General features: G+C 33.5%; 7 protein-coding genes and 1 long non-coding RNA gene across 16 annotated transcripts; 4 read left to right on the plus strand and 4 right to left on the minus strand.

Moving 5' to 3' along the window:
* The first annotated feature begins 23,936 nt into the window (after window positions 1-23,936).
* Window positions 23,937-26,105, plus strand: LOC105130677 (feruloyl CoA ortho-hydroxylase 2-like). 3 transcript variants are annotated; one of them, XM_011033286.1, is made up of 5 exons: window positions 23,937-24,661; window positions 24,741-24,988; window positions 25,195-25,549; window positions 25,655-25,901; window positions 25,980-26,105. In XM_011033286.1, the coding sequence occupies exons 1-4, from the start codon at window positions 24,377-24,379 to the stop codon at window positions 25,898-25,900; spliced, it is 1,134 nt and encodes a 377-aa protein (XP_011031588.1). In that variant the 5' UTR covers window positions 23,937-24,376; the 3' UTR covers window position 25,901; window positions 25,980-26,105. The 3 variants fall into 3 exon arrangements, with proteins under 3 accessions (XP_011031588.1, XP_011031589.1, XP_011031587.1); XM_011033287.1 differs by having other exon boundaries at window positions 23,938-24,255; window positions 24,375-24,661; window positions 25,655-26,105; XM_011033285.1 differs by having other exon boundaries at window positions 23,938-24,661; window positions 25,655-26,105.
* Window positions 26,106-31,554: 5,449 nt separating this feature from the next.
* Window positions 31,555-38,916, plus strand: LOC105130678 (myosin-7B-like). Of its 2 annotated transcripts, XM_011033289.1 has the most exons (9): window positions 31,555-31,821; window positions 32,018-32,203; window positions 32,315-32,437; window positions 32,863-32,900; window positions 32,983-33,151; window positions 33,927-35,388; window positions 35,635-37,901; window positions 38,087-38,223; window positions 38,361-38,916. In XM_011033289.1, exons 1-9 carry the CDS (start codon window positions 31,741-31,743, stop codon window positions 38,596-38,598), a joined length of 4,701 nt encoding a protein of 1,566 aa, XP_011031591.1. In that variant the 5' UTR covers window positions 31,555-31,740; the 3' UTR covers window positions 38,599-38,916. The 2 variants fall into 2 exon arrangements, with proteins under 2 accessions (XP_011031591.1, XP_011031590.1); XM_011033288.1 differs by having other exon boundaries at window positions 33,927-37,901.
* Window positions 38,917-39,520: 604 nt separating this feature from the next.
* LOC105130680 (uncharacterized) lies at window positions 39,521-41,828 on the minus strand. The gene is made up of 2 exons (XR_843284.1): window positions 41,499-41,828; window positions 39,521-39,628 (listed from the first exon to the last, which is right to left on the minus strand). It is a non-coding gene; the product is annotated as an uncharacterized LOC105130680 (long non-coding RNA).
* LOC105130679 (probable histone H2B.3) lies at window positions 40,283-40,921 on the plus strand. Its single transcript, XM_011033290.1, has one exon. The coding sequence runs from the start codon at window positions 40,374-40,376 to the stop codon at window positions 40,791-40,793; it is 420 nt and encodes a 139-aa protein (XP_011031592.1). The 5' UTR covers window positions 40,283-40,373; the 3' UTR covers window positions 40,794-40,921.
* A 4,727-nt stretch (window positions 41,829-46,555) lies between the features above and the next one.
* LOC105130682 (uncharacterized) lies at window positions 46,556-52,610 on the minus strand. Of its 3 annotated transcripts, none has more exons than XM_011033294.1 (8): window positions 52,321-52,610; window positions 50,862-52,109; window positions 50,309-50,427; window positions 48,401-49,015; window positions 47,997-48,309; window positions 47,280-47,445; window positions 47,087-47,189; window positions 46,556-46,939 (listed from the first exon to the last, which is right to left on the minus strand). In XM_011033294.1, the coding sequence occupies exons 2-8, from the start codon at window positions 51,999-52,001 to the stop codon at window positions 46,822-46,824; spliced, it is 2,574 nt and encodes an 857-aa protein (XP_011031596.1). In that variant the 5' UTR covers window positions 52,002-52,109; window positions 52,321-52,610; the 3' UTR covers window positions 46,556-46,821. The 3 variants fall into 3 exon arrangements, with proteins under 3 accessions (XP_011031596.1, XP_011031595.1, XP_011031593.1); XM_011033293.1 differs by having other exon boundaries at window positions 50,862-52,119; XM_011033291.1 differs by having other exon boundaries at window positions 50,862-52,610.
* A 9,868-nt stretch (window positions 52,611-62,478) lies between these two features.
* On the plus strand, window positions 62,479-63,009 carry LOC105130685 (uncharacterized). Its single transcript, XM_011033299.1, has one exon. The coding sequence runs from the start codon at window positions 62,633-62,635 to the stop codon at window positions 62,942-62,944; it is 312 nt and encodes a 103-aa protein (XP_011031601.1). The 5' UTR covers window positions 62,479-62,632; the 3' UTR covers window positions 62,945-63,009.
* Window positions 63,010-64,078: 1,069 nt separating this feature from the next.
* Window positions 64,079-67,368, minus strand: LOC105130684 (uncharacterized). Of its 4 annotated transcripts, none has more exons than XM_011033298.1 (6): window positions 66,920-66,997; window positions 66,618-66,808; window positions 66,441-66,486; window positions 65,178-65,260; window positions 64,945-65,061; window positions 64,079-64,390 (listed from the first exon to the last, which is right to left on the minus strand). In XM_011033298.1, the coding sequence occupies exons 2-6, from the start codon at window positions 66,798-66,800 to the stop codon at window positions 64,319-64,321; spliced, it is 501 nt and encodes a 166-aa protein (XP_011031600.1). In that variant the 5' UTR covers window positions 66,801-66,808; window positions 66,920-66,997; the 3' UTR covers window positions 64,079-64,318. The 4 variants fall into 4 exon arrangements, 3 of the variants coding, with proteins under 3 accessions (XP_011031600.1, XP_011031598.1, XP_011031599.1); XM_011033296.1 differs by having other exon boundaries at window positions 64,090-64,390; window positions 66,925-67,368; XR_843285.1 differs by having other exon boundaries at window positions 64,099-64,390; window positions 64,796-65,061; window positions 66,925-67,368.
* Window positions 67,369-67,455: 87 nt separating this feature from the next.
* On the minus strand, window positions 67,456-68,134 carry LOC105130683 (histone H2B-like). Its single transcript, XM_011033295.1, has one exon. It carries the CDS (start codon window positions 68,036-68,038, stop codon window positions 67,616-67,618), a length of 423 nt encoding a protein of 140 aa, XP_011031597.1. The 5' UTR covers window positions 68,039-68,134; the 3' UTR covers window positions 67,456-67,615.
* Window positions 68,135-71,140: the final 3,006 nt, after the last annotated feature.

Genomic DNA, 71,140 nt, shown 5'->3' on the forward strand with positions numbered 1-71,140 from the left:
ATAAAATTATTTTTATATATTTTTAAGTGGAAAACACTTTACATTATATTACTAAATATACCCTTAGAATTTATTATCATGTTTGGATATAAATTTTCCACTTAGATTATTTGAGGGGTTGCATAATAAGCATGGTAGCTTAGAAATTTAGATGGTAAGGGACCTTGTTCTGAATGTTGCTGATTTTTTTTTATTGGGAAGGTTTAATTTCCAAATTTCTGTGTTATTAGAATTTTTTTTCCCTTAATGGTAAGGGAGTTTTCCATTAATTCACATCTACATATGTTGATGTTTTCTTCATAGACCCCTTTCATTAATTTTTCGATTCATTTGGAGGTTTAAACCTTAGGCTACACAATAGAATAATTAGTAGACATTTTGCATTACGTAATTGTAACGAAAAGCTTTAGTCGCTAATATTTGAACATTAAGATTTTACTTAAAAGAGGCTATAATACATTCTAAATCCTCTTTTTATGCATAACACAACATGTGATTAAGTGCAAGCGTTACATCTTGAGTTACTCACCTCATTGAATTACCAAATATCGTAATCAATATTAAAATGATTTTGATTATACTATTTTGAAATGTAAAGATAGATATATAATATGTTTTATTATACTTTATTTTTAATAAAATAAAAATACTTGTTTCAAAACTTTCCCAAGACAAATTTATTTTATATCATATCTACCTCTTGAATTCCTAGTACAAGTACAACCAGGTCCCGTCCTCCATATGAGAACAAAAGTAGGAAATTATATAATAAACACAAACACACACTGTGTATTCTGAAGGCTCAATAATTCCTTGAGATTCATGGGGCCTTGCTCGTTTATCTAGGCAGAAGAATCCATCACCATGCACCAAATCCCATCATAGGATTGTCAAGCAAGTTTAGGTTTATTTGGGTTAAAACATGAGTTGTTTATATGTTTAGAAGAATCTATATAAACAATTTATAAACATATAAAATAAAATGATTTATTTTCTGAATAATCGATCATAATAATACACCACTAAATCAGCATAATTCATATATTTAGAAGAATAAGTTTTTTAAAACATAAATTTCATTAGTCGAACTTAAAAAATCAAGAGAAAAAAAAAAAGGAAAAACCTCCATTACCACCTACCTAAGTACATGCATAAGCACACAGTTGATAGATCGGGAGACACTAGATTTTATGATGTTTCAATAAAGATCTATCTCATGTCCAATTCTATTTCTTATTAACTATCAACAATTCACTTCTTTAAATTATGAACTTTATATCCCTCGGAAATTAATAAAATTAAAATATCAGCCCCCGAGCTTAAAAAAAACCAGAAAACTGAAAAATTACGGAAAAGTGGATTATACTGTCTGGTAGGTGTACAGAAGCCGTAGAGATTTCATGTCCATTCACTGTCAAGCTATAAAAGAGTATATCCTTCGTGAATCAAACAAATGCTTTTACTTTCGATTTCCTGACAAAACTTTCAAAATTAGTTTGATCTTCCTTAATTACGTAAGTGCATTTCATGTCAACTGATTTCAATCTACTCTCTGGACTGTCCCTTCTAAACTTACTGTGTCTGAGAAAACACATTTTGTCTTGAAGTCAGCATCACTGTTTTTAATCCGGCCTGGTTTGCAAGTCGATACTGGACCCGATTAATTTAATCCTAACCAAGCTGAGTGTAATAAAAAATTAACTTAAAGTTGATTCAGTGAGGGGTTAACATGATCATAATCTTATTGACAGTTTAAACAAAAAAAATCAAAATAATACTGTTTCAATTAACTTATTTTATTTATAACTCAAGTCCTATGTCATGTTAATTCTCGGGCTAGATTTAATACATTACATGTGTTATAAAGTTTACAACATCACCATGCAATTTTCTTTTTAATTAATCATGGTGTTCTTGGATAAGCAATTTTTCCACATTGATATACTATATTTCTCTTTTCTGTCGAGTCTTGGACACACTTTACATTAGGACAAATATATTTATATATAAAAAATATTTTTCAAAATTTTATTTAAATTTAAAATGATAATATGACATGGAAACCTCCTTCATTATTTGAGAAAATACTTGAATTGTTAATCATGATGATACAGAGATAAATTTTAGATAAAAATATTTTTATTTTTTTAGTGTATCGTGAATTTTATTTTCTTTATTCTTCTTTGTTTGTCTATTTAAAAAAAAATAGATCTAAAAAAAACTAGATAGATGTAACTAGTTAAACGCTATAAAATAATTCATTAATTAGCAAATGTTTTCACCCAACTACCGAGTTAATTTATTGTTTTTAATAAATATGTCCCCACAGAAAGGGTAGGAGGAAATTAATGATTGTTATCAAGAATTTTGATTTAGAGTTACATCAGTTTAAAGCCACCGTTGGAACATCGCTGTGTTCACTAAAAGACTCTCTGGAGGTTAGGAGATATCCATCCGTGAATGGTTGGTGTTTTTCGATCATCTTCAAGGTCTTGTTATTAAATATTAGCCTCTGTCAATATAAATCTTTTGTTTTTAGTTAATTAATTCTTACATCTTGTCGCCAACTTGGTCGACGGAGGAGGGGGCGGATCTTTCTTCACTGCAATTTATTTGATCTTCGACATTAATTGTAAAGGGCTTCCATTCTCGCACTCATCTTTTTTTATTAAAAAAAAATGGTTGGAATTCGTTGAACTATTAAAAATATGCGTGTAACATGATGTGCAGTCATTTAAAACTCTCGAGCACGTATTTCTACGATAACATAAAGAAATGACAGTACCTTGATGATTTTAAATCAAATTAATAGCCACGATGAGATGTCGTGGGTAATTTGCTTAAAATATGATTCAAAGGGATTTATTGTAAAATTTTATTATCTTAACTTTACTTCGTGTGACGCGTTAGAATTTGATATATCGTTGAATTTGTATATATTTCGTCTAATAAGAGATTCAAGTTTCTATTTATTACGAATAATTAACTTTTTATTTTACATGTTGGTTTTTTGTTTTTTATGTGAAATTATCCAGATTAGCAATTTTTAACCTTATATATATATATAAAAGAAAACGAAAACAGAATTCAAGTCTTGTGTGTAGCGAATTACTGATTAAACTAGTATAGGGGCCGCATATTTATTTGTCCCGAGACAAATTAAAAAGTGCTAAAATATTTTGGTTAAAGGTACTCTTGCATGATATCCCTCTTCCGTGAATATTCTTTTCCTTTTCTTTTCTTTATTTTGATAGAAAATCCAATCAAAAATTAAAGGTTCTTAATTAGGGCCACGTGAACCAAAGCAAGATTGCAATCGGACAGCTGCAGCATGGCCCGTTTTAAGCGAGCAGGCAATCAACAGCTCCGTGTTCGATCATTACTGCTTTTTTAACCGATTGATCCCTCTATTTTTCCTTCTTCTAATTATATACCATAATCAGTCTCGGCTTAGCAGTGACGGTAATTAATTGGTTTGTTTTAAAAATATATATTATGATCTTGTTTTTTTTTTTAAATATGAATGATGCATTTGAAATCCGATCAAAAAAGAATTTAGTTTCGAGATGCCAGTGTTATTTCATTTAAAAAAAAAACCATATATTAATCTCCGTCTCTGTTTATATATGAATCACTGTCTTAAAAGAGTGGAAATTAAAGAGTAATATGTACTGTGGTAAAAAAACAAATCGCGTATAGTACATTAGTACCCTTTCAGGCGGTCGAGAACAATTATAATTAATTAACCGGTTCCTCCCTCTTTGACTCCTCTCTTTACTGACTCCTCTGTTTCGTCTATAACCAGTTAACAACCCACATTAGGACAAGGCTTGTTGAGAACTCTTCTTCGAAAAAGAAAAAGAAAACGGAAAGAAAGAAAAGCTTAAATTTCTTAAGCAACACTTGACACAAGGAATAAAGTAGCGGTTAATTATTAACTGATCGGTAAGATTTGGATTGTTGTTGTCTTGAGAACTTGCAAAAAAGGAGCCTCCAGCATCGTCGGCCTTGCCTGTAGAGATATGTGCACTCAATTATGGTAAAATGATTGCACGTTTACCGATAACAATCTTGTTAAGCAGCTCAAATACCATTAATTAGCATAAATTCGCAGTAAGACAGCGTTGCAATAGTGGGGGTCAACAAGCGAGGATTCAATAAAAAAACCACAATACTTGGAGATCATTTTCTGGGTATTTTTTATATTTTCTCAAAGTAAGATAATGCAGGGACGGCGCCATGTGAGATCAGTATCTTTCAGGGTAAATAATTGGGGTGATCATGCATGAGAACCCAGTCTGAAGAAATGATCAGAATTCTAGGAAGATATTACATAAATTAACAAATAAAATATATATTAATCAGGTCAAACTCAAGTAACATGTTTCCTTCGAAAAGACTTGTGGACACAACCTTTTGAAGACTTGGGGATTAGCTAGCTAGGCAGCGGTGAAAACCAAGAGCGAGCGAGGGAGACACTTCACGTGGAAAGATTCATTGTATAATGGGGTTTGGTATTTGTTAAACCCAATCCAATCTTCCCCATTTTTTAAACCGGATAAGATCTAGGCGGATGGTTGTATACATTCAAGACTCTAACATGGAATCCTATGCTTCCAATATTGCAATGCAAGAGAGGACCGAGAGGAATAGTCTGTACAGGGAGAGCTCGGCAGGCCATGTTCTTGATTACGCACGCACCTGTACTGTAAGTGAAAAACATATGAACATTCTGCTGTGACTGGTTTGTCATGGAAATTATTAAGAAATAATAAACATGATCAAGCCATTGATGACATCTATCTACGTACCTTACATGTACTAATTAATAGATGCTAATTAATGTTCTTAGAATTAGATATATAGAAAATTGTATACATATCGGAGTGTTAATAGATTAAAGGATCATATCTCAGATTATACAATCCAATATTGTATTTTTTTTCTATTTTTCTCTTCTCGAGAGTTATATATGTATTACCATCATCTTTCATACAAGAAAAATAATTAAATTAATATTGATATTATAATTAAATTAATGGGATCTAAAGTTAATTGACAAAGATAAAAGTTCTCATGTATAAGTCTCATAATCTCAATATAAATAGGTCCATTTTAAAAAGAGATTAAAAAAATAATTTTGATGTATGAAAACTCTATAAGATCAGACCAAATTAAAAAAAAAAAAAAAAAAAAAAAAACATCTATGATTACGTTCATATTTCAGCGACTGTGTTCACGTCCTCTTAAGCGCGCGTGGAGTGGTTCGAGAGCAGCGTAGTTAACAACCTTTTGCTTCGAACGTAAATGTCACGTTCCACATGTCATTCAAGAAAAGTAGAAGAAGGCACTGCATATCGTCAAAAAGGCAAGTTATTCTCTGTTTCTAATCTTAACAAATCAGCCCGCCAGCAGTGACACGTGTCCCGCTAAGAAATCTTAAATCTTTTTTTTTTTGGTTGAAAATATTAGATCTTTATTACAGCAATCCACATCCATGCTTAGCTAAACCAATCAAAATTGCAGCAACATCCCATATAATTTGGTTCCCATTATTTTGTCGTCATTAATTCAATCATTGGCTGTTATTTTAACAAAAAGGTAAAATAAAAATTAACTACCTGTTGGAAGAAACTATCAAATTAAATATCTATAAATAAAACAAAGTAAAAGTAAAAAAGGTCAATTCCTGGCTTAATTATGAGAAAAAAAGAAATATGATGAGAAATTCGTTGGTGTGAATAATGGATATGTCAAAATGGAAATCATTAACTTGATAATGCAAACCAGAGAAACTAACTTTTTAATTATTGCACTGATCAACCATATCTAATTAATTGCTTTTTCATGATTAAAATAAAAAGAAATCACCTTTTATTTTTATGGATTTATCTAATATCTAGCATTCTAGCTCACAAGAAGCTCAACCAATCCCGTGTGGATAATATTCATCGAAATTAAGAAGAGAAAAGGTTCGAATTGATGTATAGCTCACTGGGATGTATAAAATCGGTAAATTTTATTTATTAATATTAATTGATAATGAATCGGTAAATTCTATTTAAAAATGTTTTTTTTTTTATTTTTAGAGAAGCATATATTCTCGAATCTGCAATCCAGATCCACAGCATGTCCTCCATGCCAAAGACTGACATGGAATAGTTATGAAAGGCTGGCCTAATTAGTATATATTTTTTTTTTTACCGAAAATATATATATCATCGATCATCCATGAGAGGGCTACTAAGATAGTTATGGAAAGTTCTTGATTTATACTTTTTTTCTCAAGTATGATAAGCACATATTAATTAAAAATGATATGGTAGACACTAAATTGCAATTAAAGTCTTGATTATTATTGTTGTTGTTCTAAGAGACCAGATGAACTCTATGATCTGTGTGTGTGTGTGTGTGTGTGTGTAGCTGGTTTAGATCAAGAAAAACAACTCATCAACAGCATCGATGCTTGTAGATGGAAAGGTAGTCTGTAGAAAGATTCTGTGAGCAGTCAGATGCATCAGCTTAAGCTTTTGCTAGCTATATATCTCAGTTTCAACGTCCATGTCATTTTCCCTGCAAGATATATATAGAATACAAAAGAATAGAACTATTGAAAAGAATCCAACGACCCTTCCTCTCTCTCTCTCTCTCTCTCACACACACACACACACGCTTTTTTACCTTCCTAGACACGTCTTCGTGTTCTTTATCTGCCTACATAAATAGATTACAAAACCTTGACAAACCACACATTTCTCTCTGATTTTTTCTACCCCTATCCTCCTCCTGTAAACAAGGAAAAAAACATGTCTACCGATCTTGAATCACGCCAGGATTTGCCAAGAATTCAAGTTCGTGCCGTCAAGACTGAAACCCTACAATCCTGCAGTGCTACGGATGACAAAGAAACCATAATTCAGCAAGAAAACAGCGAAACTGGCGACTGTCAAACTCCGAAATCTGAAGAGCACAAGATTCCTGCCGTTTTAAGCTGTCCACCGGCCCCGAGAAAACCAAGAAGGTCCTTTTCATGCAAGAGAAAACGAACGGAACTCGAGTTCTTTGAGATTGTGAACCGCGAAGAAGTAGATTCGTTTTTTCAATCAAGTTTTGAGCTTCTTCCGAAGAGAAGGTGCCCTTGCATATGAAATGGTGATCTGGTATATATGTACTGGAAGGGTATTTATAAAAAAAATCTCGTTTTTATTCTTTTGGTCTTCTTCCATTTTTTCCTTTTCTAAGTTCTTGTATGTATGTATAATTACACGCTTAAATGCCACAGTATGTGGGCTAAAATCCATGCTGTTATAGGTCTGTAATTCCAGAAGACAAGGGATCTGGATCATGGTTTTAATTATTAATTGTTGCATGAATTAATTCTTCAAATTTATTCAAGATTTGTACACTAATCAACAATTTGGATCAATCTTTTTAATTCATTTCGACTTTAAATCTTGATGATTTTATCAGTGTTTGTTAATTAGGTCTGGTGCACTTATGAATTTTAGCTGTTTAAGCGTTCCTGTACCAATTAAATTGTTAGCAAATTTGATGTGTTGAAAAAGGATATGGATCAAGATCTTGTTTCATATTTTTCTTTCGTTTAAACAAGAATAGTGTGAGTTTTCATGGGTTTGATCACCCATTAATTTATTATTAGTTCTTAGGTGGTTAAGATGGTTGATTTGTTTCTGGTTTGGCATGAAAACTTTCGAGTGATTGACACGACTTCGGGATTGGTAAACATGATTTCTTTAAGTGAAAGGGGGAGAGAGAGGAGGGAGAGTTGTGGTTATCAATGAACACGAAGATAGGTAATGTGATCTGCTATTGCTATTAATATTGAATGCGATGTTTTTTGTCCTTTTTATACGAATTTCTTGAATCACACACAAAAAAAAAAAAAGTCTACTATTTTACCATATATTCTCAAGTTAAGCTCTCACAAATTCTTATTATCTAATATAGAATGTTCTTAATTATTTGAGATGTGAATAAAGTACTCTCCCTGAACAGGGAATATGCTAACTCTAAATCTCGTATTTTTATCCATCTTCACACAAAAACACTATTCCATGCATCATCTGTAGGTGAAATAGGATTTCTTAATTTCTACCATTTTCTTACCTAAAAATCAATGCTTGAAGATAGAGACAAATCTAACCCGCTTAGGTGCTCGTGATTAATTCTTATACTACTACTTGGTGACCTACAGGCCTTGCTAAGAGGTAGAAACGTGTCTGTGTACTCAAAGGAAAAAATGCCAGCCCATCGAATTTGAAACATTTAAAAGGATTCCAAGGATCAGATTTTATAAAACTGAAAAATAAAATATATTAATTTATGGGCCATAGTGATAGCCCATGTGCCAATAATGGCTGGAGAATTAATTATACGACACTACTATGGAAAAGCAAACAGTGAAGAGTGCTGCACAAAATGCCTTCAGGCTTCTCAGAGAAGGCTGAATCATTCTCACATCTCAACCAGTGGATCGAGAATGATGTAAAAGACCATGCAAGCGTCAGTTCAAAGCATACATCAATTCCCATTTTAGTATAGTTTGCTTGATCTTTACTTGTCATCATGTCCATATGAAAAGTAAGGTTAGACTGCAAAGAATAATATATAATATTAGAAGAAGAAGAAGAAGAAGAAAAGTACAGCCACGACATTTGTCATCACTATTAATCAATAATAAAATAAAAGGAATGCCTTTACAGAGAGCTTAAGACATGAGTCACCCTTCACGCCTTAATTCTTGACGGAATAAAGAGCATGATCTCTTTGTGAAGGAACTCAGAGATAGAGAGCTGGGAGGCAGGCAGGGGATGCATCAATAGTTAAAAGAGGGCTGCTAGCTTGTTTAATGGAGTAATGAATTAGCCTATATAGGATTATATCTTTCAATAACATTACTACTGGTTAAAATACTGTCCTAATCGCTATCAATCCTGTGACTTGGGACCATATGTATAGAAGGATGGTGATTAAATGGCCACATATATATATATATATATATATATATATATGCGCGCTCCGTCTTATTAAATCTCCGGAGGGCACCCTTGTATTGTTTTGTTTATAAAAAACTTGGAGGAGTCTGGGCAGAAAATCCCATTCCTTTTGATAGCTTGAACTACAAGGAGGAGAGAAATGCAGTACTATTTTCTTCATGGTTTAAGCGTGTATATATATATATATATATATATATATATATATATATATATTCCACATGGAAGGCGTGTATGTGAATGTACGTGTTGATTTTCTACTATTGGACAACAATGGAGTTGCTATGGCTTGGTGATTCGTACTGGTAGTGGGGTGCCACATTTCTCTTTTAAAGTGGGTGAAATGAAGATCTTTTACCGCAAAAAGATGCTGGCCTCATGACACCCAAAAACGTAATGTTAAAGCTGCTATGAGCAAATGCATAATTAACTTTGATTTGCTTCTGTAAGTAGAGAGTATCTTTCTTTATTTCTGCACCGTCTTCATTACGTATGTCTATTATTGTTTCTCTTTATTGCCGAAAGATTGGATAAAACTGGGGAAAGGGACAGCAAAGGGAAATATAACATCAGGGAAGTTAAAAAGAGAAAATCTGGGAAAAGTAGAGTTGAGAAAAGTGATCTGAAATAATTGTAATTATTTTGCACCTTGAAATAATTCTTGAGATCTGGCTAGAGTGTTAAATTATTTATAATTACTTACTTTAAATATGAGAAGATTGATGATGAGAAAAGCAATTAAAAACCCATAACTAATTAATTTAATTTAGAGAGGCTATTATAATTGGTTGGTCAACTGTGGCCTTACAAGGAATGGAGGTGACAATCGTTTAGTTTTTTCCTCATGCGGTGGGGTTATTTCCTGTTTTGTATTATGATCTTATAGGAACAATGATCCCAGCAGGTTAGTGTTGTAGTCAAAGAACTCACAATAATTATTAGTTAATTTGTATTTTAAAATAATTCTTGAGACTTCACTTGAGTGTTAAACGAATTTGTTTCTTATGTCATCATTAAAAATCAGAATATACGAATAAGGCTCTAGTTAGGAATGAAAATCTTAGGAAATAAATACAAAACAATCATTAATCCTGGATAATCAAGCCGTGCAATAATAGGTAGGAGTTGTTTGGTATTATATATTTATGATTATTTTCTGTTTTTTCAAATTAAAAACAAGAAAAAATTTATTAAAAAATAATATAAAATTATTCTTAGAACTCCACTTAACCATTTAAGTTTTTTAATAGAGATAGTTATAAATTTAAATTTTATTTTTTATTTTAACTAGTTAAATTAAATTAAGAAAAAATAAACAAGCTTATTTAAAAATATGTGTTGGTAGTTAAAAGCCTGAGAAAATACTAGTTAGTCCTTGAAACAGGATAAGATACTAGCATTCTATCTTTTTACAATAACTTCGTATTTTTCAGGCGAGAAGGAATGGACAGAGAGAAAGGTGTGCTCATTTTTTTTTTTTTGGTAAGTAGAAAGGTGTGCTCATGGGAGTCGAATATCATCATGCATCCACCGAAACACATCTCCTTCTGTCCTGCGAGGTGAGACAAGTACTAGACAAGTGTGTTGTTGGTGAGGAGATGGGTTCTGGCTGAACTGAAGTACGTTTACAGCAGAGGAAGGGAAGGGGTCCAAAATTCACAGAATTCGAGGTGGTGGTTCAGTACTTTAGCATGTCTATGTGATAACTAGAGAAAGATCAGAAAAAAGAATTTCGTGGGACTTTGGAAGGTACCACACCTAGGACGCGACAAGCGAGCAAAAAGACAAAATAGTGACATGAAGCTTTATCAGTGTCCATGTCTGATTCCGTTTCAAGAGGAAGTGTGTGCGTGACACTAACAGTGTACCAAAATGTAGATCCCATCGTCGATGCAAGCAGATTCCGTATTCCCTATTCCGTTGCAGTACCGCCTTGGTGCTAGCTTCTTGCTATTTACCAAGAAAGTTGATGGAGGAGTGGTTAGTTTCTGGAATATATACATGATTTTTCTAAATTGTGCCGTCGAGGGATGTGTTAATAAATTAAAATTCTTAGCTTGTTTTGAGCGATTGCCTTCTCCATTGTTTATTATTGCTTGTTAAATTAGAGTGTTTTTCCCCCGATGAAACAAGTTAAAGTCCCAAGTGCTTGAAATTTACTGCATTATTATGTAATGAGAAGAATATTATCCAAAATTATGGGCTGTTTGCTTTTAGAAAAATAATTTTTTTAAGTGGTTTATTTAAAAAGTAAATTTAAAAAAAAAAAAATTTATATTTGGTAGTATCATAGAAAATAAATTAAAAAATATATTTCATTGTTTGATTATGAACTGGAAAATATTTTATTAATATTTTATTTTTTAAAATTTATTAAAATAATAAGAAATAAATCTTACAAATTAAAAAATTAAATAAGAATGAAATTAAAAAAATCTAATTTAATAAATTATCTCAAGTAAAATAAATAATAATCAAAATAATAAAGATTAAATATAACAAATACAAAAATTGAAAGATGATGAAATTAAAATAATTATAATTATAATTTCATAAATTACTTAAAATAAAATAAGTAACAATTAAAAGAATGAGGACCAAATTTGATAGATAAAAAAATTTAATTAAAAAAATAATAAGAAAAAAGTAAATAACAATCATAAAAATAAGGAATAAAATTAATATAAAAATCAAATTAAACAAATTTTAATGGATAAAATTGAAACAAAAAAAAAATCAAACAAAATATATAGCAATCAAAAGTTTGAGCACTAAATTTAACATAATCAACAAATAATATAATATTACTAAATTTTTCTCAACTTCTAGAAAGTATTTTCCACACAAAATAAAAGGAAAACACCTTTTTAGAAATCAAGTTAATTTTTTCTTAATAGAAAAATGTTTTTTGTTAATATATTTTTTTAATGATAAATAAATACAATAAAATTTGAAAAGTAATTTTTTAAAAATTACTTTTCAAAAAATAAACACACTCTGTATATTTCTATTTGTTCTTAAAACTCAATCCTGAAAAAAACTATTTGTTCTTAAAACTCAACCCTGAAAAAAACAGGAAAAAAAAAGAAAAAATTAATCACCTTAATTATACATGGCCTTGAAATCTTTGGACGATCCTACTTTACTGCCAGGATAATCTCCACCACCAATGCATGGTAAAGGGGGGTGGGGAATGAAGAAATATTCTACTAATTAATGCATCATAATCTTGTAATGCAAATAGCAATCTTAAGATTTGATGTTATTTATTATAAAATAATATAAATCATATTTTAAAATTTTATCTAACTAACTTAAATTATTGAATAGAAATATTTTTTTGATATAGTATCAACTATTAGGTTGATATAGTATTAGAGTCTTGATGATCAACCGATTACGAGTTTAAATTTAAATATTTTTATTTATTTAATAAAAATTAAAGATAAGATGAGATAGATATATTTTAGTTTAAAGTCTAAAGAGTTTTTACTTTAAGAGTATGTTAAAAAATAATATAAATTATATTTTAAAATCTTATCTCAGTTATTGAAATTGAATGATTTTTTGATTTCAATTACTTTCTCTACATTAATAATTAAATTCGAATCAAGTAATTTACTCTCCAACATTTTGCTCAACATCACAGTAATATTTTGGTGGCATTACAACAAGAAGTTTCACATGTCTCTTTCAAAACGTGCACATGTAACAATTGTGCGATTTGCCCACTTGCTTTTCAAGAACACGGCGATCATAGACAGCAGGTGCTTGCCATGAATGTGATGGAGACAATATATATGCGTCTTGATGGGCATCTTCGTGGGGGCTGAATCTTAAGGGAAAGACGGTGTGATTGAACATCCTACCATGGCAAATGGCATGTTGTGTAGTCATGTCATCCAGCTATGTTTTGTGGCAGTACTCGTCTGGTCGCATATGAAGGCTATTACAACCATTCGTCATTCAAAATCTTGAGCATCTATCCATAGAGATTTACGCTTAATCGTCATTCAAAAGGATTAACGTTTTAATTGTAGCAGATGGCAAGGTATTGCAGATGATTTTTTATCCTTTTCATAAAAAGTCTTTATATTAGATATTGCTAGGAGACGGTTGGAGATACTTATGTAAAGACTCCAACTCTTCTGTCTACAGGTAGATAAATTGGGAAAGGAACTCAATTAAGTGACTGGGTCAATGAGTTGTTGGTGAGTTTTAAAATATCATTATTTTAATATATTTTTTTAAATAAAATAATATTGTTTTAGATTTAAAAAAAAATAAAGCAAGGTCATTTTAAATATCAATTAAAAAAATCATTAGAGTTAACCAGTTAGATCTCATTTAAATTTGGTTGCATCAACCATTTTACGAGTTTTTCTTGTTAAATATCTATATCAACTAGATTATAAACTAATGCATTAGATTATGTAGATATAATTAAATCAGTGTTCAAATTACAATTCAGGGAAAAACTCTGATCAAGGCATGCTCGAGGTCGGCAAATCACTTAGTCAACTTGTCGAGGTAGTCGGGGGTTTAATTAATAACTATGTTTTGAATGTGATACAACATACTTTTATTTTTCAACCATCTGTTTCGTTAGGATAACACAGCAGCTATCCTATTGTGAATTCTCACACTCTTCATATCATTAAAACAAGATTCTCTTTAAGCCTACAAATATTTATTTCTTTATTTTTATTTTTTTTTTAGATTAACGTGGGTGTCCGGGCCAGCTTACGCGCACCATGACTAATCCCACGGGTCCTGAAGTTAACGATCATGTAAGCTTTCAGTGGGCATCATACGAGCAACCAAAGACTTGAACCTGAAACCATTGAGGGAGCAAACCCCTTGATCTCAAGTTCTTACCACTTGATCACCACCTAAATAATTAATATTTATTTCTTTATTGTTTGGAACAGACCTTGAGCTAGCTCGCAGCTAAAATTGATTGATTATTAACATAATTAAACTCCAGCGTGCATGCTAACAACATTAATGGGCCCCGTTGCCCAAGTAAAAGCTAGTCCAGCTCCTCTGAATCTACAATGAGAGAGAAAGATGCTTGCTTGTGGCAGCTGGAGTCGATCCAATAGGCCCACTGGCATAGCCTGATTTCAGGCTTGGAGCCTGGTTTTCGTCGTAACAGTTGCGTTGTTTTTAGCCCAATACATGATACGTGTAACTCTTGTCAAGCAAGCAAAAATATCGCTTCCTTGATTTTGGGGACCATTTTTCTCTTTGGATCCTCGGTTTTGAGCTGTTGATTGAAATGGAAGGTTTTGTTTTTTGTTTTTCTTTTTTTGTCTCTCTCTGTTGATAAATACAAGTGGGGCGTAAAATTCTTCTCGTGGGTTGGAGCGCAATCTCTGTCTGTCCTGTAGTGTTCTTCTTTACTCTTTTCAAATGATGAATTTCTTCGAACATTTCTTTGTGAAAGGATGCCCTTCAATTGCTTTCTGTAAAGAAAACATGCCCTTAACTTACAAATCGATTGATTGGTTCATAGATCCCTTTTTAATTTCTTTTAAACCCAAAGTATTTATGGATGGAAGCACTAATTTAAAATTTAAAAAAAAAAAGAAAACTGATTTAAAACACAGCTAAAATTCAACTCATCAGTCACCATCACGTTACTGTTCTTTAAATAGGGCCAGTAGTACAGTATCTACACTCCCTGCTGTTGACCGTGCCAGCCCACGAACAGCAAGAAAAACAGTACCCAGTTATTTTTTTCAGTTTCTAACGTCGAGAAGTCCTTTTCGAGATCCCTTGCGTCTCCCACTCTCCGCCGACGTCGAAGGGCCCTTTTATTTTAGATCGCCTCTTCACAGATGCAAGGAGACAGACAAAATAGAATTATTATTGGTTTTTGTATTCACACACTGTCCTGATAGCAGATTTAGCAAACAATTGGCATTTTAGTGAGGTCTCGAGCAGACCCACCCATCAAATGGTGAAGGAAATTCAGAGATTCCATTTTGTTGTTAACAGGGAAGCTGAAGGGTGCGGGTAAACTGTTTCGCACGACCATTTCACGTGGAATACTATAGTGTGTTGCTTTTTTTTTTTTTACAGGTTTTTTTTATTTATTTTATTTTTCAATATTAACATTAAAATTAAAATGATTATAAATTAAATTTTATAATTTATTTTTTATTTTAATTTTATATATAATTAAAATAATTTGTAAGTTTATCAAAATAACTCAAGTTGTCTCAATTTACAAGTATAATGAAATTATTATTTTTTCATTCTAATTGTACATAACTTTTTTGTTGTCTATATTTATTTTTTTATATAGTTTAAAAAATAGTTTTTAAAAAAACCAAGTTATAAATTTTATAAAGTTTATGGACATATTCACAAGTGAAGTTAGTTAACATGGTTTGTAGGTGTGACTAGTTTAATTTTATTTTTATTTTTTTTATAAATATTGAATTAATTAAAAATTTTATTTTATAATTTATTTTGTTTTGTTTTTTATAAAGTTAACGCTACTTTAATAAAATATCTTAATATTAAAATGATGTTTTTATTATTATATAGTTAAATAAAAATTAATTTAAAATAAAAATTTAAATTTAAATATTTATTATACGATTTGAAATTATTTAATTCACAAGTTTTACATGTCTACCTACCAACTTTTTGTTTCTTTCTTTCTTTGAAAACGAAAATAAAAAAAGGGAAGGAAGTGGTGGGCTTTCCATTCGTTCATTGATTCGGCGGTCTATTAACTAGGTTATTGAAACATGGGCTTTATTTCAAAGTCTTGACCCACAAAGCAAAAGCGGACCCTGAAAGAAAGCTCGTACATTGGTTTCTTAAGCAGGCCTCGAGTTTGTCAGCCCAAAAAATAAAACAAAAACCGAGTCTAATAAACTAGTAAGAACATCCAAGGCCCAAGGGCAACTAAATTAGTTATTCCTGGAAGAAGTGTTTTATCCCATGTAGAGAAGGTTTACTTTAAGTGCTTTCACCGAACTCTCTTAACTATCTATATACCTGAAGTTAATATTCAGCCTCATCGATCCCATGCATCATGCAACTCGAGGAAGATTTCAAGGATACTTAAAAAAAGCCAAAAAGTCTCTCTTGTGGCCATGGACAGCGGAGAAAAAAGGTCGACTAGTTGATTTCAGGTACTACCACTCGCAATTGTTGCCGAGAAGGTAGATGGGGCGTGTCAAACAGACCAAATTATGAAAAGAAAAGTTAAATTATTAAATAATTATTAAATTACTAAATAATTATAACTCAATTCATTAGAATCTAAATTTACTTTCTACAAATTACTAATTTAAAGTTTATAAATCTTATAATTATTAAAAATTTATATAATTATTAATTTTAAAATTTTAGAAGATTTATTTAAATATATGTAAGCTAATTCCGATACTTACTATTATTAAAAAAAATTAAAAAATTAAAAAATTTTACTTTTAAGACCTCTGACCAGCCCTAGAAAGCTGACAAATTAAAAAATATCCACTTCTAGACTTTGGACCAAAAGGAATGTAGAAACGAGAACGTACTCGGTCGCTTCGATCATGATGGCATTTAAAATGGTGGGATGCTTGGAATACTTGAATTGTTTACAAAAATAATTGCTAATGGCGTGGCTATTGTGATAAAGAAATTAGTCTCTCGAATTCTATGGATCATATAATAAAATAATCGATAATAAACCACCACATTATTTAATGAAAGTTTGAGTAATTCCAGCATACCAGATCTTGCTTTGAACTGTAAAGTTCATGACGTTGGAAGAAATCATGAAAACATAAATAACGTGCCTGTAAAGTCCTTACATTAATTGCATTGAACTCGAGTAGTCGAGTGGACAAAGCGTAAAAGCCTCTAAGTAAATCTAATAATACATGTAAATGGAACCCGCCCCCCTTCGGGTCAAACAATATAAAATGGAATAAATAACAATTATATTATGAATCCTTGCTGGATCCATTAATTAACATAGTATCTAAAAAAAAAAAAAACATAGTATCTAAAAAAAACATTAAAAAAATTATTATTAATGTGAGATAAAAAAATTATTTGAGATTATCGCAGGGTTGTTTTTTAAAATATTTTTTATTTAAAAATATTATTTTTAACATTAGCACATAAATTATATTAAAAAATATAAAAAATATTAATTTAAATTAAAAAATTAATTTTTTTTAAATATAAAAACAATTCTATGTAATATACTTTGGAAGACCCACCACTACCGCGGCCTCTTCTTTGGTGACACACGGGCCTAACACCGCAATCTGCCTTTTCACCCATGAATCTTGTTGGTTCTATAAGGCATCTGCCTTTTCACCCGTAAATCTTGTTGGTTCAACAAGGCTTTTACGTGTGAGTTGCTAAGAAAAATTCAAAATGCAAAGGAAAGAAAGATATTCAAGTGGTTCTTCTACTGAAATTCAAATAAATCAACAGCTCTGTCGCATCTAGTTGCATTTCAAGTTAAAAAAATGACATCCTATATTCGGTAATGAAACACTCAATTTTGTTAATTAAAAATATATTAAAATAATATTATTTTTTTAATTTCTACATCAATACATAATTAAAATCTTTGAAAAAACACTTAAAATATATTAATTTGATATTTTTTTAAAATAAAAAATAATTTAAAAAACAAGATAATTTAACTGGCAAGACGAAGGAGAATCATGAGCATGGGGCATGGATTAATGTTCATACGGTGATCGAAAGTACTGTAACTAATGTCGAATGTTCATACGGTGATTATCAGCTTGATTGGATATATAGCCGATTGCCCCCCACACCCCCCCCCCCCCCCCCCATAACACCTTCTTATATATATTGCTCATACGCATCAGTCCGTTTTTATTTTATTTTTTCAGAATAAGATTACTTAATTAATTTACTACCTTGCAAAGAGCACGTGTGTTAATGTGCAGGAACAAATATTAGACGACGATTCTTAAATTTTCTAATTCATGTGTGTTCATCCGAACGACAATTTATTTAGTATTTGAAAACTTGCAGGTGTGGAGTTTCAACGTCATCCCAGATTCGATGAATGCTTCTCGGTCTCAAAGTCCACCATTTATCTACCACTGCAATTATCATGGTATCTTCGATTTCTTTTATATTATTGTAAAGTCAACTCCAATAGATTGATTTGGTAGATTATGTACAGTTTTTTTTTATGAATTTAAATATTGGAAGAATCATTTAGGATTTTTATTTTTATTTTTTCTTAGACTTATCAAACAGATGCGATTCAATCAAAATCATAAGAAGAGGATATAATCTTTGATTAATAGAAAAAATAATATGAGAATATATCATCGAAATATTATAAGATCTAATACATAGCTCTTGAATTGCATAACAATCTAGGAGGACGATTTTAAGATCATTTAAAAGAAAACGTAACCTCGATTGATATATATATATATTAATCCAATCAAACATGTTTTTGATGGAAATGGATTATGTGTTATTCGCCACGTAAGTCTCCCGTGCAACGTTGGAAAATAGAAGCCTTTGACTTCACTTACTATTAAAAAAATTACAGTTGACTTTATACTTTAAGGAAAAAAAGACCCCCCCGATCTTCAAAAGGACATGTCAACTGAGATATGTGATTAGAAAACTTCGCAGGGACATGTGTGGAACTGATGCATGCACCGAATGAAAAATAAAAGGACAAACGGAGCTTCAAAGGACCAATCAATTGACAATCCTACTGGGCATCTCATCCTCGCACGACCACTAATCCCTTAGCCATCGTTGTTTCGCCTATGTAATATACAGCTATAAAACCCTAAACGGTCTCTTTCTGTAATAGTATCTGACTTAGAGGAAGGGGAGGCGTACTAGGCCTCACCAAACAAAAACTAATAATTAAGCGTCATGATGAGTAGTAAGTTGGTGTGAGATTATTAGTTGCAAACTAATATTCATATAATTTTATTTTTTCTCATAATCAATCCAAGACCGACGGGAAGAACAGTAGGATATATCTTGGTTATATGAATAACACCATCTTCGTTTTCCATCTCAAGTTTCCTAGATCATAGTCCTTATAGTTAGTTGATTTGTAGCCTAATTAACCAGGGATGGCCGGTCCCATGTCCATACATATATAATTAGTGAGATTATATTGAAGGTGTGTTATCTCGTTCCAATTTGGAATGCTTGGTTTCTTTTGTTTATGCACCAAATGATGGTTTGCTAAAGAAGGAGATCTGGAACTGTCTTGTTTCTTTCAAAAACAGCGTTAGTAAGCCATGGTGTCTTGCAGGGGACTTTAACGAAACACTCTCCCCATCATATATATAGAGAAGGTAGCTCTAAAATCACATCCTCCATGATAAGCTTTAAAAATTGTATTGATAGTTGTGATCTTGTTGAACTTTCCTTAAATGGAAAGATGTTTACTTGGTCTCGAGGAAATGTTGCGAGTTGTATTAATAGAATGTTTGTGTCAGGTGATTGGCTTCGATATCTTCCATCGTCTACTCTATCTGGACTTCCAAAGAATTTCTCAGATCACAGACCACTACATATTCTGGTAGACTCTACGAACTGGGGACCAAAGCCTTTCCAGTTCATGAATTACTGATGGTTAAATTTTGATTTCAGGAAAATGATACAAAGTTATTGGAATATAGTCTCAGTTACAAACCATGGTAAAAGAGGTATGGCCCCAACTCTAAAGTTATTGAAAGATAGATGCAAGCAATGGAGCAAAGATGTCGTGGGCAACACTTACAATAAGATCAAAGCTCTAGAACTTGAAACAAACGCCCTAGATTCTCAAAGAGAGAGTAGAGACTTATTAGCTAATGAATTAACCCGAAGTAACACCATCAAAAATCAAGAGTTTAGTGGTGTAAACTTGGAGATAGAAACACCCGTTTCTTGTACTTATCTGCCATAAAACGACAGAAAAAGAACCAGATTTTCTCCCTGGATGTTCATGGAATGACTCTGACAAAAACCTTGGATGTGAAGATAGTTGTATTTAATTTTTTTAGCAAGTTGTACTCTTACTGATAGACCTAGAGCCTCCTGCAACAATGTAGATTTCTTAAAGCTTCAGCCCTCGTCCTCAATTGCTTTAGAAATTCCATTATCTCTAAATGAGATCAGAATTATTGTTTGGGATTGTAAAGGAACTAAAGCCCTAGGCCCTGATGGCATTAATTTCTTCTTTATAAAAAAAACATGGAACATCATAGGCGGGGATATTGTTTAAATGGTGAATGAATTTTATCGGACTAAACTTCTTGCTCCAGGTATCAATAGCTTTTTTGTTACCCTTATTCCAAAATTAAAAAGAGCCAATAAGTTGAAGGATTTTAGGCCTATCAGCTTCATGGGAAGCCTCTACAAGATCATTTTAAAGTTGTTAGCATCAAAAGTGAAATAGGTTATGTCAGAATTCATTAGTGATCACCAAAATACTTTTATTAAAGGAAGATAAATTTTAGACAATGTTTTGATTGGCAATGAGGCGATTAACTTCATAAAGAAGAGAAATGACAAATGATATCTCTTCAAACTAGACTTTCATAAAGCTTTTGATTAAGTCTTATGGGAATATATTAATAAAGTCATGGCTAGTATGGGTTTTGGTAGTAAATAGAAAGGCTGGATCATGCAATGTATCTCAACAGCAAAGATGTCTATGCTGGTAAAGGGATCCCCCACGAAGGAATTTAGTTTGGAAAGGGGGCTACATCAATTAGACCCTCTTTCTCCTTTTCTCTTCAACATTATAGTACAAAGGTTAAGTTGTATATTGTAGTGAAGTTGTAACCTGGTTTGATTAAGGGAATTGGTGTCGGTCATGATGGTTTTGCTTTATCTCATTTTCATTTTACGAATGACACTTATTTTCAGATCAACCTCTTTAGTCATCATGTAGAATGTTAAGTACATACTCTTATGCTTTGAGCTCATGTTGGGTTTGAAAGTTAACTTCTCTAAAAGCAATATCTTTGGTGTGGGTATAGAAGATCATGTGTGTGACTACACTGCTCAGATTCTTCAATGTAAGCAAGGGCACCTCTCTTTCAAATATCTTAGCCTTCCCATTAGTGCAAATTCGTGTAGGTCTTTGATATGGAATCCTATCATTCATAATATTAACTCTAGGTTGGCTTCATAAAAAGGTAAGCTATTATCAATAGGGGGGAGGTTATGCTTAATCAAATTTGTTCTTAGTAAATTGCCTATTTACTTCTTATTCCTGTGGCGGTAACAACAACAATTAAAAAGAAGTTCATATTCTTCTTGTAATCAGGAAAAGAGAAAGGCATGAAATCATGCAATATTGGCTGGTCAACTTTTTCTCTACCAAAAAGTACTAGTGGTTTTGGGATTGGATCTCTAAAAATAAAAACAAAGCTTTATTGTTAAAGTGGCTATGGAAGTATGGCTTAGAGAGGAGTCAAGCATATGGAAGGATGTGATTAAAAGCATTTACAATACTACATAATCAAATCTTATTCCACAGGATCATATCTTAGGGACTGGAAGCCCATGGTCTCGAATTGTTAATCATTGTATTAAAGATACTAGATTGTGGGATATTGTGAATTATCAATCCGTGATGCTAGTTGGCAATGAAAAAAAGATTAAGTTTTGGCTTGATGACTGGATAGACAATGGCAGTTTGGTAGATCAGTTTCTTGCACTATTTTAGTTATCTAACGATAAAAAAGCCAGCCTTGACAAGATGGGAATGTGGGATGGTTATGCGTGGTGTTGGTTTTTCTCCTGGACTAGAGTTTTGCAAGGAAGGAATACTAGACTTCTTGCTAAAATGAATGTTATTCTTTCGAGGGTGTAATTGGACAAAGAAGTAGAGGATAGGCTTTTCTAAAAAGACAATAATATAGGAAGATTATTGGTTAAATCTCTATGTGGGCTTTTAAATCCCAATGCCCTAATGAACATTATTTTCTCCTTTACAGGGATATGAAGAGGAATCGTCCACCTTAAAGTTGAGTTTTTTTACTGGATGACTATTATCAACAAAATTAACACTCGTAGCGTGTTAGTCAAAAGAGGCATTTTGGATACCTCAGTTGCTAACTGCCATATCTGCTTGGTTAAGAAAAAAACGGTTGACAATATTTTTATCCATTGCTACAAGCATTGGCTCATTTGATCCAAAATCATCAACTGGTAGGGCTTAGTGTGGTGTTGCCCAAAGAACTTGGCAAACCTTTTCTCTCAGTGGGACTCTTTGGTAAATAACAAATTTCAAAAAAAAGTATGGATGATGTTGTTCTTCTCGGTGTCATGGTCTATTTGGCTTCTTCATAATGACATGATATTTAAGTAGAAGATCCCATACTATGATACTCTATTCTTCCTTATTATTACTCGGCTTTGCTTATGGATAAGGGTTATAGAAAATGATTTTCCCTGCTCATCTTCAAATTTGCTAAGATCTGCAGAAGGTTTGATTTGATGGACTGATACTCAAAATTTGAGGACTGGTGTTATGTGGTCTCCCCTTATGACTAATAGCTTCAAATGAAATGTTGACGGATCCTTCATCGAAAAGTCTGGCCCCTCCGGAATAGGTGATGTTTTGCGAAATCACCATGGAATACTTCTAGGCATTTTTTCTTTGTCGATTAGGATCTTAAATTTCAATTTAGCTAAGCCGAGAGTGGTTGTCAAACTTATTGAATTGTTAGTCTCTAAATGCTTCCTATGTCATAAACATATTATTATTGAATCTAATTCTGTCATTATCATTAGTTGGATGAATAACGCTCATAATATGCCTTAACTTCATCATAAACTTTTCTCTTCAGCTAAGAGACTAGCTTAATGTTTTGATTCAATCATCTATACTCATTTTTACTGTGAAAGTAATCACATGGCAAACCACCTTACTAAATAAGGAGTGCACAAAATATTTGATTTTGTTGCTTGGCTATGAATTATTTAGATGATCTATGGATACTCTATTCTCTTCTGTAGCTTATGGTCTTTAGGGTAATGATATATTTTCCATACAGGGATAAAGATTCAGTTGCTTGTTGAAGACCAGATGGTGGAAAGAAATAAAATTGATTGGTGTGATATGTTTCTCAATGGAAGGATCTTAATCAGTTAGTTCTTATCAGAGGTGATATGAGATTTCTGCTCTATTTGTTCTGATCTTGAATTCTTTGTATTGAGCGCTCCATTGTCCATAGCTTCCTTGAAGCTTAGGTTTCTCTATTTATATAACTATTGTTTTTTGTTTTTTCTTTGTTGTATAATATGATGGCAGAACAAACTTATCTTCTAATTAATTATATTAGTTTCTTTTAAAAAATATATAATTAGTGAGAGTAAACAGAGCACGAGTACCCGTGCTATGATCATGCAATATATATTAACAACTCTAGCTATATATAATAAGTAATCCTCTATAGTAATGGTGCAAAATGGTTTTTATAACAACACCGATCTTTTTTTATGATCAAAAGACAAGAAAAATTTATGAAAATTTCAAATCTCCATTATACCTGAGTATATAAAAATTCATTATATAAAAAATTTTATTTTAAATTATACATATAGAAATTCATTATATTAGAATGGATTGTATTATTGAATCTAATCCCTAGATGATAAAAAAAATCGAATCTTATTTTTTAATTAAAATAATATATTTTTTATTTTTTTATTTTAATATTAAAATAATAAAAAAATATTTTTTTAAAAATTATACCGCAATACCAAACACACATCCAATTTAAATCTTAGCCACACATTTTTATCTCGATACCTTCGTATAGGATAATGTTATTCTATCCGGTGCAGGTTTATTGTATCTAATAAATTCCATCCATCAGCCCACCAAATGAATATACGCTACATAAATCTATGGACTTTAAATATTCTGTTGTCGGGGGCATGCAAGTAAAGCCTTTTCTCACCACTGCCTGGGGATGTTGTCTAAACCAAGTCAAGGGTCGCGATTGCATGGAATGGAACGAGTTCTTGTAATTTCGATCCAGTTCATTAAAAAAAGAAGTCCTATTTCTGGCAAAAGCAAAGCTGGTTTCCGAAGACTTGTGCCATCGGATGACTTCCCTTCCCTTCTCAGTTCTCCCTATATAAACACCTCTCTTTCAATATTCCTCTTCACCCCATAACCATTTCTGTTTCTCTTCTCTCTCTCTCTCTCTCAAGATGGTTATTTAGCCAGATATACAGTGTGGTTCAAGAGGTCACGCTCGTTTCTTGCTATTGATTTCTTTGTTTTGCCATATATACTATATAATTAGCTTACCTATATAATTAGCTTACATATATATTCGATTATATAGATATTTAATTGGATTTCAGACATGTCACCGGCAATAGTCTTGGAGGTTCAAACTCATTACAAAGAAGAGGAGCTACTAGAGGGTCACGAGTTCCAAAAAGGAGTGCAACATCTATGCGAGGGAGGGATAACAAAAGTTCCTAGAAAATACATATTGCCGGCATTGGACCGTCCTATTTCCCCTAAAAAAGATGGCGCTACTAATTTCAAGCTACCAATAGTCGATTTTGCTCAGCTGCAAGGTCCAGATAGAATCCATGCACTCAAATCCCTTTCAAAAGCTTGTGAGGAATATGGTTTTTTTCAGGTATGTATAAGTTACCACTCCAGCTAATCGATTTCTCTCTCCGGTAAACTTTGTTTCTGATTTTGGTTTATATATGCAGTTGATAAATCATGGCATTGCGTGTCAATCCATCCTCGACATGATTGAAGCAGGAAGGAAATTCTTCGAGCTTTCTTTCGAGGAGAGATCGAAGTACATGTCAAAAGATATTCGTGCACCAGTTAGATATGGAACAAGTTTTAACCAGAACAAAGATAGAGTGTTTTGCTGGAGAGACTTCTTAAAGCTAGATTGCCATCCCCTCTCAGAAGTTCTTCCTTATTGGCCCTCTTCTCCTACGGAGCTAAGGTAAGAAATTCCACCAGGTAATATTGCATCTAATTTTTTAGCCTCATGCTTCTAGCATGATGCTGTGAACTTGGTCTTTTCTTGAATACCTACTCAATCAAATAAACTTGAGTAGATAATTAATTAATTTTTTTTAATTATAATTAATGTCAACTGTGTCTCCTTTTATAATTAATCACTGATTCCATATTGGATTTTTTTAACAGGCAAGCGGCGGTTAACTACTCTAAAGAAACAAAATTCTTGTATCTAATGGTTGTGAGGGCGATACTAGAGAGCCTAGGATTGGCTGAAACAACAAAAGAAACCGATGAAAATGATGGCGATGATCATATAATTAAGGAGTTTCAAGATGGCAGCCAACTCCTTGTGGTCAATTGCTATCCTTCATGTCCTGAACCTGACCTCACACTTGGCATACCACCCCATTCAGACTATGGCTTCCTTACACTGCTCCTCCAAGATGAAGTTAAGGGTCTCCAAATTCAGCATGAAGGGAGATGGGTCACTGTGGAACCAATCCCTAATTCATTTGTTATCAATGTTGGTGATCATCTCGAGGTTAATTAGCTCATCAAACACTAATTGCTAAGTTTAACAGTTTATATTGATTAATAACTCAAATATCATAATTAATTAACCTTTTTTCTTGAAATCATTCGGCAGATTTTCAGCAATGGGAGATACAAGAGTGTGCTCCATAGAGTACTAGTCAATCCTTTGAAGTCTCGGATCTCCGTTGCCTCGTTACACAGTTTACCTTTTGGCAGCATGGTTCGACCGTCGCCAAAGCTCATCGATGATGCTAATCCAAGGCGTTATAAGGACACAGACTTTGCGAGTTTTATTGAATACATAGCATTTCATGAACACAGGGGCAAGAACTTCCTCGATTCTAGGAGATTGACTTGAGGGGGGAGGAAATGATATTGTCTCGGAACTTTGAATTTTTTATAGGTACGGACAAGGTAATGGAGTAAGTAATTGTTAGGAGGTGGTAGGTTCTAGCTAGGAAAGTACTGTATTCTGCAATTTTATTAATAATAAAAGTATATACTATACTTTCATGCTAAAAAAGTCATAAGAAAAATAGTATATTGTTTGGATGCTTTCTTTTTGAGACTTTCACTCATTCTCCTTAACCTATTCCGTCTTGGGCTAATGTTTTCACGCTAGCTCTTTAATCTATTCCCTGTTTGACGTAAGAAGGACTCTAGTCTCCACACTTTCCGGTCAAAGGCCCAAACCTTTAACCATTGGCCTATGAGTCTTTGAGCCCACGCTGGCAATTACCTTCAACGTACGAATAGTCAGCGAGAGCGAGATCAAAAGCATAACCATGAAGGAAACGACGCCGATCCTAGCGATAGAACCCAATCAATACATGGAGATGTGACTTTAACTTGCTTTTGAGACGAACTTTAGTTTTCATTTATACGTAATTAGAAAAATATATAATTTTTTATATATAAGATAAAAAAAGGCAACTATAAAAAAATTAATCAAAATGCCATTTTTTATTCAAAAAAATAAACTTGCATTAGATTTTATAACAATAAAAAAAGATTTTATGTTTTTAACTCAATAATTTAATAAAATATTTGATATTGTGGTGTAGAATATTTTTTAAAAGTTTTTTTAATTAAAATTACACTAGAATTGTTTTATTTTTATTTTTTGTGTCAGCATATTAAAATTATAAAATATTATCAAAAAAAATTATTTAAAACTTATTTCAAAAAGCAAAGTGTAACATAGAAACGAACCCATAAAACTAATATAGAAAAACTCATTAACCACACATTTTAAATCTCAAAATAAAAGAAAACTTAAATCTTTTAAAAAAATATATTCAATAAAGTCGCCGCGAGTGATGGATTCATGTTAGCATTTCACATGAGATGCCTGTATGTACTTCGAATCTTGTCTTGTCCAAGCATGAACCACGCTACTGTTCCTCTGTGGCTGTCTTTCTAAGGCACAAAGGATATGTTGCCAAATAGCTTGTCGTTACTTGAGGAATTATCAAACTGTAATCCTTACATGTCATTTTCATTTCTTCTTCAGCCTTCAAAATTCAAATTGTTTGTTTCGTGCAGGTTTCCTTTTTTTCAAAGATATTCTGTAATTGATTTTTTTTCCACGGTCTCGCGTTCTCCTTTTTTTTTTTTTTTCTTTTTCGCCAATCGCTTTGATGGCGCCCTCGATGCTTGTCCCTACCGAATTTTTAGCCCATCCCAAAACATCGCCGAAGGCGAGATTTTCACATTTGCTCGGGAAGCTATATTTATTTGGAATTATGCTGCCATGTCTTATCATGGTTATAAAACCCTGTTGACCCGAAACCCAGTTTAGCTCTCGTAGTTTTTTATTTAAAATCAGTTTCTTTATACTAAAATTATGTTGCTTTACTAAATCACATTGTTTTGGCTAAAAAAATTGGTTAATTCACTTATTCATGCCTAACCCAGCCAACTCGCAATCTAAATGGCCATCCAACTCCTTTTCTTTTACGTGTGTATAACTCTCTCTTTTTTTTTCACATGGATACATGAGTCAGTTTATATATATTTTAATTAATTTTATAAATTTTAAAATTAATAAGTACATAAATTTTCAATAATCTTAAAAAAAACTTATAATTATTAAAAAATAAATATAAAATTTAATCAATTAAATTATTTTTTGTTTAAAATTAAATAATGAATAATGTGCATGAATAAAAACTTGTTGGTGTACAAGTAAATCATGGATTGGCACCGTAAAAAAAAAAAAAAGAGATCGTACTATAAATTTGCGTAAGGCAACGAGACAGATCTGTGTCAATTTTAGCAGTTGGTGTGAAGTTCGCTGCTGGATCACTGTCATTTTGGCATCAAGCCACCGTTGCTTTACAGCAAAGTAAAATTCAAGATCTGTTCACCCCTCGGTAAAGAAGTGAAGACCTATCCAGGTCAACGATTGTTATTTTCCTAGTTATAATGATTTCTGCCAGCTCTAGCTTTATAGTTGGTTCTTGGGTAGATCTTTCCCTTTTAAAATAAATACTAGACTTTTTTCTAAATTTGAAGTCCTGAGATGATAATGTAAAGGTAAATTCACTTGCCTGTTGTGACATAAAAATATGTTTATGTAAAAAATGGATAAAAATATGTTTTTTTCTAAAAAAATAAAATTATAACCACCTCATATAAGTTTTTTAAAATAAAAATAAAAATAAATTTTAATTTAATTGTTGAATCAGAGCGAAGATGCTGCTAAAGTGTTATGTTCTATAGGCCCCATCCATGAGAGGGTCCCAAATCCAATCTATAACATGCTATTTTAGATTTTTATTTATGTTTCTAATTATTTTTTAGATTTCTTTCTTATTTTTTATCTTATATTCATTCTAACCGTTATTTAGTTTACGAGCTATTTCCAAAACAAATTTAAAGTTTTTAATTTTTTTAATATATAAAAAAATGATTTTATCTATAATTTAAAACCGCAAGTTTAGAATTAAAAAAACCCTTTTTTTTATGTTCGAGGCAGAAAAGCAAAGGATATATGTTGATATCAGCATGTCAGTGATAGAAAAACCTTTATTTATAAACTTTAACATGGGTAAAATATCCAAGAGGTGAAAAAAATAATTTATGAAAATGATTGAGAGTAATTGGAAGGAATGATGCCACGCTTTGAACAAATCATCAGACATGCTATTGGCTTCTAGCATGAAATAGAGCGTGAATTCAATTAAGTTTCGACAGAAACCTAACAACTCCAGCCTATCGTGCACCAACTCTCCAGAATCATGTGAAATCATGAGCTAGCAAGATTTATCTCGAACTAAAAGGACAAGAAGACAGGGTGAGGAATCCCGAGAGACGAGCATTGTCTATTGAGAGGAGTCGGGGATTATTATTAAAATTTAATTCACTTTAAGCGAGATAAATTAAAAGAAAAATAAACAGTCGAAAACATAGTTGGCACATGTCAGCACAGGAAAAATCATCTTCCGCGGCATTGAATGCAGAAACACATACACGTCCGAGCAGAAGCTCGACAGCAAGATTGAACTCCAGGAATTATGAGAGAATAATTCTTCTTTAATCCCGTGGAGTTCGATCCCAATAATTCCAAAATCAATTCAAAATATTCCTTTATAAGAAAATAATGATGCGTAAGTGAGGAATAATCTGTCAAACACGCATCCAGGTGAGATAAAGTTATTTAATAATTTCACTCAAAAGTACTTAGGTAACTAGAGAATTCATAAAGATAAGTAATGACTTGAAGGAATAGTTTTGTGGTTAATAATTACATATTTTCTCCACCGTGTCAACCAAAATTCAACTCGAGGAATTATGATAACGTAGTTCTTCTCTGATCCCGTGATTCTTGCATGGAGTTCAATCCCAATTCCAAAATCAATTCAAAATATCCCTTTACAAGAAATATATATATATATATATATATATATATACATATATATATATTCAGAGGAAAGAAAAAAGCGTGAATAAATGAATTCGAAAATACATAAATAAGATCATGTGTGTGATTATAATAATAGTTGTGGTTCAAAGTATTTTTTGTTTATAAATATATTAAAATAATTTTTTTTTTATTTTTTTTTTTTAATATTAACATATCAAAATAATTTAAAAATATATATAAACAATAATTTTTAATAAAAAATATTTAAAATTAAAAAAATATATAATTTTAACCATGTTTCTAAATATATCATAAATCCTGCAAAATTGTGATTTTATTTTTCAGTATAAACAATAATAAGGCTTTGTTGTTGCTGTGTATGAACAATATAAGTTATATAGACTGGAAAATATTCCCAGCAGAAAGATTGAATGTGTTTTTTTATGAGCTATTATAATATCAGATCTGAAAAATCAGCGATTCCAATAATATCTATAAAAAAAACATTATAAAACTTAAATAACTATAATATTTATATAAGTGATGAAAATAATAAATATTATCTTGATTTGAATGTTTCTTGAGCATTGTTTAGGTATTGAAACATGAGCTTTGAAGAGATGAGCTCCAATTATTATATATATATAGTTTAGATAGATAAATCTTTGTGTATATGGATTTTTTAAAGACAAATACTTCAAGAATGATTTAAAATATTTAATAAAAAAATATTTTATAAATATCCAGGATATTTATTTAGAAATATGCATACATTAACACTTTATGAAATTAATACATTAAAAAAATATAAAAAATAATTTTTAATAAAAAAATATTTGGAATCTGAGAAAATGTGGTTTTAACCACGTTCCCAAACCTAGCATAGTTCTGCAAAATTGTGATTTTATTTTTCAGTATAAACAATAATAAGGCTTTGTTGTTGCTGTGTATGAACAATATAAGTGATAGACTGGAAAATATTCCCAGTAGAAAGATTGACTGTGTGTTTTTATGAGCTATTATAATATCAAATCTGAAAAATCAGCGATTCCCAAAAACACTATAAAACTTAAATAACTATAATATTTATATGGATAATAAAAATAATCAATATTATTTTGATTTGAATGTTTCTTAAACATTATTTAGGTATAGAGATATGAGCTCTGGAGAGATGAGCTCCAATTATTTTATACATGTATAGTTTAGATAGATAAAACTTTGTGTATATAGATTTTTTGAAAATAAATACCTCAAGAAATATTTAAAATATTTAATATAAATATCTTATAAATATTTAAATCATAAAATATTTTATAAATATCCGGGATATTTATAAAATATTTAGAAATATGCATACATTAACACTTTTTAGTTTTTCCTATATCATTAATAAGCTATTCAAAGCAAAACTTTGATTCAATGTATGTTTCTGGGGCCATACAATTATCACATCAAATAAATAATAATGTATAACAGAAAAACAATTTCGCCAAACCCGCATCTCGGCAAGATAAAGTTATTTAATATTTTCATAAACAAGTGCTTGGGCTGTTATAAAATCCATAAAAAAGTGACGAGGAATAGCATGGTTAATAAATACATATATTCTCCATACTGTCAACCAGAATTCAATCCCAGAAGAACAGCTCAATTCCTCTTAATCCCATTAATTCCAACATAACTGATCGTTTTATTGAAGAGGAGTTTAACCCCAGTGAACGTAAACCGGTTCCAAGATATAATATGGTTGGAAAAAAGAAAAAAGAAAAATGAAGCAGAAAATAATAAATACAAAGCCAAACAAAGGGTCACGGCATTAAATGCAATGCAAGCATCCATAACATATCAAAGCAATAAATAGGAGTGAATATCAATTTAAATAAACAGTTTGATTCGATTAAAAATATAATTAAATATATTAAAATAATATTTTTTTTATTTTTTAAATTATTTTTTATATTAATATATTTAATCTAAACATGTATAAAAAAAATATTTAAAAATAAATATTTAAACCAAACACGCAGCGAAGAACCAAACCGGCTAACGCTCACTCACCACTCCGTAGTTCTCTCCTCCTATCTAAATATATATAAAAAAATTAATTAAAAATAAATATTTAAACCAAACCGGCTAACTCTCACTCACCACTCCGTAGTTCTCTCCTCCTGTCCGTGTCCTCTACTCCCTCCACTTCCCCCCATCTCTCTCACTCCTGCGAACGTCAAACTTCTTATAACATTTTCAACTGAGATGGATGCGCATTTCAACAGGAACTGAATCAAGAAAATCGAACAAAAATCGAACAAAAACGAACAAAAAAAAAAATGTTCAGGCTACACAAACACAAGTCTGATAAACTGGGAGACACACTTGACTTCAAGTTCTCCAGCTTCCAGGCTCTTCAGGTCGCTCTCTCTTTTTTTTCTTACTTTTTTGAAATTCTTTAATCTGCTGTTAAATCGAGGAGATCCACTTAACTACCTTGCTAACGCAAGTGTGAAGCAAGATTGTTGTCAAGTTTCAGCGTTTTTGTTTTCAGGCATTTGCTGGTTATTTATTTATTTTTATCTGTTTGGGTTGTGGTAAATTTGGAAAATCCAGGTGCCAAAAGGATGGGACAGGCTTTTTGTGCACATAATTTCAGTAGAAACTGGAAAGACGCTGTCCAAATCTGGGAAAGGGTCGGCGAGGAACGGAACTTGTCGATGGACGGAGAGTTTGACGGAGTCCATTCCGGTTTCGGAGAAAGAGATTGATGATTGTCTCTTCAAGTTTGTTGTTTCTATGGTATGATGAATTGATTCTTCTGATGTTTAATTTAGTTAGTGGCACTGATGTGATTAAGGGTTCGTTAATGTGTGATCTGATTGAACTGGGATGATGGTGTTGTTTTGTTAGGGATCGTCGAGATCGGGCATCCTTGGAGAGGCTACGGTTAATTTGGGGAGTTATAAGAATGCAGAAACCGCTGTTCCTGTTTCGTTGCCGTTGAAAAAGTGTAACTATGGAACCATTTTACTAGTGAGTTGTTGTGGATTTTTTGCTATTTTGTGACTGGCAATTTCTTCGTGCGAAAGCAAAATTGTTTTTATTTTTAACCATCACAGAGTTTTTAATGAAATCCCTGTTTCCCTCTACAAGTTTTGGTAAAAGGACATGGAGAAATGAACAAGATTTGGTAATGCAAACACTTTGGTGAAATTTACTGCTAAGGGGTTAGATATCTTGTATTGTTTTATTGGAATCTCGATGAAATAAGGGCAAGTTGACGGATTTTTATGCTTCTTGACATAAAAGCTCAGATTGAATATCTAGTTATGTTTCCACTAGATTATGCAGTTATTGATTGTATGTTGAGAGCACGTTGTTTTTCTCGCGTGCTTCTTGAAATTCCAGACTGCTAATCTATCACTGGTGTAAAACGTTTTGGTTCTTCTGGTTTGCAGGTTAGAATTCAGTGCCTGACACCAAGAGCAAAACCCAGGTATGCTATTCAGTGCAAAACTTGTGGTTTCACGGTATTAGATTTATTATGTGTTTCGAATGAGTTTGGGACTCTTTTAAAGGGAGGAGCAGTTTGAAGAGCCAGGTTCATATGCAGAGGATGTGATTGCTGTTGACTACACTGACATGGAAAACAAATCTGATGTTTCTGATAGTTCGGTCGCCAGGAGTGTTGGATCCTCATCAAGTAACCATCTGGATAGTGCATCGGGTACAGGAGAACATAGTAGGGTATGCTTACATTCCACTCTAGCTATTTTACCGTTACATCTACACTTGAAGCATTATTTTTCCATCTGCTGCCAGCCTTGTGAATGACCTAGTTTTAAACTATATCCGAACAGCCATGAGATTATGGATTTTTATTTTGATTATTTAATTATTTTCTGATAATTTTCTCTTCATCTGAAGCTTAAGGACAGTTTATAAATTCCTGAAAATGGGATTATTTATTAGTTATGTACTTATTAGTAACGAGTATAAGTGTTACTGATGGAGCTATGGCATTCATCCCTACTGGTATTTTGTTTACAAAATTCCACTGTGAGACCCTGTTCATTATTGCTTTATTCAAGTATACTGTCACAAGACCATGCTCCCTACGTGTGTGCATATATCACAAATCTACCTGTGTTACTTTTTGTGGATGTCATGGACTAAAACCAATGAGTCATGCTTAGCCAACACACCTTACTGCCTTGGATTTTCCCTGGCTGTAAAAGAGTCTTTGGGTTGCTCAGGAAACAGGGAACATGTTCACATCTTTGGGGTATCAATTTGAGCTGGAGGTCTTTGGTTTTAATTAATCAAGTAACTGTCTTGATATCTGTCTGCTATGGGAAGTATGCTCAACGAACTTCGAGTCCTCCTTTTGCTGTTCTTCTAACGAGCACCACTGAACTAGTCTGATACTTGTACATGTCAGCATCTGAAACATCTCAATTATAGCATGTTCTTTTAAATTTTATTTTGGTGTGGTTAACAAAGGCTTTGCTTGCTGCCACAGGAATTGAGTTTCTCAGCATCAGGATCACGCTATAGCTTTGATTCAATGGAGGGTTCATTGGATTATTCCTTGCAAAATAACTTAATTGGCACCAGCAATCTTGTTGGGAGACAAGATTCAACTGGCTCCCAGAACAGTTCTTCTTACGGATCTTATTCTTTTAATGACTCTTCTAGATCAAATCACTCGTCCTTTAATTCAGCTTCACGAAGCCATCTTCAGAATCAAAGAGAAAGTCTTAATCAGGTTTCAAGAACTGTTGCCTCATCACCTTTACGGAATGCTGATTCATCTAAAGACCTTATGGAAGCTGCAGAAGCTACAATTGAGGAGCTTCGAGCAGAAGCGAGGATGTGGGAACAGAATGCTCGTAGATTAATGATTGATCTGGAAAAAACACGGAAGGATTTATCAGACCAATCAATGCACTGTGCAAGTCTTGAAATGCAGCTTTCAGAATCGCACAGAGAATGTGATGGCTCGAGGCAGAAGATTGAACAATTGAAGATCCTGTTGGAGGAATCCATAGCAAAGCAAACAACCACTGAGAATTTGAAGTTTCAGGCCAAAGAAATGGATAATTTTCAGAAAGAAATAGAAGATGAATTAAAGTTTCAGAAAGAGACGAACGCTGACTTGGCTTTACAGCTAAAGAAAACCCAAGAGTCAAACATTGAACTTGTTACCATACTTCAGGAACTGGAAGATACCATAGAAATACAGAAAATAGAAATTTCAGATCTGTCAAAAATCCAATCCAAAAGTCAAAAAGCGGGAAAGTATCACCTTGAAGTCCAAGATAGTGAGGAGACCAAACCAATGAAGAAATCTTTTGCTAAGGTTACAAGAGAGGCCTCTTGTGATTCAGGTATGGAAGGCAGTACTGTTGAACAAGAATTGGATGATTTACCTGTAGGTTCTGAATCAGAGGACAGCAGGAGCCTGGAGCTGGAGTTACAGCAACTGCAAGATTCACAAAAGAATTTAGAAATTACTATCCATCCTCCGGAAAGATCTCTTGAGAACAAAATCCATGCAATTGAGGTTGAGCAAAGTTTAAAAACTCAAACTCTAATGGATTGTGAAGCAGAATGGAGAGAAAAATTAGCTGCCAAGGATGGAAAGATCACCAATTTGGAAGCAGAGTTATTCAAAGCTCTTAATCCTCTTGATTTTCGAAATGGAGATGATCGTGATCTGATTAAAGAAATTGAAGTTCTGACACAGAAGATGGAGGAACTTGAGAGAGATTGCAGTGAGCTTACAGAAGAAAATCTAGAACTTGCACTTAAGCTCAAAGAGTCAGGAAAGTATGGTGCCTTGACTAGCCCTTCATCAAATGAATGTTTGGGGAATCATTCTCTCTTCACCTCTGAATCTGAGGTTAGAAAATTGAGATCCCAAATATGCAAGCTTGAAGAAGAGATGAGTAAGAAGGAAATAATTAGCCAACAACTTTCCACTGATTGTTTGCAGATTCAATGTGCAGATCTTGGAAAAAGGTGTGCTGACCTGGAGCTTCAGCTGCAAGCTTCCAAGGACAAAACACTCTACCTTGATTCTGAACTCAGTAAATATCATGCAAGAGCAGAGCGACAGGAAGTCGAGATTGCTACACTACGAGAACAGTTAGAACATTATGAAGGAATGGAAACTGGGGTCAATGTCGGTCCTTCAGACATCAAGCTTTCCGAATCACAAGCTACTGCTGAAATGGCTAAAACATTATCTGAGTTGCAGGAGCACATCCAATCATGTTTAGCCAATGTGAAGAAGCAACAATGTGATCCATGTTTTCCGATAAATGGAGAATGTAGTTCTGCTTTTGATAAGCCTGTCATTTCAAATGATACAGATTTGTTTAATCAAAAAGAGAAAGCAAAGTCTATTCTGAACAGTTTTGTCCAGCTAAAAGATTTGTTTGAAGCAAAATCTGCTTTGTTCAAAAATGAAGTTCACCAAAGCAAAGAGGTAAGAGCAGAAGTGGTGAATTCTGATGAGCTCCGGAACAATTTGGAGGCTTATGACTCAGGAAAGAATACTTTCAGCACTTGTGGTCCACAACCAGAAAGCTTGCAAATGGAATCTACACCTGAGATGACAGATTTAGAAAAGGAGCTTTTGGAAAAGATATCTGGCATGGATAAGCTTAATTCTTCGAATGAACAAGAGATAGATGCTCTAAGGCATTCCCAAACGGAGCTAGAAACACAGATTTCTAATCTTCAGAACGAGAGATGGCTGTTGGAGCAAAATCTTGAAGTTACGCTAAGAGAAAGCATGGTGACCTCTAAATGCCTGGATGATTTACGAAAGGAAATGACGAAGCTTAGTAGTAACAGGGATTCACAAGCTTCAGCCAAAGAGATCCTAGAAAGGAAGTTGTCAGAGCTGGAAAGTGGCAAATTGGAGATGGAAGTTCACTTGTCTGAACTAGAAAAAGAAAATGTACAGTTTTCAGAACGAATATGTGGCTTGGAAGCACAATTAAGATATTTGACCAACGATAGGGAATCAACCAGCGAGGAATTGCATAACTCAGAATCTAGTAATGTGAGTCTCCGGGAAGAGATAAGAAGACTGGAAAGTGAATTGGAGGCACAAAAAGTTGATGCGAGGCAAAAGATGCAGGACATGCGAAAGCGGTGGTTAGAAGCTCAAGAAGAGTGCGGGTATCTGAAAGTAGCAAATCCAAAGTTACAAACTACAGCTGAAAGTCTTATCGAAGAATGCAGTGTGCTTCAGAAATCAAATGCAGAACTGAGGACGCAAAAGATGCAGTTACATGAGCATTGTACAATTCTGGAAGCTGAGTTAAGGGATTCAGAGAAGTACTTTTCTAATATGTTGAAGGAAGTAGAAGCTCTTGAAGGAAAGTATATATTGCTGCAGCAAGAAATTGCCTCAAAAGAGCAAGCACTTGGTATAGAACTAGATTCACTTATTCAAGAAAACAAGAAATATAAAGAGAAACTTGCCATGGAGGAGAATTTTCTGAACCAGATGCACATGGAGAAAACAGTTGAAGTTGAGAATCTTCAAAGAGAGGTTGCACATCTGACTGAACAGATATCCGCAACTCATGGAGAAAAGGAAAGGACAGCTTCAGAAGCTGTGATTGAAGTGTCTCATCTGCGTTCGGGTAGAGCTATGCTGGAAGCTTCTCTGCAAGAATTACAAGGAAAACTCGAATTATCTGAGAGTAACCTCTGTACCCTCCAGATGGAATCAGAGATTAAAGTGCTTGGACTTGTGCAAGAACTTGCTGCTTCCAAACAAAACCAGGAAGTTCTGATGGCTGATCATGAAAAGCTGCTTGAATTGTTAGAAGATGTCAAATCCAATGAAGAGAAACATAAAAGCAGTGTCAAGGGGCTGGAAATAAAACTTAAAGCTTCTGAATATGCAAGGCAACAAGTTGCAGAAGAAACTTCCAGCCTTAAGATCCAATTGCAGAAAACATCACTTCTTCAAGACGAGATTCTGGATCTTAAAAGATCGCTTAATGAGGTCAAATTTGAGAATCAAAAGCTTGAAGCTTCATTGCAGATGTTATCAGGGGATTACGAGGAACTGAAGACCGAGAAAATCCTGTCTATGCAGAAGATTTCTGACATGCAGAGGGCTGTGTCTGAATTAGAAGACTACAAAAGGAGTAAAGTTGCCCTGGAGGAGAAGCTTTTGCGACTGGAAGGAGATTTAACTGCAAGAGAAGCAATAGGTGCTCAGGATGCTGAGCTGAAAAATGAGCTTGCTCGGGCGAAGAGAGCAAATAGTGAATTCCAGAGGAAGATAAGATACCTCGGAGAGGAGAAGCAAGAGTGCCTGAAGAAAGCTCAAAGTCTTGAAGAGGAACTTGAACAGAGGAAAGCATCAAAACAGGATCAACATAGTTTCAGTGATGCTAGCCTCCCCTCTGGTTCTGAATCCAGTGACATGAATTCTTCTACTCCTGATGAATTAAATGTCTCACAGGTACCAACAATTTATATCTCATTTTCAATTGAGAATAATTAATGTAACTTTTTATCAGGGAAATTATTAGCTTGTACATTACTTCTCACCAAATGAAAAAGAGGCTAATAGTTTAGAAGTATTGTCTATGAAATAATGGACTACATGGTTGTTTATTCATTTCTGAAATTCTTTCTCTAATGCAGGTTGGTACGAAATCGAATATTAATACTGGAAATGCTCCCGGTATAGGATTGGATTCTTTGTCAAAGATCCAGCTACTCGAGAATGAACTAGCTGAGGCTTTGGAGGCAAATGATATGTACAAAGCCCAGCTTAAGAGGTTGGTACAAGTGCTCTTTGCTTTCGCTTGCGCAAACATTTGAAATTTGACAGTATCAAAATGTCATCTTAGACAACTATGCTCCCCTGTCACATTATGTCTGATTCACGATGTTTTAATTTCTGCCCATGTTTCAGTTTGTTAACTGAGGAGTACAAGGATCCATTAAATGCTCCCAAGAAGTTGATGGATGAAGATGTAGTAGTAGAAGGAGATGGATATGATGGTAAGATATCATCACTTCAGACAGAGCTAAAAGATCTACAGGAGCGCTACTTCGACATGAGCCTCAAATATGCAGAAGTTGAAGCTGAACGTGCGAAACTTGTACTAAAGCTGAAGCCTGTCAATAATAGACGAAGGTGGTTTTCATGAGTCCAGATGACATCCCGTGGTTTCTAAAATTCAGCCTTTTCCATTCCTGGCCGGAGCTCCCCTTTCCGGAGCTCCATTCTTTTCACTAATTCTATTTATTGTAGATCCCATTGCTACAAATCCTATTTAATAGAACATCGTAACTTCTCCATAGATCGAAGTCTCATATGCAACGATAGTGGCTGCTTATTGAACACAACGAAAACTAAACTAGAAATATGCTCACTTTTGCCACGTTATAGCATGTTCTTGTGTAAAATCACACAGTGAGTGGACGTGCCATCTCCGAAGTGTAATTCAAGTTTTTTTTTACCGTTTCCCATTTGCATCCCGTGTTCAACTCTTGTCCCCGCCATAATGTTGCAGCTGTTTTTTACGTCTCGCCAAAAGATTCCTTCCTTCAATCTTCTCCTCCAGCACCTAGATGAGCTCACAGTTATCAGACTTGGTTCAACGACTTGTCATAATAAAAGTTTGTATTATTAGGCGAGTTAATCTAGATCAATTTAAGTTACATTAAACCAATGCCTTTTAGTTCAGCTAAAAACCTAGTTTCAGAGTCAATCTGCTGGAATGGACTGGACTGAATTTAATATCTATAACTTAGTCTCTTTAGAGGCTTTTGTCAGCATCAATGATAATTTAATATCTATAACTTAGTTTCTTTAGAGGCTTTTGTCAGCATCAATGATCAGTAATCAAAATATTTTCGAGCTTGTCTATTCCTAATCAGGTTTTAACCTGTCTATGTACACTTAAACTGGTCTCATCTTTCACGCATCAAATCCTAGATGACAAAATACCAAAAGAAAAGGTTTCTTGGGAGAGAATTAAACATGATTTCCAGGCTTGTTATTTGTTAAACAAAATCACACAGTGAGTGGACGTGCCATCTCCGAAGTGTAATTCAAGTTTTTTTTTACCGTTTCCCATTTGCATCCCGTGTTCAACTCTTGTCCCCGCCATAATGTTGCAGCTGTTTTTTACGTCTCGCCAAAAGATTCCTTCCTTCAATCTTCTCCTCCAGCACCTAGATGAGCTCACAGTTATCAGACTTGGTTCAACGACTTGTCATAATAAAAGTTTGTATTATTAGGCGAGTTAATCTAGATCAATTTAAGTTACATTAAACCAATGCCTTTTAGTTCAGCTAAAAACCTAGTTTCAGAGTCAATCTGCTGGAATGGACTGGACTGAATTTAATATCTATAACTTAGTCTCTTTAGAGGCTTTTGTCAGCATCAATGATCAGTAATCAAAATATTTTCGAGCTTGTCTATTCCTAATCAGGTTTTAACCTGTCTATGTACACTTAAACTGGTCTCATCTTTCACGCATCAAATCCTAGATGACAAAATACCAAAAGAAAAGGTTTCTTGGGAGAGAATTAAACATGATTTCCAGGCTTGTTATTTGTTAAACTACTGGACTTAAAAGTTGGGCCTTTTGAATTAAGGTCTGGCCCAGTCCAAAATAAACCCGCGAAACGCGAAAATTTTCAAAAGAACCATTGACCCTACCTGCTTTTCAACTTTCGAAAACCCCTGTCCCTAAATTGTAACAACCCAATCTCTCACTGTCTATTTAAATCTTTTCAAATCCGACCATCCACGTTATCGATCCGCGTCTCCTAAAACCAACCAATCACCACTCACCTCCTCTCCTTATATAAACACAGCGCGTAACTCCATCTACCCCATCCATCAAAAGTTCTCCTAAGAAAAAAAAATCTTCCTCTCCCCTCTATATTAATCTCTCTCTTTCAAGAGTTCGAAATGGCACCCAAGGCCGAGAAGAAGCCGGCGGAGAAGAAGCCAGCCGCAGCAGAGAAAGCACCAGCGGAGAAGAAGCCAAGGGCAGAGAAGAAATTGCCCAAAGAAGGAGCTAGCGACAAGAAGAAGAAGAGGACCAAGAAGACTGTGGAGACTTATAAGATCTACATCTTTAAGGTCTTGAAACAAGTCCACCCTGATATTGGGATCTCAAGCAAAGCTATGGGTATCATGAACAGTTTCATCAATGATATCTTCGAGAAGCTTGCTCAAGAGTCTTCAAGGCTTGCTAGGTATAACAAGAAGCCCACCATTACCTCTCGGGAGATCCAGACTGCTGTCAGATTGGTTTTGCCTGGAGAGCTTGCTAAGCATGCTGTTTCTGAAGGGACTAAGGCTGTTACCAAGTTTACTAGCTCTTAGGTGGTTGGTGCCTGTGGGGCTTTTGTGGAATTAGGATTTATGTTTGATGTAAAGGTTGTCTAGGTCCTGATCTGAACAAAATCTATGTAGTTTCTTTTGTTCTAATCAATGAAACTTGGTCTTAGCTCTTATATCGTCTTTATACCTGTTTTGAATATTTGCTTATCTTCCCCGTCCCATTCTGTGCTTTGATTGTTTTGAGATAGTTAGGGTTGGAGGATTTGGGGTTTTTCCTTGACTGGGTCGTATGTGGCAGGACAGCAACGTTAGGAATTTTCCGTAAAAACAAAACCCTGTTTTGCAAATCTCTTCCCAAGTATGCTTGTCTATCTTCCGCACCAAGAGGTTGATCCTGTCTTGTGGGTTATCAACATTTGCGATATATGATAAAACAAACGTTTTCTTTTAAATTTTGATGGTTTGTTTTTCCATTCACCAAGCAATCATTCTTATTATATGTAATCTCTAAAAGATGAGATTGAAATGGTAAAAGTATCCATAACAGCCTAGGATTTAAGGAAGAGACCGCTGTTTGTGCATTTTAACAAGCAGCTGGAAGGCACAGCAAGATAGCTGCTATGATAACACTCAATAGGATGCTCAATCAGTACAGTAACTGACATGAAAGCAACCTTGCAAAAGATCATGGAAGAGAACCAAAACATGCATCAAAGAAAAAGAAAAAAAAGCATGGAAGTCATTTACCTTTTATCATCTTTGGAGCATCCATGAAGCGCTAAAGCAGTACAAGGAATCCAGGTAGTGGGTAAAGTTTACTGCCACAAAAGAATTCAAGGTAAACCTCAATTTAGTCTGTAAGTGTGCGCATTTTGGATTGAATTCCCAATTTATAACTCTTAACAATTAGGATCCAAATGTTTTCTTGATTTTTTGATTGAGTACTTTCATCAATTTTCATCTATGTTTTCAAGACTACTTTAGATATTCTATGCAATAAAATGACTTCATTCCAAAGAAACTTGATGGAAAGTTAATGAATATTAACAGATGGACTCGACTGAAGATCCTAGAATATTTGGGACTCGGTTGACAAAATTTACTCTTAGATATTCTAGGTATTGAATGATTTTCTCCCTGTTTCTTTAGCTTGCCACGCTTCTCCATCATTTTCAATTAGCAATATTCTAATCCTTTTCTTTACAATTTATTGCTGAGTTTTTTTTTTTCCCAAAAAAACTCCATAAGTATTGTATATAATATACATATTTTTATTTTTTATAAACATCTTATATATTTATATTAAATTTTTTAAGTAAGATATTTATCTTTAAAATATCTATATAAACATAGTTTTATTTCTCTAGATTTTAAGTCTCTCTAGACAAAAACAAAAAAAAAAAACAAAAACTATTGAACCATGTTTCTAGAGTTTCTTTCTCTAGATAACACAAATATTATTAAATTTTAGATAAGATCTTAAAAACATTTAAGTATAGAGAAAATGATTTATTGTTTTGGTATTTGTTCAAATATTATACTAACTTAGATATAATAGTGTTTTTTTAGGTATTGTAGTCTTTATTAGTTTTTTCAGGTCCAGTTTTATGAAAAACATTCTATATATTTCTTAATGTTTAATTAAATCAATGAATAATATATATATATATATATTAGACATTTCTTGATTGGGTTATCCAGTCAAAGTTTAAAATAATTACCATCTAGTAAATATGCAAATCCATACTATAAAAAAACAGTATTTAATATCTAATTGATAAAAATACTTTGATTTTAGATTAAATTGAAAATTAAACAGTTTTTTTTTGTGTATGCTGGACCAGGTTCAAAGATTAATTTGAAAAAACAAACATTAGCTTATTAGATAATTAAATTAACATATAAGTTATTAAATTAACTTGAATTAATTATTTTTAAAAAAATATTGGAGGTCACTCATCAAGTTTAAATTAAATTTGATTTGATATTAAAATAAATTTTTTATTTAATTCCACTAAAAATATATTTTTAAGTTAACTTTTAACCGGAGATTAACAATTATTTACCAACTATTTACAGTTAACTAATAAGTTAATAAATTTTTAGAAAAATGAAATATTATTCATCATGTTTGTTTCATGAAAAATAATTTTTTAAATTTTATTGTGGTTGTTTATCATTAGAAAAATTAGTTAATGAAAAATATTTTTTAATGAAAAAAATTTGACTTATTTTTTATAAAAAGTATTTTTTTTTATTTTGTATTTAATTAAAAAATTTTATCTATTATATTTGTTATTTATTTATTTATTATTTATTATTTTTATAAAAAATTGTTTTTTATTTTTTATTTTTTTTATTAAATTTTTTTATCTATTATATTTGCTCTCTATTTTTTTTATTGCTATTTATTTTTATTTAAAATAATATATAAAATAATATTTTTTTTAATTTCATAATGTTTTAACTTTTTTATTTGTCAAATTTGATTTTTATTTTTTTAATAAATTAAATATTAATAATTTATTTTTTAACTTTTTTTAATAACTTTGCTGAAGCCTACAAAATATTTTCTATCTTATGTTTTATTATATTAAAAAAAAATTTACTTTTAAAAATTTACTTAAAAAAAAAAAACATTTCGGGAGAAAACAATGTTGCTACAAACAAACGGCCCGTGTTATCTCATATATAGATATTCCTGATGGATTATTGAATTGTACCGATCATATTTACACTATTTTGGTCCGCAAGACTGCATACTTTCCGGGGCGGTAGCGAAATTCCTTGAGGAAAAGATAGTATTAATGGGAAAGGCCAACAAGCGGAGAAAGTCTCTTTTCATGTAGGTGGCAGATCCTTCGATCTAGGTAGCAGTGAGACTTCACTAATATGTCGAACGGGTAAGGTTTTTTTTTTGGTTCTGAGACGATAAGATCTGCTCTTATACATGTAGAAGAAATAATTATTTTTAGCGCGGCATGGTCCTCTAATGGCTTCTGATTATAAAATTAAATACATTTTCATCTATTCTTCTTTGATGATTTGGTTTTGTGTAGGAATGAATCAAGATTAATCCAAGGATCGTTGAAGATGTTGGATAAATTGGATCGCAAATACTTGCATGTTTCCAAGCATCCAGTAGGTATTGATTCCCGTGTCAATAAGATTATTTTGTTGGTAAAATTTGCTACAGACGATGCTTACGTTGTGGCCATAGATGGGATGAGAGGAGGAGGCAAGAAAACTATAACAGAGGTTGTGCTTAACGAATGTTAAATGTTTGAGAGAATTTGTTTTCTTTTGAATGTCGGAGAAATCTCAATTTAATTGGAAGGTCTGGTTCAATTACAAGAACAATTTCTTGAAATAAAGATTCTAAAGATAAAAAATGCTTTAAGAGGAATCAATTTGATCAAAGAACGAGGAAGGGATTTGATCAAAGAATGAGTTTGCCGCCAAAAAGCTCTTGTTGTTCTTGATGATGTAGATAAATTGGAACAATTAGATGCCTTTGTTTGGAGAGCAAAGTTGGTTTAGTTCTAAAAGCAGAATAATCATTACAAGTAAAAATGATCATTTGCTAAATGAAATTGAACCAGATGAAAAGAATTAGCTACAAAGTTGGATTGGCATGCCTATAGGAGCACCCATCCGAATGAGATTATGTGGACCTTTTGGATAGTGTAGTGGACTAGGACTTCCTTTAGCTCTTGAAGTTTTGAGTTCTTATTTGTTCAAAAGAAGTATACTTGTATGGAAAAGTGTTAAATGAGAAACTACAAAAAAAATTCCATACCAACAAATTCAGAATATGTTTTGACACACTAGATGATGATAATGTGAGCCCTATTCCTTGATATTGCATGCCTTTTCTTTTATTCGGACAAAGAATATATAGCTGAGATGCTCTATGGCCAGGGTTGCCTTCAAGAAATTAGTATTGGTATTCTCATTGTGAGGTCACTTATAATTATTATCCACTTGAATAAGTTAGAGATGCATGATTTGTTACGAGATATGGGAAGAGAGATTGCTTGTGAAATGTCACCTGATCAGGAAAACGCAGCAGAATTTAGCTTCCCGAGGATGTGCAGGATGTCCTCAACATTAGGATGGTAAGAATTAATTGCATATGCCTAATTTGGTCTTGCGCGCAAAAACAATTTTCCACTTCTTGCCTGTCAACTTTTTGGAAATTTTAACAAAATGTTTTGGCACGGATCATCTTCCACATCATTATATGTAATATTTCTGCTATTTTTGAACAGTTTTCAGGGAACGTAAGCTGTGGAGGGGCTCGCACAAGGTGTAAATAGTTGTACATTTTACATAAAAAACTCTACCTATAAGCACTAAATCATGTGTAAGGATGAGATATTTAATGCCCTTTGAAATCTTTACCATCCAATTTTCAACTGAAGAGCCTAATTGTTCTTGCTATGCATAACAGCAAAATCAAAGAATTCTGGACTCAGATCAAGGTAAGGCACTGTTTTTCAGTTGCTTTTTATGTTTTTCATGATTGTTTTTCGCTCATTTTCCTTGCTGTCTTTACAGCTTCTTAACAAGATGAAAATCCCAAGTCTCAGCTATTCCAAAAACCTTGTTAAGACACCAAACTTTCCGTGTTCAGGTCTAGAGAAACTAATACTCAGAAGCTTCTTGAGAAATTGGATTTATCAGGAAACAGATCCTTCAAATATACCTTCCAGAGTCACCTGCCTTTCTAAGCTAGGGTGTGTGTTCGTTATGAACTGCATAGATCTTCTATCAATCTCGGAGTTCCCTTAATGTTCAAAGTAGTTTTACGCTCTTCATTTCACATCAATGGAAAGCTCTGAAGTCATACAAAAACGATGCCTCCGCTGTTTTTGAGTGGGTGCCAAAAACTAATTGAGATTCATGGCATGAAAGGCGTCAGTGTCTGGCCCATTCTGTTGGATGACCGCAGCAATGTAGCAAATAATTTTAAGAAGACTTGCTCAGGTTACCCCTCACTCTCTTTTGCTGCATGCACACATACGCGCACGCAAGATTAGTATATTGCATATATTTTAAGGTTTAGAATCTTATCTGCACCAGTGGTGTGATACCAGCTTGGTTCAGCTATCGCGGAGACCGGTCTTCATTATTATCATTTTATGTTCCAGCAGTTGCAGATAGAGAACTACAAGCATTGATTGTTTGGTTATTTACGTAGCCATTGAGGCAAATGAAGGATCATTTGATGTTGCGTATGCCTCTACTGTCAAACGAATGGTGAAATACTTACCATTTACTGAGCTTCCATGTGCAATGGAAGGTGGAGAGGCATTGAAACTATATGTGGAAGTAAAGGAAGATAACGCTATAGTAGAAAATTTTGGTGTCCATACAATAGTTGAGAAGCTAGATGGGGGGGTACGGCCAAGGAACTTCGTTACCATAGCCCCCAGCATCTCCAGATGAGCAGCAGCTGGAGAGGAGATTTGTTGCCATTTACGTGCTTGTCCACGCCCTTGACACGGGAAATTTGGCTTGAGGAGTTCTTGTAATCTATGCATCATTCCTTATTATTGGTCAGAAATACACTTCATGTCAAATTCTTCTTTTTGGCAGGCACATGGGCTGCGCTGCAATCAATCTCATTTATCAATGAGTTCTTCATGGTTTCTCCATTGATTTAAATGCTTGAGTTTCCATCTCTTATTTTCCTTTCAATTTAGAATTTCCTCGATGAGAGAATAAAGAAAAGAAACTCTTCAAGACTACAGCCTCGACCATCCAATCCTAAGAGATGTGCTTGTCATGAACAAAGGGTCTAAGAAAGGAAAGAATTTTTTTTAGCCGAACATCTTATTTACGGATGAAAGAATGGAGGTGCCATTTGTTATTCCAATTATACATTTTTCAAAACGTTCCCACATATAATCAGAGAAACAGAGGCAATGACTGGACACTCTACAGGCACGAGAGACTGATAAGCAGCAGCTTCTAATTGACTTTGAAGGAACTGCCATTGGTTCCCTCCAGCCTTACCACTCAATTCTATTCAATTTTTTATTAATTATTTCCTATTTCCACATCTTTACAGTATCGAGTATGCTCGGATCACTTCGTCAATTGGTGCTCTGCACAACGGGCACTTTCCTCCACCACGGACCAACTCATTTGCACAATTTGAACAAGTGCACATGTGCCCGCATCTGCATGAAGTTTCCAATTTGAACTGATGTGTTAATAAAAGAAAAGCAGCAGCAAAATAAGATCAGCAAATCCCGAAAGGGGAAGACTCATTCCAACGCTTTCTTGAGTTGACAACGAAAAACCTCAGAAGAAAAGGGCAATGATACCTGTACAATAGAGAATCAATATGGCTGTCACAGCAAACACAACATGTCCCTTTCCTTACATGACCCCATTTAGACCCATCCTCAGATGTCTCTGCACCCAACCCTGCAACATGAGACATCTTTCAAGTCAACAATCAAAGATAGGGTAAATGATCAACAACCTTGCAATGAAAATGTTGGAAGCCAACAAAACCTTTTTCACCAGCTGATCTATTCAGAGCAGCAGAGACTTCCTGTCTGACCGAGCGTTGCAACTCAAGCTGCATGTCCATGCAGGCTTCCAACATCCTCTGCATGTGGCTCATTCCTTGCTGAAGTCGTGCCATGTCTGCTCTTAAATCATTAATTGTCTCCCACTCCTGCTCATCAGTATCAGCATCCACGTTCAGATAAAACTTGCACTAGAAGAATTAACACAAAGTACTGAAAGCAAGCATGTGTAAAAAGTGGCAGATTCATAGTACTACAAACACCGGAAACAGAAGTTACAACAAAGAAATACATTCTACTGAATCTTAATGCATCTCAGCTGCTAGTCACGGGAAAAAAAAAAAAGTCCTCAAAATATTATGAAAATAGCCAGTGTAACAAAATAACACTAACCAGAAGTTTACTGTCGACATCACAATCAAACTTACAAAGAGCAGAACAGAAAATGAACCTTTGAGCCATACTTAAGTTTTCCAATATATGGCAACGATTTTGTACCCCAAACTCTTTGATCATAAAAAATGAACCAATATTGGTTTTCAGAACAAGCCAGGAAGCAGATTTTTGTGTGCCCTTTATCATGGAGAATTAGACAAAATGCCCAACATGATCAATTGACAGAAGAAGAAAAATGAACACTATCAATCTGGTAATAATATACACATTGTTTCAATAACTGCAGAGGATAAAGATGACTCACTAGTTCTGATCGATGCATGCTATGACGAGACCAGCTGGTGTGATGCAAATCCTGGTGCCACAGTGGCTGAGGTGGAGGCACAGGTGGAGATGGCAACACGAGTGAAGGTCTGTTTACAGCATCGCGTTGACCCTCATTTTGTTCATCTCTTTGCTGCTCCTCATCCCGTTCTGGTGAAGTGGGAGTTGGTGTTGGCAAGTTTCTGTGCAAATCCCAGTCAATGGGAGAGCGACCTTGCCTCTCCACGTATGACTGTATTAATTGGTCGAGGCTTTCACGGAAACCACTACGAAGAAGATTAGAAACACTTCTCCTAAAACACAAAGAGTAAATTCCATTGAATGATCAAAGTGAATTCTTATGACTTTCAACACATGAAAGGCATTCAACAACAGATCAATTACCTGCTCAATAGTTCCCTAAGCTCCATACTATACACATTCTCATCATCGGGAGGGTGAAATCTATTGAATCTTCTCATTGGAACAGCACGGCGAGTTCTTGGAGGATCAGAAGACCCCACTGTCCAATTTTCAACAGTTTCACTAGAGCCATCCTCACGCCAAGGTTCCTGGGCTCCTTGTGGACGACCTTGTTCACCAGGCACATTTCCAGGTGTTTCCCGTGACCATTCATTCACCGTGTTCTCTTGCCAATTTCCATCCATAGGTTCCGCATTACTACCTCTCCATTCATCCAACTGACTGTAGCCAGACTGTTGCCAGTTTCCTCTCTCATCATTGGTTTCTTGCTCCTGCCAACCTTCTCCTTGATTAGCAGTTTCTTGCCAGTTCATGTTATCAGTAGCATTGTTGCCCCCCGAGCTGTTTGTTTGATCAGGCAAACGACGCACGTCGCTTTCTTGACTCTGATCATTCTCCTCATGTTGGATGTCCAGATGAGTGTTTGTTTGAGTCCGATCATTTCCAGAATCATTGATGTTAGTATTAGGTGTGGTATCAGAATGGCTGCTTACTTGACCACGAACAATATTTTCCAACCTGGACCTAAACCCTTCCCTGAAAGACAGAAGATGAATGCCATTAGGACAGTCAACTGAAGCCATTTCTTTTTTCATTGCTCAGTAACTGCAATAGCAGCAACACATTAATCAAGTGCAAACAAGCCAAAAGGCAACAACCCAATTTTTATGAGGATGTAACATTGCTCCACGGGAAGAACACCAAGTCGGAAGGGGGATGCATAAAGAAGGAAGAAAATGCCTGGGTCTTGTTTGCAGGCAAGATATGGTTTGCTTTCATGATTGCAGATTTCTCCATGGCAAGTTCCATCTATTTGTAGGAAACAGGGAAGAAAGGTAGTGTCCAGTATTCTTTCTTCCAATGATATGAAATTGGGGTTCAAAACTCTGCATCAGTTACTAAAGGACATATTCTTGAAACTGTTAATTTTGTTAAAGTGGTTTTGAAATTGATAAATAACTGATATCTGCATCTGAAGCAGCTTATAATAAAATATTGGCACTCATGTGTACAAATAGATTGTATTTCAAACATTGGAGTTTCAGCATCTACCCTTCACACACAGTATTTGTCTCAGTTAGGTTAACATTACAAATCAGAAACTCAAGATCTTTTCACACCCAATAGATCCATCACTTGCTGTCTAGTGGCCGACTGCCTTCCAATGCATGGTTCCTGATTTAATCTTTTTAACCCACTACCCCAAACACACATAAACACAAAACTTAATTGTGCATTTATGTATATAAATCCACTCTTATCTTACCATTGATATCACCAATATAAAAGTCAAAATGCGCCATCCAATGCCCCAAGCAAAACTACCATAATGATGTATGGACTATCATCTTTTCCAACTATAACATGCACAGAAAGACAATGAATTTGCCAAACCACCAAGCGCGTACACCATCCTCTCATCTATGACTGGAAAGCCTGGAAAACTTAACCTTTTAATAAATTGAATTTGGGAGCATTAAAATTCCTATTTTCACCCATGAATTTCCTTAATCTTATCGGCAATCAACAGCCAAATAATCACTGGATTACATACAAACACCTCAGAGGAATGGGGAACATCTCCGTAGCAAATTTGTCTGAATCACTCTGTGAAGTGAAGGCTGTGTTCCATATTTTTCCTTTATAGGATGATCCTAATACATCTATAACAAAATATGTATCCTAATACATCTAAACAATGCGCAGCTTAGAAGGAAGATAAAGAAAACAGTATCCTCGAGAGCACCACTGTTGAAGTTTTCGAACAATCAGATGAACATTCTCAATAGTCTTCTACGGATTGAAGCAGGAATAGAAGAAAACACATACCTTAAGCCGGAAACAGTGTGCCGCTGCCTTAATTGGACTAGTTCACCAGCAGCCATAGAAGGCGGTCTCTCCTCCTCAACCGGTCTTTCATTTCGCAAGAATCTACCTCTTAGTAATGACTGGAAAAGATTTCAGAGTGAGCAATCAAGGAATTGCAACAAGGGACTTGAAGAGAGAATTTCCAATCATCATATGTAAGTAGATTGTCAGAGTGTTGTTATGATTAGCTAATAGAGTTTCCACTAGAAACATTATGTCTTTGACAAATTTAACTCAATCAAACATGACAGATATTAGCCTTGAGGATGGGTATATATGATATAGAAATCCCAGTATGTTTAAATTAATCATAAAATTTATATAACCTTGCTCTCTAATGTCTTTAAATATAACATTGGAATAAATTCAACCAATGAAATTGTAAACGATTAAATTACTTTAAGACAAGCTTCCCAAACTTATAGTGATTGTATCTTTAAACATACACTGAACAACCAAGTTTGGTTAAATTACTAAGAAATGATACCAAAAAATCCAATTATGACAAACCGACCTGAATGCGATTGCGGTGAGCGAAATCCGAGACAGCCCGATGCTCCAATAGCCCCTCAAGTTCTCTCTGTCTTTCTCTCTCAATCCTGACAAGCAAGTCAAGAATCGCTTGTCTTCCACGCAACCTCAGCATGTCCCTATGAATATGTTCCGGTTGCCCTTCATCATGGTCAGCAACTGACCCATCACGAGCTTGGTCATCTTGTGCATTGTGTCCAGCAGCTTGATCTTCCCTCCGGCTAGCACGAGCTCCTCGCTGCTGACTTGCCATCTGCACCCACTCCCTGACAATTCTAACTCTTTCCCTCTCTGTTTCACCAAGCCATTCTGCTCTGGGACTACCATTCCTTTGGGATACATTAGAAGCACGGTCACTAATGCCACTCTCCATCCATCCCCGAGCAATCTGCCTCACACTCCTCTCAACTTCTCCAATATCCGGAGATTGCTCCCTGCTAGACTCATTATCCCCACGCTCATTCTGTGACACCATATGGTCGTGTGACCAAGGTCCAAAGTCATTTTCACTCTCACTTGCATCCTCCAAACTTCCCTGATTCTCACTCCCCCGACTCTCTGATGCATTTGAAACGGACATGTTTGTGTTAGACTCGGCATTCCTTCGCTGCCTCAATCTCTCCCTTCTATTCAACAAATGCTCATCCTCCAACTCCCGCCACATTTGCAAAATTGCAGATGCCTGAGTACTCGGCCTATCCACTACCCCCTGCCTTCTTGCAGTAGGCGACTGTGACTCCCTCAAAAATGAGGAATCAAGCATGGAAACCGTGTGCAAACCTGCAAGTGCCATCAACTCTGACTCACGACTCCTCCTCTCCATAGGCGTCATCATCTCCTGCGCCTGGCGAGCAGCCCACCTACTCAAAATACGAGAGTGGCGCCGCCTCACAGCTGATGACTCAGCCAAATCATCACCCTCAAGTTCAGACCTACGTCTCCTTCGCACAAGCTGATCCCCTTCATCCTCCTCCTCATCCACGTTCCTATTAGAGCTACACGAAGCAAATGGCATACAATCATCCAAATGCCCACGCATCAATTCCTCCAACCCCCTCTCAAATTCCATCCGGGCATCATCCGTTGATTCAGGCTTTTGTTGCAATGGTTGAAAATCCGTCATCCTCACACAACCCCTCCTACCCCCTGCACCTCACAACCTCCACTCTCAAAACTCACACCCCCCCCTTCACAACAACAACCCTTCTCTAAATCCACCAATCACACATAACTACACAGTCCTAAAACATTAACAAAAAGCAATCAAACCCCAAAAATCCAAATACAAACCCTAAATTCACTCAGAAATTCATACCAAAAATAAAAATATATGCCCTAAAACTGGATTTCGATCGATAGAGTCATCAAATCTTTTTAAAAAAGGGCAAGAAAATTAATCAGGTTGAGAAAAGTAAGGATTAATATTGTTGACGGAAACGTACCTGAGAAGCTAAATGTATAGTGTTTTTTTTATTATTATTGTCTTACGTTTGGGCTCTGTTTTGTGAAAGTGAGAGAGAAACCAAAACCAAAAATATCCTATTTCTTTTTAAGGAATGGAAAATGTGAGGTGCGAAGAGAGATTTGTTGAAGAAGAGAAGGTTTGGGGGGGAGATCAAAGAAGAGAATGATATCAGAATTTATAATTAGGGTCCATGGAAATTTTTTAGAGAGAGAAAGCCATGAAATTATGAGTGTATTAGAGAGATAAAACGTGGTACATGACACTAGAGAGAGAGAGAGATTTTATTTTATTTTATTTTATTTTGGTTTTTATTTTCTGGTTTGTGAAAGGACCGCGGATCTAAAGGGAGCGACGGATGGATGACACGTAGGAGATTTTGGCTTTTGATTTCTAACAATTTTTTTATTATTGGTCAATTACCTAATGCCACGTCATAAGATTAGTAAAAGATCTACGGGAGCAACATCTGGATTTTCTTTCCTTATCTGAACAGTGAAACCTTGGAAGTTCCAAAAAGAAAAGGGAACCTTCAATTATTTAAGCTTCATCCATGCTCAAATTTAAATAATAATAATAATTAACTTGCTTTTCAAGTTTTTAAATATATATTAATGCGTGTCTTATTCGGGATATTAGCTTTCAAAATATTAATTATCAATACATTTCTTTGTGCCATTATTTCTATAAATGGAAATTCATTGGAAATCAAGAAAAGCATTGATATCATGAAATTGTGTGTGCCCCTTCCTAGCCGCACTGTATGACCCAAGATACAAATTAATTGGATGAAAAAAAATTCAAGAATTTACTTTCTGTTTTCTGTTAAAAAAAGTATTCAAAATAGAGAGACCAGGACGTACGTAAAGGGAATATTTCATGATATTCAAATGCTAATTATTAATAAAACTAATATATATATATATTTGTGTGTGCGTGTTACTATTAATAAAACTAATATATATATATATTTGTGTGTGCGTGTTATTCTAATATATATCTTGAATGGAGTTTGAACGCATTTTATATTATTTATATTATATTTATAACTTACTAGATAAGTTAGCTATAAGAAAATCTCACTCCTTGAAACATATATGGATCGGTCCTTACGAGTTAAATCACCGTGCATAGAACGACACTTGGTAAAAGGCAAAATAAAGTTTACTCGAGGGAGTCTCGAGGAAGAAATCTCAAGGGGGCTAGGATATTGGCAAAGGTCTTAGTTTAAGAGTTTTTTTTTTTTAGGTTTAAATTTGAATTCTATTAGCCTTGTGATCATGTTTTTTGTTGTAAATTACTCGTGATTTACCTTGTTTCTGTGTGGGAAACTTCTACCGGCGCTGGTAAAGTCTGGAGATCTAGTAAAGATATGCATGGGCTAACCGGAATATCCTAATTTTAAAAAGTTTAAGTGTTGAGAAAGAAAAGACAGCAGGAGCGTAGAGATATTTTTCCTTTGAAGGCGAGGGAGGGAGGGAGGACCGTTTGGTGTCTTGAAATGCCACGAGGGAAATAAGGCCCTTGTCTTGCTCTTTTCGATCGAAAACAGGGTGTGGGTGTTGGGTGAGCATCATTCCTGTACGCCTTGCAGATTCCTTTTTCAGTGATAGCTCTGTTGCAGATTTGCCTTTTTCAGTGATAGCTCTGTTGCAGATTCATGCATGTCTGCTTTGAAGATCTTAAAGAGAGATGGGTCAATGTTCTTGATCGGGGGGGCGCCAGACAAACAGTCGCAGAGATTATGACCATTTCTTACCTGCCTATAGGTTGACCTCTGAGGACCACCCTGCGTCACTGTTTCATCTACTGTTAGTAAAATTAAGAGTTTAATTAGTATTAAGATGACAAGATATAATGTATTATGATAATTAATTGACTGGTATAATTACAGTATGTGTCGAGTAATGAGTGGAGTCAGTGGACTCTTTTATAATAAGAAAGATCGGGGATTGAAGAAAACAATAATATTTTTCTTCTCATGTATTATTGTTATTGTTATTATGAGAGTCGGTCCCATAATATTTTATATCATAAAATTTTTATTATATTCGGGGAGTCTAGTTAGTTATTTTTTAGTTTATTTAAAATAGATATAAAATGATGATAGTATAAAATCTATGATCCTTCAAAAATAATTAAAATATCTCCTTTTTTTTTCTCCTAGTTATATATTTATATTTTTTTTTAAAATGAACTCATGTAAATAATTGCTACAATACACTAATTAATGAGAACTGTGGCCACTCGGTATGATTTTGGATTAATTATTAATATCCCGTTTACTTTTTTTTGTTTTTAAATTTTGTTTGAAATGAATAATTTTTTTATATTTTCATTAAAAATAAAAAAATTATTTTAATATATTTCTAAAAAAATACTTTAAAAATAAATACTATCACATTCATAAACACCATCTAAATCAAATTGACAAGCTAGCTATCGAAATCATTTAAAGTAATCTGTTTACTCTTTGGATATTGATTGAAAAACAGGTTTGATCTGGAGATTATATATTTTCTGGTAACTTTTATAAATGAAGTGAGGTTCAATCGAGTCTTAATATATATATATATATATATATATAATGGAGGTCTAGATCTTGATTGATTATGTAGTTTTAAATCTAATTAGATTTCACAATCAATAAAATTAATGGTATCGTCAACAAGATCGAGATTGATATGAGCCCTTTTTCTTTCAAAATCAAGAACATCAAGTAGAAAAGCTTTTTAATTAAGCAAGGACCAGGAAATCTAACCCCGAGAGTTTAATACTGGTGTAGGTAATTTATTTTGTTATTTTAATTTACCCCACTTGTCATTTTTATTTTGGTTAAAATCAAATATCGAACTATATTTATTAATTATTTACTTACTAATAAGATATATATACTCCTTATCAAGAGCTTTAAATTAATTCATAATCTCAGTCCTGAGATAATAATTAGTATATATATATATAAGATAATGGTAATAAATTGAACTAGAAAGAATACCTTTTACCGAGCAGTCTAACTATTTCTTTTCCATCTTATCTACCGAGTTAAAATTATTCATCCATGTGATCGAACTTATTTTCCATGATAATTAATGCTTTGAAATAGAAACCATTTGTTTATAGAAATGATTCGGTCCACTTTTCTTCCTTTTGTTCATGTCAGTGAGTCGGAAGTATCCACTTTTCTTCCTTTTGTTCACGTCAGTGACTCGGAAACCAGTCGAGACTTCTCTGGTGATTGGAGAACAAGATTCTCCGAGCTTGCTTTCTCGCAAAGTCAAGAAAGTTTAAGCCAAGAAAAAATGTCACGCTTGATTGCAATTTAAAGTTCAAGTAATTAAATACTACTCATTAATCATCTTTTAGCCATAGAATATTATTATACAGCAAAATTGCTTGTTCCAAATGAGGGGTTCTTCTTTCATTAGCATGCCCGAAAGATTTGATGATACGGCATTAATTACTCTGGTTAATGCATGGACCCATTGATTAAAGAGTTGAAGCTTGTCTAGTGACTACTTTGCAAGAATCGATGGCTATCTTAGCCACCTACTCAACTTTTAATCATTTCTACTTATTTAGGGTCACTTTTCTATCTGACCTTGACAAACACTAGGCAAGTTGGGCACTTATTATAATTGTTTTTTTTTTTTTTACAAAGCAACCCCCATTTTCCCAATAATCTTTCCCCGAGCATTTTTATTGAATTTATTTTTGTATTTGAAATTGTATTTATATGCATTTTAAAAATATATTTATGTTAAAAAAATATTTTTTAATGGATTTGACATACTGAAAATATATATTCCTTAATTAATAATACATCCAAATGAAAATAAATATTAAGATTAGAGAGAATAAGTGTGTGTTGTGTGTGTACGGAACACCCCAATTCTCATCAAAAGAATAAACAAGAAGACAAATATATTATTTGATCTTGATCATTAGCTACAACTATTATATAAAAATAGCATGCAACTGTTAAATACTAATTCAATTGTATTTAGGCAGGTGTAATAATACATGTAATTAGCTAATGTCCTGTTGTTCCCTATTTTTATTTTTTTCAATATTGTTTTATAAAATCATAATTTCTTAAAATATAACAAAGTAATCCTTTCTGAAACAGCATAATGCTTGTCAAAAAAAATATAATGATGTTTGCTAAGAAATTGGTAGTGTTTAATTATATTAAACATATAACATACAATCATTTGGTAATTAATATGCTTATTTTTTCTGGATTTCTTGTGTTTTTTCTTTATGGTATTTTCATCTGTTTTTGGTAAGATCTTATTATGACGATCATATACATTGTATCTTTACTCATTTAAGTATAGTCCATATCCATTCTAAAAAAATATATATTTTTTAGCAATTAATATATTTCTTTTTTTCTTTTGGGTTTGCTGAGCTTAAATTTATTGATTTGTTTTTTTCCCTCCCACTTAACGATATTTTCATTTATTTAACAAGTTTTTTAACAATCCACATCTCACTCCATTAACATTCCAATTAAATATTTAACTATTTTCAATCAAAATTGTTTCTGCTTCACTATTATATATAATATTGATATATAATTTTACGAATAATCTCTCATATTTTATATGAAAGATTCGTAGTGCATAAATTATTTTCATATATGATCTCTCCGATCTAAATTCAAAATCCAGATAATAATATTAAAAAAAAACCGATAAACAGGAGCCAAGGAGGAAGAGTAGCTCCAAACTACATGTTTTTTGATGACAAGGGGAAAAACAAAAACAAGAGAAAAGCATGATGGCCGTTTAATTATTTTGAGCGTAGAAATGAAAATTTTATCAAAAGGCAATAATTAATGAAAGAGATATTTTCTATCCAGGCCAATCAATATGATCATGGAGCTATTGTCTCTTCCAAGAAGGCATCATAAATATACAATGTCAAGCTTTGGATCCATGACCATGTCGACCAAGGACGAGTGCTCCTCGTGGAACCCATGTGCCACCACTGCACCTTGCACTTGCATGGTGATATCCTGCGCTGCTTCTTCCTCTTCATTCTTTTTTTTTTTTTTTACATATTTGGCTTTATGTGGCAACCTATATATATTACTCATAAATGGAATCACTTTTCTAGTTTTATTTTATTAATTTTAACTATAAATAGATTAACAGATTGTAGATTTATTTTTTTTAATATTCTACAGAGGCACTATTCTCAAATCCGCTTTGTAAGTGCATTGAGATTGAGTTAATTTCTTTAATATTATTATAAAAAATAAATCATTCACACTGAAATTGACACAAGTAATTTTCCTGAAATATTAGACACAAAATTGAAGTACCCACAAGGAAAAGGTGAGGATGATGGAAATGCAAATAATTGGCTTTTCTTCATGAAAATATTCTAACACCCAGCAAAATTGTGATCGGGTTTTGAATAAATCGCTTGATAAAATTAATTTATAATTGAAACAGGCTTAATCAATTTATAATTGATTATATTTACAAATTAATCAATTACTAGTAGCTAGATGCTAAAATTTTGTTCTAACATCATGTTTTGGTAATAATTATAAATTAATTTGGAAAGTGATATTAAAAAGAAAAACATAAACATCAAGTCAGAATTTTATAATTTTTACAAGATGAGAGGAACTACTTTGAGAATTGAAATCTTTGATTAATAATATATGAGAGGAACTAATTTGAGGATTGAAATCTTTGATTAATAATATATCTCTTAACTTATATATATATATATATATATATATGGAAAAAAAAAAGATCGAGAAGATGAATAATATGAACTACCCGAGCATATATATATATATGGGCCGTGATGGTGGGGCAATTATTTATATGTGTCCATCGGTATGCAGACAAGAGCATTGGGATAGGCAAGAGCTGTATACTTATGTTAGGTTATGCATCACTCAATTTTCCATCTCCATGCATGGTGTCTCCTCCACTTCTCTCAAATCATTCTCTAGGATTTGAGCAAAACTCCATCTCCAAGAAGCCAAAAAACTATCACCAGCCCATCACATTTTGCACCCTTTGGAGCTACATGGGGCTGGTCTTTCCATCATGGACAATATACGAGACTTAGGCAGATAAATGGTGGAATTTTTATATCATTGGGAATCAAATCATATTACAGTTTCAGTGTCTTTGCTGGATTTCTAGGGCTTTCAAAGGCTGTAGTTGTATTAGATTAGAATCCTATGTTGATGAAGATGAAATTAAGAAAATGCTGCATGGTTGGGTCCATGTAACATTTATCGCTTAGGCGTTGCTGCTGTCTAGTTGTTCGAAGGAATATGCCACTACTCTTTTACCTATAAAGCTTATACTTTGGACATTATGTTCTTGCTTGTTCTCGGTTTTCCTTCGAAGTGAGGGGACATTGCGGTGTCATGATCATATATTTAGCATGGGCTTGTCAAGTTGCAATTTTATCAATTTATTGGAGCTGTTACGATCGATGCTTGCATCTATATCGATATTTATTTAAATCATTGAACTTGATTATAATAATAAATAATTTTTTCTTACATTTAACTGTAATTGGGTTTCAATCATACAATTTGTTAATATATATATATATATATATATTGGATAAATTACAAGTATAATTTCATAATTCAATCAATTAATTAAGAAATATCCGTAACGAGTGAGATCGTGATGCTCATGAAGTTCAAGGGATGGAAGACCCGTGTGAAAAACATATGATAGTGATTGTGAGTTAATTTGAATGGATACGGTGGCCGGGAAAAAAAAAATAGGGAAGAAGTTGGGACTTCAGGGGAACCTGTCTGGGCCAGCGCAGCTTAAGATGGGTTCGACAGGGGCTAGCTTCTACTCCCTTTATCTTGATTAAAACCAACTTATAATTGACTTGAATGTATTAAGGTGAAATGTAAAAATAAATGGATAATCATGATGAAAGCTATAAAAATCTAAAAACTGATATTAAATAGTGTTTGTGATTGTGGTAATAATTATTTTTTAAATTATTTTTTTATTTTGAAATTTATTTAAATAATTTATTTTTAATATCAATATATCAAAACAATTTAAAATTATATAAAAAAATTAATTTTAAAAAAATAAAAATATTTTTAAAGGCAAAACAATTCCTTGCACATGCAAAAAAGCATTTCCCTCCTTTACTGTCTCTCCTGTCCCCTTCTTTCTATGTTCTCCAATTTACAAGTCATTTCCAAATCGATGAACACCATCTCCTCAGGGTTGTTTTCCCATCATTCCATCTCTTTCTTCTGTATATCCTCTCTTGAATAACAACAGCAGCAGCAATAATAATAAATAGAAGTTTTTTTTTTGGTCCAAAGGGTCAAATCTCCTAAACGAGGCACTAAATATAAGTTTTTTTTTGGTCCCAAGGGTCAAATCTCCTAAACGAGGCACTAAAAGATGGCTGCCTCTGTTTCAACATTTAATGGAATGCCCACTACTTTATCCAAGTTTTATCCTGATTTTGAGAGGTTCACGAACTCGGATGAAGGGTATTTAATATACATTCCTTTTCACCGACAATTCTCAGAGTTACCAAAGCATCCTTGGCAGTGCAAAGTTGAATGCCTGATTTTGACAGACTTATCCTTCACACCCAAATTCTGAAGATTATCTCATCTCATTAGCCAAGAGCAACACAGATAGACTTCACCCAAACTGTATTCAATTCTTATTTCTCAACACTCATGGGTCGCTCCGAACTGACTGGTCTACAAGTGACCATGTCATTTTCTTGGTAGCTTCTTGTCGACTCGGGTTGCTCTGATATTTTTCAGAGATTGCAGAACGCATGATCAGGGGGGCAACAAAGTGGCCATAAACAAGTGTTTAATTTGCACCACCAATAATACACGACACGTTAATTTTGAAAAGGGAAAATATGGGGAGGCAATGATCCTGATCTTACATGTTCTCTTTTTGGGCCATTTGGGGGGGCTCTGTTTGTCTTGCTCTGTATGGTATCGGCTTTTTCTCATGAAATTGGAAACATTAATAGACTTTATCCAGATATCCATGGCCTACATCATGGATCAACTTCACTGGCTCTATCATGCTTTTGGAAATTTACTAGCTTATAGCTGTTCTCCCCCGCTTTTTCGTCGCATTAGATTGCCTCTTTCCGTCTACTTCAGGTTTTCCTTCTCCTTCCCTGTAGCAGAAAGGTCCCTGGCCCTCTTACAGACTTCTCTCGAAAAATATTTCTAAATATAAGAGTCCCTGGCCCTCTTACAGACTATGGGCTTCTCTCGAAAAATATTTCTAAATATAAGCCTGCCACTTGGGCCTTGGCCATGAGATAAATGGGCATAGGTAAGACGTGAGTTGTGGGCATGGGTAAGCCATGTAAACTCAACTCATCACGATAGACTTCTTTCGGCTCTTCATAGTAGTTATATTATCATTTAGTGAGAGTGTCAGAGAGAATTATCTAAATAATATTTCAAAGCTCCAGTTAATAGCTTAAATAACTGAATTGAAATCATTCTTTGATATTATATTAAATTTTAAATTATAAAGTAGTGCCTCAAAATGTAATTTATATAATTTTATCTAATATTTCTTTTCAAGTGATCATCAAATAAAATGTGATTTATGAGATTTGAACTCATTACTATTTAATAGATTAAATTTAGATATCAAGTTAAAAAATTATTTTATTCCAATAACTTAATTTATAAGTTAATCTATTAAATGAGAGCTCAATATATAATTATCTCTAACAATAACTTAGCTTTGTTGGGATTTAAAGAATACCAGATGACATTTTTAAATAGATTAATTATATTTTATTAAGTTAACCTTTTAAATCAACCCAATTTAATTATATTAATATTTATTTAAATTTTAAATTAAAATTTAGCTTGGATTAGATTCTAAACAATAAATTTTCAAGTTAACCTCCCTAAACAATTTCATTTTGTCAAGCCAAAAACTTTATTTTTTAATAATATTATATCAGAGAGTATTGTTGTAACAGTTCTCATAAAAAATATGTTTCTAGATCTATCACTCATCAAAGACAACCTTTTGAGCGGCTTTAAAAAATATTGGTAGAATTTTACTACTTGCTACCTTAATTTTGCGTTCTAGTTGTGAAGAAAATCCTTTTTAACCTCCCCTACGACATCATCAATAGAAGTGATATTATTAAAAAAAAACTTATATGCCATGGATACATGTTACATAGGGTTTGTGCTCGAAATAAAAAAAATTTTAAAAATTTTTTTTGTTTAAAAATATATTAAAATAATAATTTTTAATTTTTTCAATCGTAATATATTAAAATAATATCAAATTATCAAAAAATATATAAATTTAAAACAAATTAAAATTTTATTTTAAAAAAATACTTTCAATTTTTGTTTTTATATGCTTCAAATTTAAGTAACCAAGTTTGGATGAGGAACACGGCTAGTGATATTTCAAATTTTATAATTAATTTTAATTTTTAATATTATGTTGATATTTTTTTATGAATTTGATATAAAAAAATATTAAAATATCCAAAATAACATCAACTTTATGTTTTTCCCACTGAAAATAACTTTAAACTCCACTGTAAAACATAAATATGATAAAAATGCATAAGAGTATCTTAATCGGTCTATAAATCCTGCGATATTTTTATACAGTTTTCATCCGCAATACCTGGGAATTAATTAATGAATATCCGTGAGCTTAAATGTCAGGCTTTCCTATCATCAAATCATGGAAATGATTGCCCCCTTGTTGATTATTATATTAGTTTGATATACTGTGAAAATGATTGAAAAATATATTTTTTTTAGGAAAATATTAAAATAATATTTTTATTTTTTAAAATTTATTTTTATATCATTATATCAACATAATCTAAAAATATTAAAAATAAAATTAATTTAAAACAAAAAATAAAATAAAATATTTATAGAAACACTTACCAACAACCACGAAAATGAACTGGCTGACAACTACACACTAACCACAGCACTGATGCCACGAATTTTTGGTGTAATAGAATGAAGATCAGAGTTAAAAATTGAGACAGTTAAACCAACTCTTTCCATTTTCTTTTGAATTCGTTTCCCGCTGACACGTACCTACCACACTGAAGGAAAGCTTTCAAATCGCGCCAGAGCTCATCCAAATCCGTCCAACCACCTATAGACAGTAACCCTTCCTTAAATTGCCAGCTTCCATACATATACAATTACCCCTTCAAGAAACCTCAAACCATATCCACCTCTTTAAGCCAAGAAGTTGTGTTTTGTTGATAAGTAATTAATGGGTTCTGTTTCTTCATCAACCGTGATGGCAGAAAAGATTTCTTGGTATTGTGCTTTGTTGATGGCGCTAATGCTGGTTTTGAGCTGCTGCGAAGTGAGTGAAAGTGAATTGGCTGCTGTTGGGCATCCAAGGGTTTTCGAGGACAAGCCATGCGATGAGATATATGTGGTCCGAGAAGGTGAGACTTTGCATACTATCAGTGAAAAATGTCGGGATCCTTATATTGTTGAAGAAAATCCACACATTCATGACCCGGATGATGTTTTCCCTGGCCTGGTCATCAGGATTACCCCTTTCAACGATAGGTAAACTCTATTCTATTTATCGTCTCTAATGAGATATGTGTATGTGTATATGTATATGTATATGTATATGTATATGTATATGTATATGTATATGTATATGTATATGTATATGTATATGTATATGTATATGTATATGTATATGTATATGTATATGTATATGTATATGTATATGTATATGTATATCGTTCGTGTTGTTTGTGGATATTTACATTCATGGAACCTTTGCAAAGATACAAGTGAAAATCATGGAGGGAGCTGTGTATATCTTTATCTCTTCACCTAGGACACTTAGTGGTGATCCAGCTTGTAATCATGAAATCAATGGAAGAAATTTTTACGGTATTAATATCAAGAGTTGATAAAATCAATCATGTGATCTGAATTGATATGATAGACAAATATCTGCGACAGGGTCTTGCTATTTCACATGAAATAGCTAGATCACTAGATTGTGGGAAAAAATGTTATTTCAAAGGGTTGTGATGTTGGTATTAATAAAAGACGACGACTAAGAATAATGAATAAAACTAAAACTTTTTCGGTGTTATTTGTTATTTCATCCTTTGTCCTTTTTTAATACCAACAATAAAATCCTTCACATTTTTTTTTCCCGATTTTTGTCATAAGAAAAATACAATCTCATTTACTCTGATTAATATAAATGTGGACGGAGGGGGTTATGCAGACCGAAACTGGAAATATAGATACGGGTTGATCTGGAGAAATTTAATGTGGAAGGGGTGATTTCGCTGAATCCAGATCGGAGAAGGGCACCCGCCTGTCGTTCATGCTCGGAGGCATGCTCGATTTTATTTTTTATTTTTTTTTTAAGAAAAGGGCTTTCCGAAGTGGGCCGATCCTAGCAAAGAAAAGGCCATGGATACGTTGAAGAAAACTGATTAAAAAAATAGCCCAGAAACAAGGAATAGCCCAACTAAGAGAAGAACATGATGATGATGGGTTATGGCTAGATGTATGATTATATTCAAGTTCGCGGCTATTTATTTTCTGAGCCTTTGTGTTCATGCGCTCTCGTGATAGTTGTTTTCTTCGAGAATGATTTGGGTCCATATAAAACCATGTCTACTTGAGTTCAGGAAGAGAAGATGGAGGAAACAAGCTAACAGAAATTGTTCCAAGAAGAAATGGTGGTCCGTCAATCAACAACAAGAACATAAATAGAATCACTGCTTAACAGAAACCAATCGTGTGGTTTGTCCTGAACCAAGACTAGCTCTGAAACAAGTAAAAAAGCACAAGTATATCTAGAACAGCCAGGATTCTCATTGCCTGTTATCCAATATAAACATGTAATGCCTGCACTGGAGGAGGCTACAGATTTAAATACACAGCTACAAATCTCTGCCTTCCATGAATCTCAAATCTCACCAGTTCCGAGAGGCTGCCTTGATGCATCACCAGAGGCCCATGCATGATAGTCCTTCACAAGCTGCCAGTTTGTTCAAGCATTAATGTCACGAATAAAAGTAACTATTCCCTGCCAACAAATACAAGTCTACGGATGGTGTGGTGGGGATGAATCAATCCTATATGATGGTGGCAAGATGTACAGGCAGAGGAATCAAATTAGTAAATCTAGGTCATGGAAGCATTTTTACATTGTTTTAAAATTCGAATCATCAAATTGTACTTCATTTACTACTTGATGAACAAGTTTATTATCACATAACAGGGAATTTTGTGGAATTCTGAAAAAATGCTCCCGTGCTGTGCTGTTAGTATACGTTGCTGGGACTTTTTCTTTCATCGAATTCCCCAATTTTATTGATGGATGTCTATTTTGATTGCCATGTAGAATAAAATGAAATCAATTTCCATGGCGGTGGAATTCAACCTGGACCAAGAACCTCAAGACTCGCCCAAATAGTGAACACGCAAGGGTTTAACCAAAATGAGGTACTAGGAGATCATATGCCAGCTTTGCAACTGGCAGGTAGCCTACTTCATTCTTCATGAGCTAATTTAATTGAGATTTCCTCAAACCTGTGCCATAAAGCGGGGAAGTATCTGCCCAAGTATCTGCTGAAGGATTTGGGCACCAGTCGATTCTATTGCTTCAGTTGGAATTGCTCTAAATGCAAAAGGAATATCAATGCTAACCTAGAATGAAATACAAATGAGTTTAAAATTAATATTTTCGTGCACATATGACCATCTACAATAATGAAATCATGATAGAACACAGCACTACATGCAAAGAACACTTTGCCAGGTACCTCAATGACTGCATCTGAAGTTAGCTGTTGTATTGTTGAGTTGCTTTGGTTGCTATCACAAGAAATTTGGTTGACCATGGAAGCTGCATTTCCACACCAAATCAGTGTCAAAGCATTCCTGAAAAAAGCATGTATAATAATAAATTTAGAAATTTAACTGCTAACACTCATGCATGCTATTTTTTCAGAAGAAAACGGTCACTTCTGCATCATACAGAACACAGTTCAGCCAAAATGATTGCGTACAATAAAACCAAGGTCCCGGACAATTATTTTTATCATGTACAACATTCAAGGTTTGCAGAGAGATGTTATTTTCTCCATGACAGAAGAATTATTAAAGTGCCCCTAACTTCATCAGGTAAGCAGCAGAGGTTGATGTCAAAAACCTGGCGTTGCTGTTACGTTGATACCTTACCGGCACTAACTTTCCAGGAGCCAATCACACATGCAAGTAGCAGAGTGATGTCTATCATATTGCCCAAAATAACAAGAGTTCATATTTTTTCAAAGGGGTTCACTATATGAAATCAATTCTTTGCATATTAATATAGAATTGACATGGTACAAATTTTTTGAAAATATAGCCATGGACAAAATGTTTCCAAAAAATAAATAACAGAAACCAATTTCTAGGAGATGGTAAACAGCATTTCCATTCTTTCTTGTGACGCCTCAATTATAGCCATTTTATATATAAAAACCTAGTCTGCTATTTGCCACCATGACAGCACTATACATTGTAAAATTTAGTTGCTGCGCATTTCATTCTGTACTGCAAGAGAGAAACAAAAACGAGAACGAAAGTGTTTCGTGTCCTCCTTTAGTGAAGCCATGGTTTTGAAATTAACCTTTGAAAGAAACCATTGATCCACAGCAACCAATCCAATCGTAAATTCAAACTAACTTCCCATTCTTAAAGTTATAACACTGAATAATAACTAAACTAGAGACTTATACAAGGTTCAAACGGCTCAGACCTCACAAAAATAATTATTCTTCCAACACGAAATAACTTGAGCAATGGGTAGAGCAGTCATGGTAAAGGCTGTAATGCCAGAAGAATCATCACCACAAGCATATAGGCGAGGTCACAAACGTCTGTACTGTATAATCGAGAGTGAAGCATTGGCCCGTGACAATTATACAATCACATTTCAAACCCATCATACAAAAGCAAATCCAAAATAGGGGTTCACTACAGAAAGAAATTCAAAATAATCCATGTTATGCTAGCCAGAAAACCTAAATAGAAAGCCTTACCGTCAAACTTCTCATTCTGTGCAACCACAATCGGCGAACCTTCAAGCTGCCAAGTACAGCATTCAACAAATCAAACAGAGAAACAAATATCAATAAATATCATGACCACAAAATTCAAAACTTCAAAGATCATCCCCAAATACAATAATGCAATGATCATAAGCATCAGTGTATCACCTTACAGGACAAAAGCCTAATGCAACAACCATCAGGCTGCTCTTCAACTCTAACAAGCAAAACAGGACAAATTTCGAAAGCAAAAAACTTGAAACTATACACATAACACCTAAACGTGTTGTCGTCTACCCTCTCTATCCTCTCTGCATCCAACACGGAGTACTGACTCGCTGGCAAACTCATATACTCCACTGCCACCTCAACATCAAATTAATTACAAAAAAAAATAAAATAAATCAGTTTTTAATCTTAAAAATTAAACATTTTGGAATCTTTTGCTTAAAAAATTAATCCACCCTGACATTACTTAGAGGGCGTCCGAGTTGCCGGACCGAAACCGACTCTTTACGTCTGGCAACGAATTTCGCTTTGGGAGTGGAGTCAGCCGAAGCACGAAGTGATTCAGTTACTGGCGAGGAGAAATTTAGAAAGAGGTGCTTGCAACTGAGGGAATTTCTAGGGTTTTTGGATCTGTAAGAGATTGAACTTAGGCTTATTGTTGAACCAAGAGACGAGGAATTTAGCGCCATTAATTAATGGAAAACTCAAGGATTGCTAGCTACTATGTTGTTGAAGATGATAAAACAGGAGTACTGGTGTTATGGATAAGAGCACGGGTGGTTCTGCACGTAGCGAGGCGATATTTAGACCCACGCGGCTTCATTTTCCCAAGCTGCTCCGGTAAATTGCCAACAGGTGATGATGGCGATGATTGTGGGCCATTTTTTTAACTTCGATGTGATACATGAGTAAGCATGTTAGAAAAGCTACGTCATGCGACACCGGATTGTCTCTACTACTAGCCTCTTCGATTAATCTAATCAAATTGGATTAAAAAAACCCACATAATTAAACAATTTATTTAAGGAGAATTCCAGCAAATAAAATTAAATTAAAAAAAAGCCTAAATCAAATTCTCTCAACCGAGGATCTAAAGAACCTTTACATAGACGCACAATTCAACAGAACCCACAAAGGATTCAACGAGTCCTAGCTGTCTAAGAGCTTGTAAACTTGGTAACAGCCTTCGTCCCTTCAGAAACAGCATGTTTCGCAAGTTCTCCAGGCAAAACCAATCGGACAGCAGTTTGGATCTCCCGAGAAGTAATTGTGGGTTTCTTGTTGTACCTGGCAAGCCTCGAAGCCTCTTGAGCAAGCTTCTCAAAGATATCGTTGATGAAACTGTTCATGATACCCATAGCCTTACTAGAAATCCCAATATCAGGGTGGACTTGTTTCAAGACCTTGAAGATGTAAATCTTGTAGGTCTCGACGCTCTTTTTTGCCTTCTTCTTCTTCTTGTCAATCGCTCCTCCTTCTTTGGGCAACTTCTTCTCTGCTCTTGGCTTCTTCTCTGCTGGGGCTTTCTCGGCCGCTGCAGGCTTCTTCTCGGCCGGCTTCTTCTCTGCCTTAGGAGCCATCTGGAATTCTTGAGAAGAGACTTTGAGATGAGGTTTTTTAAAGAGACGGAAACGGGGACTTTTTTAAGAGCTTTGGTGATGGGATGGAATTGTTTGGTTTGTTTATAAAGAGATAGGAGGTACGTGATTATTGGTTGATTTTGTGAAACGCGGATTGATGACGTGTATGGTTGGATTTGCAGGGTTTTGAATGGACGGTGAGATGTGGGTTTTTCCTTTTAACTTTTGGAGACCGATAGGAAGCCAGAGCAAGGACCGCCTTCGCTAAAGTCCAAGTAGTGTCGGGGTTCACAAGCCCAGCCCAATGTTCACAACAGCCCATTGAAGGTCTTAATCATTGAAAATAGCCCAACAGTTGTCAAAAACATATTTTTAATATAATACAAACAATATAAAATAACTTTAAATTATAAAAATATATCATAAAATTATAAAAAAATTTATATATAATTAAAATATTTTAAATAAAAATTCATACATAGTTCATGCATTTTAAAATATATTATTCAAATAAAAATTTATACATTATTTAAGTAATTTTTCATTAACTAGGAGTTAACAAACTTAAAATAAATAATATGTTGGTTGGTGTATCATGCAAACTAAAACTAGTTTCATTGATTTCATTTTACTTATTATTTCTCAGACATTAATCAATATCATTATTATCAATAAAATTATTAGTGTCATTACTATTATCAACACCAATATTATGAACATTAGTATCATACCTTAAAGGAATAACTCATCATACCCTAGACAAGTCCCTTTCATGATTCAAACCCTGATTTCTTTCTATATTATTGAACTAATATCATTGTTGCAATCATGTTGAGTAGAATGCTCATTATTGATATTTATATTATCACTGAAAAACCATTGAAATAAAGTAATGCAGAACTTTACTTTATTTTCAAGAAAGCACTAAACTTTAGATTTTTCTTCTTATTTTGTTCCAATAACTAAATATAAATCAAGCAATTGAAGGTTAATGCATCTAATAATTAGCTAATTTATTCAATTTTTTTTATAACAATAATTCAATATAATCAACTGAAAACTTAACAAAGAAATAAAAAGTCTTTAGTTAGATTGCCAAAATAATCCAAAAGTAAATCAATAATAATCATAAAACTCGTAGCACCAAACTTAACTAGTTTATAGACTCTGCTTTTAACAAACTGTATGATGATCAGCATTCATCATTCTGGTTTCTGTAATACCATTTAAACCTCCTCAATAGTTATTATTTGATTATCAACTAGAGATAAAACTTAGCAGCTTTGTTAAACAATAATCAGCTAGAGATAGCTCAGTCACACGTTTTAAGTTTGGAACCAAGTCATGTAATACCATTTAAAAACTCTTTTAAGATCTATATTGAACACGATTATGGAAAAAAATAAAGGGAATCTCTTTCAAAAAACCTAGCCAAAGTTTCAAACAAATACAATTTCTTCACACAAACACAAAAACCAATATGATCTTCCATACAGGCTATACTACCTCTAACCTTAGCTACCATCCATCACTTTAAACACTCAAACTTTAACAAACTTTTCTAGTTTTAACCTACAATGTTATTTTGAAAACTTTCTAAGTTGCGTCGATTACTATAAACTTAAAGTCCATTTCAGAAAATAAGATAAAGTTATTAAATTATTTGTTTCTTAGAAAAAAAAATCAAGCAAGAAAGCATTTTAGCTTTGTCACCATCCTTTTGAATTTGTTAGACAAGATTCTGCTAGAATGTTTAAATGACATATGGCTTGACTCCTGCAAACACGTGACTAATCATAAAAGAAAAAATAAAGTGAAATAAAAATCAATGGGAAAAGGAAAACAAATATCCAAGCACAACAACAAAGTCAAGGCTCTCGTCCGTGTAAGAGACAACTGAAGCTATCTTGAGGCAGTAAGATCAGGGAATCAGGTACATCAAGAATATGATAATGTCACACCACGTCCTCATAACTTTATTTTTTTCAACACTATAGATGAGTAAATTATATGGTTAAGAAACAGTCTTATAAGTAAGATATCTCAAAAGGTAAATTATGCACAAATTAGAAATGGATTAATTCAACTAGGCATCGATTTTAAGAAATAGTCTTTTAATAAATTGTAAGATTTTCAGCACTAGGATTTTCTCTTGTTGCAAGATTAACAGTAAGTTCAAGATTATTTAATTGTCAAATCACCCAAAAATAATATAAAATTTGATGACTCTCTTTTGTATAATAAAACACATGTTAAACCTTACACTAGCTATTTTAAACCTTACACTAGCTATTTAAAAAAAAAAAAAAATTGGCCTTCTACATGATCAATATAATAAGATTACTTCTTTGATGACATGTGTATGTTGATAGTATTTAGCATTATAATATTTTTTTAAAAATTTTTTTATTTTTAAATATATTAAAATAATATTTTTTATTTTTAACATAATATATCAAAACAATATAAAACAATTAAAATATATATTTTATAACAAAAAAATTATTTTCTTAAAAGATATAATTACCAGCAAAACAAATAGAGTTTTCAAACTTAGCTTACGCAAGATTTTATTTTAAATAGAATTTTTTACCAAAATATATAAAAAAATATTGTTTTACTTTTAAAAAATAAATTAGTCAAGCTAATTAAGATCTAGGCTAGGTCTTAAAAGATATTTAGAATAATACTGTAGTTATTTTTTAAAGTATTTTTTATTTAGAAAAGTATTAAAATAATATTTTTTTTTAAAAATATTTTTAAAATAATTTAAAAATATTAAAAAAATATTAATTTTAAAAAATAATAAAATAATTTTAAATCTTTTAAAATACACAAGACGTCAGACTACTGAGACATCGAATAAAGGGGACATCATGGAATGAAAAACGATTGGAGAAGAGAGCCGGCAAGGCACCCAGAGGATCTTGGAAGCTTGCAGGAATATGCAGCTTGAGTTGTACCGCTCGGTCAGACAGGCCCACCCTGCTGCTTTGAATAGATCACCAAGGGACATCAAGGAATCAATTGTGTGCTCAAATTGAGTATTTTTTGCACTGTTCAAATTTTCAAGCGATCTGGTCCGCGGCGGAGGAAATTGTC

Source organism: Populus euphratica, unplaced genomic scaffold, assembly GCF_000495115.2.
Source record: "Populus euphratica unplaced genomic scaffold, PopEup_1.0 scaffold29.1, whole genome shotgun sequence".
In the NCBI taxonomy this organism is placed as follows: domain Eukaryota; kingdom Viridiplantae; phylum Streptophyta; class Magnoliopsida; order Malpighiales; family Salicaceae; genus Populus; species Populus euphratica.

Coding starts and splice junctions, on each gene's coding strand:
- LOC105130682 (XM_011033294.1), bottom strand. CDS start 52,001: ATGACGGATTTTCAACCATTGCAACAAAAGCCTGAATCAACGGATGAT. Junction 48,310..48,400: donor CTTAGGGAACTATTGAGCAG/GTAATTGATCTG, acceptor TTTGTGTTTTAG/GAGAAGTGTTTCTAATCTTC. Junction 47,190..47,279: donor TAGATCAGCTGGTGAAAAAG/GTTTTGTTGGCT, acceptor CTCATGTTGCAG/GGTTGGGTGCAGAGACATCT.
- LOC105130678 (XM_011033288.1), top strand. CDS start 31,741: ATGTTCAGGCTACACAAACACAAGTCTGATAAACTGGGAGACACACTT. Junction 33,152..33,926: donor GTACAGGAGAACATAGTAGG/GTATGCTTACAT, acceptor TTGCTGCCACAG/GAATTGAGTTTCTCAGCATC. Junction 37,902..38,086: donor ATGAATTAAATGTCTCACAG/GTACCAACAATT, acceptor TCTCTAATGCAG/GTTGGTACGAAATCGAATAT.
- LOC105130684 (XM_011033296.1), bottom strand. CDS start 67,147: ATGGCGCTAAATTCCTCGTCTCTTGGTTCAACAATAAGCCTAAGTTCA. Junction 66,809..66,924: donor GCAACTCGGACGCCCTCTAA/GTAATGTCAGGG, acceptor TTGAGGTGGCAG/TGGAGTATATGAGTTTGCCA. Junction 64,391..64,944: donor TTCCCCGCTTTATGGCACAG/GTTTGAGGAAAT, acceptor ACAAACTGGCAG/CTTGTGAAGGACTATCATGC.
- LOC105130685 (XM_011033299.1), top strand. CDS start 62,633: ATGGGTTCTGTTTCTTCATCAACCGTGATGGCAGAAAAGATTTCTTGG.
- LOC105130677 (XM_011033286.1), top strand. CDS start 24,377: ATGTCACCGGCAATAGTCTTGGAGGTTCAAACTCATTACAAAGAAGAG. Junction 24,989..25,194: donor TCTTCTCCTACGGAGCTAAG/GTAAGAAATTCC, acceptor TTTTTTTAACAG/GCAAGCGGCGGTTAACTACT. Junction 25,550..25,654: donor ATGTTGGTGATCATCTCGAG/GTTAATTAGCTC, acceptor ATCATTCGGCAG/ATTTTCAGCAATGGGAGATA.
- LOC105130679 (XM_011033290.1), top strand. CDS start 40,374: ATGGCACCCAAGGCCGAGAAGAAGCCGGCGGAGAAGAAGCCAGCCGCA.
- LOC105130683 (XM_011033295.1), bottom strand. CDS start 68,038: ATGGCTCCTAAGGCAGAGAAGAAGCCGGCCGAGAAGAAGCCTGCAGCG.